This window comes from Euphorbia lathyris, chromosome 6 (genome assembly GCF_963576675.1).
Source record: "Euphorbia lathyris chromosome 6, ddEupLath1.1, whole genome shotgun sequence".
Classification (NCBI taxonomy): domain Eukaryota; kingdom Viridiplantae; phylum Streptophyta; class Magnoliopsida; order Malpighiales; family Euphorbiaceae; genus Euphorbia; species Euphorbia lathyris.
The window spans coordinates 18,100,244-18,172,332 of NC_088915.1; the positions used below are offsets into that span (position 1 = coordinate 18,100,244).

General features: G+C 34.9%; 4 protein-coding genes across 8 annotated transcripts; 1 reads left to right on the forward strand and 3 right to left on the reverse strand.

Moving 5' to 3' along the window:
- Positions 1–18,855: 18,855 nt before the first annotated feature.
- Positions 18,856–27,846, reverse strand: LOC136232976 (uncharacterized zinc finger CCHC domain-containing protein At4g19190). The gene is made up of 7 exons (XM_066022469.1): positions 27,578–27,846; positions 27,411–27,473; positions 27,169–27,305; positions 26,904–27,029; positions 21,798–21,999; positions 20,292–20,406; positions 18,856–19,847 (listed from the first exon to the last, which is right to left on the reverse strand). The coding sequence occupies exons 1-7, from the start codon at positions 27,788–27,790 to the stop codon at positions 19,309–19,311; spliced, it is 1,395 nt and encodes a 464-aa protein (XP_065878541.1). The 5' UTR covers positions 27,791–27,846; the 3' UTR covers positions 18,856–19,308.
- A 4,768-nt stretch (positions 27,847–32,614) lies between these two features.
- On the reverse strand, positions 32,615–35,665 carry LOC136233607 (eukaryotic translation initiation factor 2 subunit beta-like). Its single transcript, XM_066023338.1, has 6 exons — positions 35,495–35,665; positions 34,687–34,856; positions 33,689–33,985; positions 33,241–33,383; positions 33,075–33,160; positions 32,615–32,850 (listed from the first exon to the last, which is right to left on the reverse strand). The coding sequence occupies exons 1-6, from the start codon at positions 35,663–35,665 to the stop codon at positions 32,773–32,775; spliced, it is 945 nt and encodes a 314-aa protein (XP_065879410.1). The 3' UTR covers positions 32,615–32,772.
- LOC136232364 (mitogen-activated protein kinase kinase kinase 3-like) lies at positions 33,845–40,842 on the reverse strand. 2 transcript variants are annotated; one of them, XM_066021476.1, is made up of 17 exons: positions 40,590–40,842; positions 38,588–38,872; positions 38,438–38,479; positions 38,216–38,281; positions 38,026–38,136; positions 37,856–37,936; positions 37,678–37,755; positions 37,507–37,589; positions 36,619–36,700; positions 36,426–36,526; positions 36,208–36,247; positions 35,996–36,052; positions 35,866–35,912; positions 35,495–35,768; positions 34,687–34,840; positions 34,506–34,603; positions 33,845–33,985 (listed from the first exon to the last, which is right to left on the reverse strand). In XM_066021476.1, the coding sequence occupies exons 2-14, from the start codon at positions 38,753–38,755 to the stop codon at positions 35,738–35,740; spliced, it is 987 nt and encodes a 328-aa protein (XP_065877548.1). In that variant the 5' UTR covers positions 38,756–38,872; positions 40,590–40,842; the 3' UTR covers positions 33,845–33,985; positions 34,506–34,603; positions 34,687–34,840; positions 35,495–35,737. The 2 variants fall into 2 exon arrangements, with proteins under 2 accessions (XP_065877548.1, XP_065877547.1); XM_066021475.1 differs by lacking the exon at positions 34,687–34,840.
- Positions 40,843–56,916: 16,074 nt separating this feature from the next.
- Positions 56,917–62,025, forward strand: LOC136232378 (probable apyrase 7). Of its 4 annotated transcripts, none has more exons than XR_010690478.1 (4): positions 56,917–57,238; positions 57,662–59,899; positions 60,288–60,586; positions 60,669–60,807. XR_010690478.1 is itself a non-coding variant. In XM_066021497.1 (4 exons), the coding sequence occupies exons 2-3, from the start codon at positions 57,916–57,918 to the stop codon at positions 60,959–60,961; spliced, it is 2,277 nt and encodes a 758-aa protein (XP_065877569.1). In that variant the 5' UTR covers positions 56,918–57,238; positions 57,662–57,915; the 3' UTR covers positions 60,962–60,978; positions 61,681–62,025. The 4 variants fall into 4 exon arrangements, 3 of the variants coding, with proteins under 3 accessions (XP_065877569.1, XP_065877567.1, XP_065877568.1); XM_066021497.1 differs by lacking the exon at positions 60,288–60,586 and adding an exon at positions 61,681–62,025 and having other exon boundaries at positions 56,918–57,238; positions 60,669–60,978; XM_066021495.1 differs by lacking the exon at positions 60,288–60,586 and adding an exon at positions 61,624–62,025 and having other exon boundaries at positions 56,919–57,238; positions 60,669–60,978.
- Positions 62,026–72,089: the final 10,064 nt, after the last annotated feature.

The following is a 72,089-nucleotide window of genomic DNA, read 5'->3' on the forward strand; positions in this document are numbered from 1 at the left end:
GCCATTCTTTCCACAGAAGTCACAGCTGACCTTCTGTTTAGGTTGTCTCACTGACTGGTCAGCACCCCAGTGCTGAGCATGCCAGCACACCTTTGTGGTGTGACCTTTCTTCCCACAGAAGTCACACTGGACATTCCGCTGGGGATTCCATCCCTACTGAGTACCTTGGTACTGAGTTCTCAGAGGAATGTTTCTTTTATTTGGAACCTTTAATTGGTTCTGGATAGTTGTGACGTCCTTTCTCAGTTTCTTTGAAACTGATTGGACTTCAGAGACAAACTCATGTATGATCTTCATGTTATCATGCAAAGTTGAGTTGTCCTGAAGAAGGTATCTGAGGTCACTCAGCTTGACCTCTTCAACCTCGTCACAGCGCCTGTTGAGTGCTCTAATTTTCTTATTACACTTTTTGACAAATGTATAGAGATCACTCAGGGCATTACCCATTTCGTTTCTGAGCTGGGAAAGTGGTATTACCTCATTTGATTGCTCCTCATCGTCAGATGCAACGGAGGGGTCAGTATGCTCAGAGACGCACGGCTCAGCAAGTTCGTCAGCCATGAAGCATATCTTCGCTGACTCGGTGGCCTCAGCTTCTGTTGATGAAGACTCATCACTGTCGCTCCATGTAGCCACCATTGCCTTTTTGCCGTTCTTCTTATCTTTCCTTAGCGTGGGGCAGCTTGACTTTATATGGCCAGTTTGATGACATTCAAAGCATGTAATGGGCTTTGAGTTGTCTTTCTTGTATTTGTTGTCGCTGGACTCAGCTTTATACTTATCAAACTTTCTGTAAGGCTTCTTAGAATATTTATCATTTTTCCTGAACAGCCTTTTCATCTTCCTTGTGAACATAGCCATCTCTTCATCATCTGTTGAGCTCCCATCAGTGGAGTCAGCTTTCATGACAAGAGATTTCTGCTTCTTGTCTTCAGACTTTTCCTTCACCTTGAAGTTTTTCATTGATATCTCATGGGTCAGCAACGAGCCGATGAGTTCGTCATATTTGTAGGTGGTTAAGTCCTGAGCTTCCTCAACAGCGGTCTTCTTTGCTTGCCAGTCTTTAGGAAGACTCCTGAGTATCTTTTTGACTTGTTCTTCCTCAGTGAAGATCTTTCCAAGACTCTTGAGCTCATTTATGATGTTGGTAAACCTTGCATTCATGTCAGATATGCCTTCATCATTGTTCATCTCGAACAGCTCGTACAGTCTCATCTGCTAGTTCACCTTGGACTCTTTTACTTTATTGGTTCCTTCGTAGGTGACCTCCAGCTTCTTCCAGATCTCTTGCGCCGACTCACAACCTGAAATTTTATTATATTCTGCAGCATCGAGCGCACAGTGAAGCATATTAATAGCCGAAGTGTGATTTTAAAGCTTCTTGAGATCATCCTCTATCCATTTGGCCTCAGCTTTTACAACTGTTTGGCCAGCCACAACTTCGATAGGTACAAATGGGCCTTGCACTATAGATAGCCAGGCACTCATATTTGTAGCCTGGATGAAATTTTTCATCCTATTCTTCCAGAAGGTATAGTTAGACCCGAAGAATAGGGGAGGCCGAGTGATGGACAGCCCCTCAGGCAATATCTGAGTTGTTTGGTTTCCTGGGAGAAACCGAGTACTGTTTTCGCCCATAGTGGGGATCAGCTCAAGGTTGTTAAACCTTTTACAGTGAGCTTTTAGGCTCTGATACCACTTGTTGGTCCCTTATAACGTTACAAGTATAGTTCCAAGGGGGGGTTAGAAACTATTTAAACTTTTTCTTAATTTAGGGCAGTCTTCTTTTCTTAGGAGAAAAGGTTTTAAACAGCAGCGTTGAGTAAATAGAAAGATACTGGCTTAGTCAACTGGTGACTAGGTCAGTTTCTTAATTTGAGTCAGGATATAGCACTTAGAGTCTATTCCTAAGCTCAGATGTTAGATGCGCACAACTCAGCTTGACCTCTTTACTTGGTCAGTTTTTGGTTATTTAAGCAAGCAATATATATAAGGAGGTTAAGGTAAGAAATATGTTACTCAGCAGATTTATCCAGGTTCGGCTTCTAAGCCTATGTCCTGTCCCCGGAACACGTTCCGAGCTTTCGAATCCTCTACTGAGCTCTTTAAAGGTAGAGCCTCAAACCTTTTACAATCTTAGCAACTGAGTATAACAAGAGTACCTTCCTCTATACCTCTACTCAATCCTAATCTCTCGCTGAGTACTATAACCGAGTACTCAGCCTCTCCTTTCTAATCTCTAGAAATGATAAGTGTTTATCCTAAACAATGATTGCTAAGACACCTTAGATGATTGAATAATCACTCTAGACTTTTACACAAAAGATATGAAATTTAGTGTAAGATTGCTTTGCTTTTTTTTGCTTGCAGAACTTGCGTAGAAATTTGGTCAGTGTAATGGCTTGATCAAGTTCTGTATTGAATGAAGCTTCTGATGGCACTATTTATAGAGACGTCTTGAGGCATCGGTCATTTCGAATTTTAAAATAACCGTTGGAGGGAAACGGCTTCCTGTCGTTGTCATCCTGACTTGCTCAGAGCTCTCGGTCAATCAGATTTGAGTATCTTCTGTCCTCGATCAACTTTTGGTCAGCTCGGCAGAATGTCTCTCCTTTTATGGTAAAGTCAACTGGACAGCATACTGTGTCGTCTGAACTTTACCCAAAGTGGAAACACTTTGTCTGGAAGTTTTCCTTAGCCAGCTGCTGTCTTGTACGCTTTGTCGAATCAACTCAGCAGCTTCGTTCCGAAGTTGTTCCCTGAAGGTCTTCTAGATCCTTCTTCCGCTGAGTTGTGTTTTTTCCATAACGACAACGTTTTGACATACGCGGGCCGAGTTGTCTTGAACCGTTTGACTTGGGCTTTAACTCTTGTATTGAGCTTGGGCCTTTTAATCCTTATGTCTTATAAGCAATTTAACTCAACATTGAACAAACACATTAGTAGAATAAATCAAAGCATTTAAACTTAGTGTGTTTAGAATATGTTTTTAATTATACTTAAACAATTTTGTCAAATCAAAATTATGTGGAAAGGTGTTTCAACAATAACCAATAAGTTGTACCCTTGATCCGGAATCTTTATTTTAAAGTCGATTTCAGTTGGCTAATTTCCCGGTTATCCAGGTGGTGACTCTAATAAAAAGGATAAGATCAATTAAATAAGAAAAGGTCCACATTTTGAACATTTTATGAAAAACATTCCAAAACAACATGCCAAAGCGAGTCCAATGTTCGTATTTATCTGTCTGTGTTTTTATCCACAATTGAAAACGAGGACAGTTTTATCCCACAAGATGTGTGTTACCCTGTCGTTTTACTCCGTAAAACACGTCGTCATGTTGTCCATGTTGTGTTGTAAAAAATGTGGCATTTCATTATCCATCTCTGTTAGACATCCCACATTGCTAAATTAGGAAGCTATATGGCTCCTTAAATATGTGAGGCAATCTTCACCATTTGAGGTACCTTTTGGGGTGAGTTAGGCCTTTGTTTACAATCTCACTTTGCGAAATACATTGTAACACCGACCACACTATCACATGAAATACGTCGTTACACCGCTCTTTTTACACCGTAGGATGTGCCAATACGCCACTAATCCAAACACGGCATAAAAATTCATCGTTCCGCCGTCAGCGGTTATGGGAGAGGTGATACATAAAAACATTCATATGTCATTGGACCATTCATTATGGTCCAACTAGTGTTGTACGTGACATGTAGTTGTGATCCCCCATCTTTAGCCATAAGACAGTCTATCCAATCACGTACCATCATTCCACTAAGCTGAATATCTAGTCACAACGCGCGTTTCACCTAGCGAGACATGTCGTTACGCCACCCATTTTATTTCACAAAATACATCGTTGCGCCGCCCGTTTTACCTCATAAAACGCATCATCACACTACCATTCTGTAAGATAAAAAAGACGTTATCACAACACTCATCCCGCTTACACCATGAGACGCGTCATTGTACCGCGCCATTGTACTTCGGATGTGGCCCATTAGTGGCATGTCAAAACATGATTTAAACCTAAAAGATAAAAGATGAGGTAGTGGATAGATAAAAGATACCACTTCCAAACTCAGCCCTAAGTAATTGGATTGAAGATTAGAGTTTATGATAATAGCTAGACAAAAGGAGGGAGTAGTGGGAAAGGTGAGTATAGAAGAGAAATGATGGAAGCAAATCCAAGAAAATCAGGAAATTGAACCCCACGAAAGGCCAAGTTGGCTATGAAAGTGGAAGCTCATGCAAACAACACATGACATATAGATAGATAGATAGATAGTGCACAAATCATTGCCCATATCATCTTCTAAATTATTGTATATTTAAGTTGTTCTGGTAAGACTTAGTGGTTTCATCATCCAACCACAAACAAACCCCATATATATATCTATAACCAAACTAGCCATGTCTTCCTTTAAAGTCTTTCTATAATCATTCAGGCGTGGTTCAATTCTTTGCACGCTTTGCCCAATTGTTTCCATTTCCTATACATACATCGCCGTCGAATACATGTTCTAGATGGTTAAGGTATCAGATCAGCTTAACCAATCAATTAGGATTCGAATACTGGAGATGGGAATACAGCTATGATTAAAATACTTGGTGGGAGAGCTTTGTGTTCTAAAAGGGACATACCTCGCTTGAACCTGATGGTCACTGAAGTTTGGAGTTAGTTTCAAAAAGGTTGTCAGACTTCATTTTGTTTCAATAAAGTTATTGAACTTTTACTTTTATTGCAATAAAGGGATTCGGATGACAATCACATTCAATATGATTGACTTTTATGTATGACATGGCAGTCGGATGACAAAAAAGTTATATTTACTATTTATTTAATTCAACTGTTTGAAATTATCACGTGGAAGTTAAAAAAAATGTATTTTATTTTTTTAGTTGCCCATATGTGGTTGCAACATGGTTGTTATGTTATACGTAATGAAGTTCTTTTTAATGTGGTTATCATATTACTCTTTCAGTGATTTTTTCTGTCTGAATTGGTTGGAATGAATTTATTAAAATAGAAAAACAATGTTTAATGACTTTATTAACAAAATGAAGTTTAATAACCTTCTTAAAATTTACACCAATTTTCAGTAAACATTAGTGCAATTTACCCAAAATTATATATACATCAATCCATGTCTCATCTATCAATACAATAGCAATAAAAATAAAATTAGAGAGTGGTCATTCATAAAAAAAAAACTTTATTATATATATTTATATAAATAGGCTTAGTTCATCATTTGCTCCATCAACTTGTTCAAAAAGCTTGATTGTCTTCTGAATTTTTAAAGTATTCTGATAGCCCTTTCAACTTGTATAAAATATTCAGTTAGCTTTCTAAACTTGTATAAAATATAATCAATTAATCGTTCGGTTGTAAAAAAAAAAAAGTAAGCTACATGCGGAACATGTGTTGCACGCGCCTTAGAATGTTATCACATAATTCACAAAATAGATTAAAAATGAAATTCTTACTTGCTCAACTATAGTCTTCTCTAATAGTAGAACCGCATACCCCGACTTTGGTCACTTTGCCTTTTTTAAGACGCGTACAACACATCTTTCGGATTTAACTTACTTTTTTGTAACTGAGTGATTAATTAATTACATTTTACACAAGATCAGGGGAGTAAGTGGACATTTTTACAAGTTTGGAGGCTATCATAACATTTTGAAAATTCAAGAGACCGATCAAATTTTTTTGGACAAGTTCAGAACACAATTATATATCTATAAATACTTTATTCGTTATATTACGCTAACCTATATATATATATATATAAGGGCGGAGACAGGAAGGGGCCCGGGCCCTCCTAATATTAAATTATTAATCTATATAAACTCTATGCAGTACTATTTTATTGTTTAAAGGTAGATGAGATGGTTGAAAACATTTACTTCTTTTTAAAAGGTCCTAGGTTCGATTCCCCCCAACCTCAATTTATTTTACAAAGTGTTTATTTATTTAAATTTTATTTTTCAATAATTATAAAACTATATTACCATTATTAATTTATTTATTTTTTTTAATAGAAATTGGGACGAGACAGAACAAGGACGGGGTGAGCATCCATGGTCCATGAACCGTCAAACCCGCAATATATTAATAAAAGGAAAAAGTGAGTGTTTGAACAAGATGAGAAGGAGGAGAACAAACAAAAAGAAGGGAGAGGAGAAAGGTTCAGAGAAAACAAGAAAAACGCAATTGAGAAATATTACAAATGTCATCATTGATAAACCTGTGGCAAAAAGTAGGAGCGGAAGGCCACCAATTGATTACTGAAGAAGAGACTCCAAACTTTGCCAGAGCATCAGCAACTCTATTTCCTTCCCTAAAGATGTGAGAAAAGAGAATGTTCATCCTAGAGCAAATACTGAGACAGTGCAACCATTCTTGTCGAATACTCCAAGGAACATCTGTGGAACGATGTCTAAGCAGATTAACTACGTATATTGAGTCTGACTCAACCCAAAGCTGATGCCAATTTTTCTCCCAAGCAAATTCAATTGCGAAAATAGCGGCTCTCAATTCAGCCATATAAGCAAAAGAAGGAGGGGTAGAAAAAGCAAAACAACTTTTGGGAAAACCTCGATAGTTGCGAAAAATACCTCCCGCTCCAACCTCGCCAGGAGTGCCAAAAGCAGAGTCGTCTACATTGACTTTAACCCAGCCCGGAGGAGGTTTAAGCCAATGGACCGGAATAATATTGGGAGCAGGAGGCGGCCTAGGAGAAGCCAGAAGACGGGATAAGATAACAGCATCTCTCCGCGAAGAGCAAAAACCTTTAGAAGGCAAAGGATTCGCGAATCATTCGAAAAAGGTTGATCTTCGAGTGCTGAATAGAAGGAGAAACATCCTTAAAGATTGCTTCATTCCGACAATGCCAGATTTTCCAGATGCAAGTGACCACGGCAACACGCCAGATTGTCGACACCTGGGAGCCAAAATGAATGCTACGAAAAGTGCTGAAGAAATGGATGAATTGGGAATGTCGCTTTTGAACTCATTTTTATTATGTCTTTTTCATTAAAAAAATTAATTTTTTATTTTTGAGATTCAAACAACTTAATTTCTAAATTAAATTTTAAAATTTTAAAACTAAAAATAAAAAAAATGTAAAAATGTTATAATTTTTTTAGAAACTAGCATTGAACTAATAAAAAGATTAAATATATCTCATTACGTGTTAGGCTTGTCCAAAATTCAAAATTTCAAACCTATTAGGTACTCACTAAATCTAAATTTCTAATTTTTTTTTACCTGTTAGGCCTCTATAAATCCAAATTTTTATATATTTTTTTTACCTGTTGGGCCTTTCTAAATCTAAATTTCTATTTTTTTGGCCTGTTATGCCTTGATAAATCCAAATTTCTAAATTTTTTTGGCCTATTAGGTCTCCTTAAATCCAAATTATTAATTTTTTTGGCCTGGTAGGCTATCTGAAATCAAATTTTTTAAGTTTTTTTACATGTTCAGCCCTCCCTAAATCCAAATTTTTTTTACATGTTAGGACTATTAAACGAAATCTAACTTAATTTTGAGAAATTGTACATTAATAATTAAAATTGGTTCTTGACCATTCAAATTATAACACGCATATATACAAAAAAAAAATTAAGCAAGTTCGATTTAGCAAAAAAACATTTTTCCGAACGCACGTATAAAATCGGCCCCCCAACCGAGTAATCATGTATTCGCCACTGTATATAAATATATATATATATAAATCAAGTTTGTAATATCTCTATTTGTTTTTCTATATTTTCACCATACTAAAATGCAAATTTTCTCTTAGCTATAAGTAAAAAAATTGTCTTTTAATTTTCAAAGTTAACCAAAATATTGTTAATGAATTCTTCATAAAATATATACATGAAATGTTGAGTTGATCCTCTCACTAAACCTCTCAGTAAAGACTAAACCTATCAGTAAAGATGTGTATAAGAAACATGTGAGATGTCAAGGTTTATATAGGATCTAGACATACTTCTTTCCATGTATTCGAGAAACATGAGTATTCAATAAAAGTCTTTTGAAATATAGATCTTTATCTAATACGCAAATGTAAATATCTCGTAACTGTTATATAGTAATGCACGTGGGACAACGAAGTAGCTCACTTGCATGAGTTTTTACTCTTCTTTTGCTTTAAGAATGACAAAGATAAGAATGAGGCTGCTTTTTATCAATCGAGAACTTGTTCAATAACAAAAGTCGTCTTGTAAGAAACAATGAACTGAATTCATTAAAGTACAATATTCATATATACACGTAAGTATATAAAGGGATCACAAGAAGATCTGAAAGTGAAAGTTAAGGTATAACTTAGACATATATGTCCTTTAGTCGAAAGTAGTTCTAAAAGCAAGGGAACTTAAGGTTAGATAATGGGAACTTCTTAACGATGCTTTCGAATGGTGTTTTGAACATATGATTTCTTCAGAAATATAAGAAACGACACCATAACACACGAGTTCATATCATGTGTGTTTAGCGACACGGATATGGAAATAATGATCTCAACTTTTTCTAATGTAAGACTTTTCTCATAATCAAATCATTGAGGATTTTGAAACTCTTATCCTTAGGACCTTTGCTTGTTCTAGAAGTATAATCTAGATTTATTTGTTTTGATCGGCTTTTCCCATGGGCTAGGTGATAATTCAGCTCAGGATGGGACTAATGAATCATGTGGATGAATAAAAGAATGAGAATTTGTATGTGAATTTATTTCTAATTTATTAGTACGTACTTTATATAGTGTTTGATATTTTAGATATATGGAAAAACTATTTTTTAAGAATGTTACCTTCGATTTTCTAATATTCTTTAAATAATTTGCGTATTGATATCGGGCTAAATGATATCACATATGTGACGTTATCACCATCCTCATTGCGGTCTAGGTCCAAACACATCCAAGATAGCCTCAGCCTCATTAAACGGTTGATGCGGCCCAAGCCCAACAAGCGGTAGCCCATCAACCAACATCCAAACCTCTAAGCCTCAACACCTCAAACGATCTTCTAGAATCCTACGAGACAAATGATTCCTCCCAAGGCTCGAACGCCTTATGGAATCAAGAATCCTAACTTCATAAGGATTCCCAAAGAAGAGGACAACTTTAAACCTATCATGCACTATAAATATATAGGTATAGACCCAAGGTTCAGTATGTTAACTACTATCTCTAAACTGGGTTAGGCTATGCTTACTTTGTTTTTAACAAAGTAAGCCTTACTTTGCTTTTTTCACCATTGGATGGTGATGAACTTTGACAAAGTAAGCTCATCCAATGGTAGAAAAAACAAAGTAAATCTTACTTTGTCAAAAACAAAGTAAGCATAGAAGGCACCCTCTAAATTAGTCCATTCTATTCCATTCAGTCCTAACTCAGAAACTGACTTAGGCATCGGAGCGGGTTTGTCAGACTTCGGCCCCGTCTGACCTGCATATTGTTTTATCATCTTATTTCAATTATTTTTCTTAAATTTATTTGTCAATATATTGAATATGAAAAATAATATATTTACAGCAAAAAGCATAATTAAACTCTGAACTTTGGATGTTTTAAGGATTAAGCCCCTAATCATTTATTTTTCCACATTGAATTCTTGATCATTGATTCTATTATGGATTAAGCCCTTATTTAACTTTAGAATTGCCAAATCGATCTTCTCATCTACTAAACTCGAAGAAAAAGTTAAATAAGGACCAAATCCATAACAAAATCAATGATAAAGGATTCAATGTAAAAAAATAATCGATCAGCAGTTTGATCCTTAAAACATGTAAAGTTCAGGAGCTTAATTATGCTTTCTGCTAATATTTATTTACTTCTTTCAACATGACATAGATACTTGTTATTTTACTACATAAATAGTTCTAGTTAGTATACTCACTACTACTACACTACCAATTTAGCTTTTACGTAGAAAATATTACAATTTTAAATAACCTTTACGAGTTGGTGCAATTTCAAGTCTAGTTGATTAAAAATGAGTTCTTTTCATTAACATGTGTTGGAATATTTTGAATAAAATTATATATTAATTTATATACCAACAAATACCTCCTTTCATGAACAGTCGTATCTGTTATGTACAGTCGTGTTCGTATGTGAACAGTCGTGTCTGTCCGTGTACAGTCGTGTTCGTTCGTGAAAAGACATATCCTTTTAGTTCTATTTATATAGAATGGATTGTCAAATTCACATACTGTTAGAGAAAATATTCTCTGGAATTTTTCCTGCTCTCTGTCTGTTCATAATGTTCTTGTTTTCCTACTCCGGTGATAACTAGGCTACACACAGTTTGAGTTCGCTTGCGTAATCTGTTGTATCGTGGGAGACGATCGTCAATAGCGACGACATCTGTCTTAAGGAAACTGCTAATACAGGCCTCAGATTTGTCTAACTCTTTCCTTCCAGTTTTACTGTTTGTATATTATTCGATGTTTGTTTAACAATCTTAAGACAGACTAATTTCTTGTTTGTTGATTTTCCGAAGAACACATACAGAAGTATTGTTTGGAACGAATTTTAATTCTTTCCAAAGTGTTGACAGAAAAACATAATTCGAATAATCAAAAGCTAAATATTATTATGGCCTTAGCATTAACCAGGTTCGGTTGATATTATTTTCATTGTTTGTGTAATTTGTGAGAAATAATAATTGTATTTTGTTTTCGTGGGCTGCAGAAATTGTATGAATAAATTAAACCTGAAACCTGTGATCAATAACCATCTTTATTTTTTGTGAAACTAATAAGTTGATGGTTCCAGATTGGCATTGAAGATGGTTTCTTAAAAGTTGCTATTCAAGTTATAGTTGCTATTCTTAATTATATTCTTTCAACTATGCAGTGTGATATATTTATATACATGTTTTATGTTTGGTAAAGAAACATAATTCCGTGACACACTTAAAATTCTATTTAAAGGAGCCAGTATACGTGTTCAAATTGAGAGAGTTATTTCTAACTTTTTACTTTGTTTTATTTTCAATTTGGTCCCTGCAATTTTCGTAGTTGTTTTGACGAACAGATTTATCTTGAGGATGGATTATCTAGATGAACAGATTATAATCGAAGAATTATACTGGGACAGATTGGAGGACAACTTAATATAGTTTATATTTTTGTTGTTAATTACTATTTATATATTTGTTTGTTTAAACAGATTATAATTTTCCGATTCTAACTTAATTTGTTTGGAATTTCAGAAAGAAAAAGTTGTTGTCATGTTTCTGTTTGTTTAAACAGATTATTATTTTCTGATACTAACATTATTTGTTTGAAATTTCAGGAAGAAAAAGTTCATAATTGTTTTCTTGTTTCTGTTTGTTTAAACAGACTAATTGCCTTTTGGCATATGTTGGTACATGTGATTAATTGAAGATGGATCCAGTTTTAAGAACACGGTCGCTTCAAAGCCTGTAGGTCTACTTGTACTAGTGGCAACATGTAAGCCACACTAAAGTCTAGGAAAATTCATTGTTATGAATTTTAAAGACTTGGTGATAAAAGAAAAATATGTTTTCTTTAATGATGATGATGATATGCGAAAATTCCATATTTGATATTCTCGTGCGTAACGGTTGATATACATTAGAAATGTGAAATGTCACAAATTGAAAAATCTGAGCAATGATATTATCTAGCCGAGTTAGTTGTTGGTAGATGAACATTAGTTGGCTAGATTTAATTTGTGAAAGTAACTAAAATGTAGAAATCAAATCTCCTTAAAATAAGTACGTCTCAATGATGGAATCGAAGAGAAATATTATATCAGTCGGTGAATATGCGGTACAAAAAGCTTCTGTATGATGAGTTACAGGTAGAAAAGCTTCCGTGTGATAACATCGTTAGTCAATTGATCTCAACGAGTGTCATCCTTGTTGATTTTGTAGAATCAAAGGATAACACAGCGGATCCACTAACCTAGAGGTTAAACTGAGATCAAATTGAAAAATCATCGAAAGGAATGTGACTAAAGCCCGTAGAGAAGAGGCGTTATGTGAAGGAAAACCCTACCTAGTTGACTGGAGATCCCAAGATCTAGGTTTAAAGGGACAACCTAATTGCATAAACCTTGCACGTTCACTGTGGGGGTTAAACCCTCGTCCATTCCTAGATGTAAACAGTGACACCAACGGGAAAAGGTTAAGCTATATGCTTTTAATGATACATTGTGCGTCAGTATTCTGAGCAAATAAATCACCTATGTCAGAGTGAAGTGAGGTCGTTTCGATGGAGACTAGTGTGGGGCCTAGTTATCTTAAACTCTCGCAGAACCAAGCGATGTTCATGACCATAAGGAACATAACCATGAGAACCATACCGTGTTATGTTGGTATCTGTGTGGGGTATATCATCGTTTACACAAACGGTAGAATAGTTCAAAGACATCACGTCTACTAGTCAGCCAGTAAAGTAAATATACTTTCACAAGGGAAGGTCCAAGGCACATTAGCTATCTATCCTATGCAGATATCTTCTGTAGAAAGTTATCACCACGTCCTAATCGTCTCGTTTCTAATTTTATTCATGTAGGAGATTATTGGAATATTTTGAATAAAATTATATATTAATTTATATACCAACAAATACCTCCTTTCATGAACAGTCGTATCTGTTATGTACAATCGTGTTCGTACGTGAACAGTCGTGTCTGTCCGTGTACAGTCGTGTTCGTTCGTGAAAATACATATCCTTTTAGTTCTATTTATATAGAATGGATTGTCAAATTCACATACTGTTGGAGAAAATATTCTCTGGAATTTTTCCTGCTCTCTGTTTGTTCATAATGTTCTTGTTTTTCTACTCCGGTGATAACTAGGCTACACACAGTTTGAGTTCGCTTGCGTAATCTGTTGTATCGTGGGAGACGATCGTCAATAGCGACGACATCTGTCTTAAGGAAACTGCTAATACAGGCCTCAGATTTGTCTAACTCTTTCCTTTTAATTTCTGTTTTTATTATTCGTATGTTTTTCTGTGTTCGTTTTGTTTTTTTGGTTAATCACATCTAACATTTTTAAGACAGACGTAATTGTTTGTCCAACAACATGAAATGTGCAAATTCAAACCATATTGAGTGACTAGAACAGTGAAGGTTGGAGCGAGGATAGAACAAGGAATTACATATAAAAAATCTCATTTTTGTCAATTAAGTTCGAAACTGTACCAATTGATAAACGTTAGGTTTAAAATTGCACTATTTTATGCATGAATGATGATTGCTCTCTCCTAATAACCATATGACTAAACTTATACTTTATCTTTGTAATAATAAAAAAATCATCTGGCCTACAAATTAAAAAAAAGTAGAACGTACATATGGGGGCCCAAATTATCATCTCGTCCCGGGCCTCTAAAAGGTCAGGAACGGCCCTGCGTCAGATCATTATCACGGTTGAGACACGTGACCAAATTCAGGTATCAAATTATAACGTATTTAGAATTTTAGAAATAAAAATGTTATTTTTTATATATATTTAGGTGAATTCCTCAAGATTTAATGATGGATGTGTGTTGAGGTATAATCATTTGGAGTAGAATGTAGAAAATTCGTTGGAACTACCAATTGATTGCCACCTTAACTTATAAGATTGTCCAAGTTAAATATATTTATACGTAACCTTTAAATTTTCAATTTTATATCATACACTAATTAAAATTCATAAACTCAATTATTACCATTATTTTTTTTTTTGAGATATTATTATTATTATTATTAGAAAACAAGCAATTTTAGTTTCAATGCATAAAAGAGTCAATCTCATATCATAATTAAAATGCTGAATTGACACCAATTAACACTTGGAAACACCACCTAAATTTTATGTTTTTTTTTTTTTTTGTAAATTTTGTAAATTAATGTTGTTAATGAATATTCTAATTAGGTGGTATTAATATTGTAAGAAAGAATTGTGATATTAATTGCTGTCAGATTAATTTTCCAATCATGAGGTTAATGATTTATTTTCCATAATTTTAGTTTTGTAGGCAATTAAATTAAATTTTTGTGTTTTTTTTTTTTATACAAATTGATGTTTTATGGCTTTTTTAAATGTAGTCCAACCCACTATAAATGAGAGCCATTATAACCAGATTCAACCATCTAAGCCATCGAAAAAGCTAACGTGCTACCATATCAACAACACCTCATAATATATTTGACATGTATTATCATTTAGCAGCTACATAATAACGTGACAACAAAAAAAAATGAATTTTCTGAATATTCTAACCCGTAGCCGTATTCCAAATTGATATATTTCTTTTTCTTTTAATTAATTGTCATATGACGATATGCATGAGACATATCGTGAGGTGGTATTTACGTGAGAACTACGATGGTTTTTCGATAGTTTAAATTGTCGGATCCGACTATACTGACTTTATTGGCACAAATTTACTATTTTAGTGACTTTATTGGGTCAAAAACTACTTCCGTGCTATTATATAAGTCATTCTGAAATGTTTCATATAAATTAAGAAATATAATTAATATAAATCAAATTAATTCATTTATATTGGTTAACTTAAAAAAATTATTTCTAATGTAATGGTTGAAAAATAAGGCTTGGAATGTTAAAAAAAACGCATGGATACATTGAAAACTAAGATAAAAATGCAATATTTGGATCGAAAAACTAGACTAAAAATTCTTGGAAATCTAAAACGAGTTATATTTTGAAAAAAAATGTCATTTTGTAAAACGGCTTATATAATGGAACAGATGGAGTAATATTTGTTGATTATGTGAATAGTTCTTGCATGTTGGCCAAACGTAGCGTGAGTGTTGTTTAGTCGAAATACGTGAAATGAATGGAGTTAAACATCAGTAGACGATTTTAGATAATTAACGTTTTGATTGGATGGGGGAGTTGAGAGGAGTTAATAAAAAAATGGAAGGGAGAAAAAAAAACGATATCATGATAAATAAATCATTAATACGTGGACCAATAAGAATAGTTTCTTATTGGTAAAGTAATTGTCAGTGCCACATGAACTAGTTAAGAAGGATTGTCTGGTCACACACATTCAACCCTGATTCTACATCTAAAATCACACACAACTGTTAGGGTTGGGACACCTAATTTGACAGCAAAGTTTCTCCTTTGAGAAGATGACATGTGGAATCAAACTCTTCTAAGGCGTACAACTTGTCACTCGATAAATAAGAAAATGTATAATGCATAAATTATAATATTTTATTTGTATATACAGATTATATATCAGTAGCGTTTCCTCCTTTAGTTTTGCTGACTTAAACATTAGAATGGGATCGTCAGTTTCTTACTCATCCTTGATCATTTTTATCTTATCTCATGCACCAAAAGGACATCATAAAACTCATATCAAAATATCCCGCATCACGAAGTAATGGATTAACTTTAGTCTTGCTTAGACCTGTCCACGGACCCGGGTACCCGCCCAGGCCCGTGTCCCTTGGACCGGGCTTGGACAATAAAAATTGTTCATAGGTCCAGGCCGGCCCAGGCTCGCTAAAGCCGCCTATTTTGTGGGCGGGCTTGGGGTTAATAAAAATAACACTGGCCGGCCCAGCCCGATCCGTCTATTAATATTAATTAATAAATGTATATATTTATATATTAAATATTTATTTTTTATAATTAATAATTTTATATTTATATTTAGATGAGCTTATATAGGTTGGGTTTGGGATTTGATTTTTAAACCCGAACCCAGTCCGGCCCGAGCCCGCTTAAATTAATAGTGAGCTGGGCTGGGCTGGGACCGACTATTTTTACCTAAAAACCCGATAGGTCCAGTCCGAGTCCTGCCTGACCCGACCCATGGTCAGGTCTAGTCTTGCTTGGAACAAATGTATATGCTACAAGGCTTTATACTTTATACCCTACCTTATTTGGTTTGAAGAGTTTGTAAGAGGATGCAAAATAATAAAATTACTAAAATATTTATCTAACTTATTCTTCTAAACATATAAAATGAATACAACTTATTTTCTTAATATATACATTCTGATGTATAATTTTAAATAATTTATATATTTAAAATGTGGAAAATGGAAAAAAAATTGAAGGGGAAAAAACTTGAAAAACAAAAAAAACGTGAAACGAGAATAATGAACAAATAATATATTTTCGTATTTTTCTACCTTTCTTATTTTTATTGGTTTTCACATTTTTTTTACGTTTCATACATTAAACGTTTTGTAGTTTTTTCTATTTTTTCTGTTTTTCATGTTTTTTCGTTTTTACATTTTTCTGCCTTTTTCCATTTCACGTTTGTTTTCAATTTTCACGTTTTTTTTTTGTTTTTAACAGTTTTTTTCGTGATTCGCCTTTTTCATTTTTTTGTTTTTGACTTTATTTAAACTGTTTTTCACGTTTTTTTCATATTTTTTCATATTCTTTTCATGTTTTTACGTTTTTTCCATTTTTTCTGTTTTCATATTTTAAATATATAAATTAGTTTGTACAACAAAATATATATAACGGTAATTACAAAGATTAAATAAGGGTAATTTTGTAAATTAATACTCAACCCTCTTAATCCCCTAATTTGACGGGTTCATAATCTGAAGGTTTTTGTTAGAGGGTTATAACTAGAAGGGTCAAATACATGAATATCATAATTAAGTATAAAATTACAATTAAGTCATATCACCAAACTTAATTCTTAATATGTTATTGTTCTCTATATATTATGATTTTACACCATAATTTAAAAATTCTAGACTCCAATTCATAAACCATAAACCTTAGAAAATATATTTTAGACTTCTAATTTATAAATTCTAATCCTTAAAATATATTAAAAGTACTGATTTTACTAGTTTGACAAATCTAAAATTATGACTTGATATAGCTGTAAATAGTTTGTAGAATATGAATTTCTGTGTAATTTTCCCTAACTAGAACTATGCATGGCCTCCGCTCCCGTAACCGGTCTCTCTCTGGATCTGAACCTGGATTCTCGAAGCATCGTATATATAATAGAGTCATAAGCTGGATCTACTGCTTAACCAAAAGAATCAATGGAGAGGGGATATACTCCTTTTTTTTGTAATCGCCGAAATAGTACGATGATGGCCCACTTACGTATCAACGACATGAGTAGGAATGAACGGAATGGTGGCTAGTCTCCTCGACCGGAAAGATAGGGCTAGACGCGCCTTCTGTACGTACCTTTTCTTTCTGTTTGGCTTTTCCCCAGCCCCCCCCACCCCCCCCCCCCCCCCCCCCCAAAAGAAAAAAAAAACTGTACGTGAAAGTTTCCCTTCATACGGCTCGAATCATTCTCAGATGCCCGGAGACGATTTTTTAGTGTTCTTTGGGTCAGGTTTGGTCAAGACAAATTTTCTTTACATCCAGATCCGCTAAAACCCATCTATTTTTTTATGTGGGTTTGAAATTGATAAAAGTAGCACGGATCGGCCCGTCCCCACATGTCCTATTAGTATTAATTGGTAAATTTATATATTAAATACTTATTTTTAAGTATAAATTTTATTCTTTATAATTAAAAATAAATTATATTTTTTAAGTGTGTTTACATAGATTGGGTTTATGATTTTTTAAAGGGTAATGCTATTCGTCGCCCCTATTTTCCTTACCGTCGCCTCCTGTTTGACATTTTTGCCCTTTTCATTGAACATCTAAGTTTCGTATTAACCAATAATCTGAAATTTAACGAACTTAACTTAAAACGAACTTTTTTTTTTGGTTGAATTTACTCTAAACGGGTAGCCCATACGGTCCGGTCCATGAACCGACCGTATGAACTACCAGTTTTGCCTAGGCAAAATCGAGTAGCCTACCCCGTTTTACCTAGGCAAAACTACTAGGCTACCCGATTTTACCTAGGCAAAACTGGTAGGCTACCCGTTTTACCTAGGAAAAACGGATTTATTTTTTTTTTTAATTATAATAAATATTAAAAATTAATTGGACGCCTCAATACGTATTTTTTATTTCCAACTTATCTATACATTTTTTATCCAATCAATACATAATTTATCAATAATTGAATTTACGTTCTAAAAGGTAAATAAATATAATTTACCAAATAAAAATTAATTGGACACTTCAATACCGTATTTTTTATTTCCAATCAATAAATTTATCTATACGTTTTTTCTATCAAATCAATACATAATTTATCTATTTTTAATATTTATTATAATTAAAAAATAAATAAATCCGTTTTTCCTAGGTAAAACGGGTAGCCTACCAGTTTTGCCTAGGCAAAATCGGGTAGCCTACCCCGTTTTACCTAGGCAAAACTGGTAGTTCATACGGTCGGTCCATGGACCAAACCGTATGGGCTACCCGTTTAGAGTAAATTCAACCAAAAAAAAAGTTCGTTTCAAGTTAAATTCGTTAAATTTCAGATTATTGGTTAATACAAAACTTAGATGTTCAAGTATTTTTCATTGTTTTGAAGGCATGATTTTTCTTCGTTTTGTTCTTCGGGGTTGAGAGAATTTCATTTTTTTGAATGAAAAATGAAAAGGGCAAAAATGTCAAACAGGAGGCGACGGTAAGGAAAATAGGGACGACGAATAGCAATCCAATTTTTTAAAACACTGACATAGATTTTTTAGAAGTTTCTTTTGAATTGTTCGACTAATTCACATAAAGCACATAAAGCGAACCTAATCTCCTAACAATATGAATGAATATTTTTTAGATTTAAAGCCTTATATATATACTTATATTTATCAAACAGTTACATTATTTAATACTTTTAGGCACTTATAACACTCAAATATCATAATACAGTTTTACTACTAAACCAGTTTATATCCGGGTGTTAACAACACTTAATACTCAAGGTGCATAAAGAAATGTCCCATTTGTATACTTAGTGTACAACCTTAAACCTATGCACACGAGCTGCACTTCTAATACTAACATAAAAAGAAAAAACTAATTCAATATAATTATAAATCAAAGTTAAATTATGAGAAAAGAGTAATTACATTGTATGATGTATGCATAGTTCTAACTCCGGGTGCAGATGGAATTCTCAGCAGTCCCGTTCTCTCCCTGATAATAAGCAGTTATACATTCACATTTTATGTGAAAATGATGGTAGAGGAGTTTACCTCAGCAATGAAGAAGATGCACCCGACACAAACTTGCTCGAAATTCTGAAATTCACAGAATGTTGCAAAACGTTGGCAGATTAATTTCTTGAATCACATTCTTAGAAGCTCACACTTACATTACTTTCAAGGGAAACAAAAAATATCTGCAACCCCATCTCATAAACATTTAGACTTAATGTCAATGATGATGGCGATGTTTACTTCTGTGTTTTCTATCTAAGTCTGAATCATCAGATGAATGTCGATAATTTTTTTGTTTCTTGTCAATTCTGCGATGCCTATCAGAAGATGAACGTTCAGACAAAGATAAATGCTTCTTTCTACTACTAGTGCTTGTATGGTGCCCTTCAATATCAGAATCTTCGGATGAATGAGCATACTTTTGCCTGCTCTTTTCACTCTGATGGTGCCTACCATACTCGAAATCATCAGATGAATATGCACGCTTATGTCTGCTACTCTTTGTATGCCTATCGAACTTCAAATCATGAAACAAACTTGATTCAGAACGGTTCGCCTTCTTTTTTCTCTTGTTCTTTGATCTCTTCTCTTCATTATCAGAAGGTGAAGATGACCCATTTTCTTCAGGAGACTTCAATTTTCCACTTGGTGATGAATCCCTTCTATGTTTAGGCTTTTTTGACTTTTTGGTCTTTTTTACGGATTTTGCTGGGGAAAAGGTGGTCAGCAACTGAGGGATATCACCACTGAGAAACCCTGAAAAATGGATGAGAATGACATTAAGAATATGAAATAAAATATGCAATAAAAAAAGATCAAAGCACACTTGAGGCGCCTGAACTTTATTTTTACACATTGAGCCACTGATCCTTTTCTTTTACACATTGAGACTTGATATTTATAAACTTATACATCAAGCCCCTTACACATTGAGCCATTGATCATTAACGAACCTACATTGAATCCTTGAAAGACCTAATTGAGCCCTTGATCTCAAAGTGTAGGTTTATAAATGATCAAGGGTTCAATGTGTAAACATAAAAGATGAAGCTTTCAAAGTATAAGTTTATAAATTATGAAAGGCTCCATGTGTGATAATAATATCAGGAGCTCAATATGTAACAACTGTGGAGTTGAGGGACCTCAGGATGTATAATCCAACAGAATATGCAATCAAAAACTTCACGCTAAGGTGCATACCTCCATATTCATCAAATATGTCCTCAGCAACAATTTGCTGATTGGGATCATCGGGCCTAAAACCCCCACGAGGAGGACTCATTCCTGGTTTTTGCTTCAGCTCCCACTTCAATGGCTATGTAAAAATTTGACAAACAGAAGAGACTCAGATGAGATACTGGATATGTTTGCCAAATAAACTGCAAAAAAGAAACTGTTCCCAGGAAAACTTATATGAAGAAACTAAAAATTCCCATTACTCCCACTTACATACACAGATATAACACAGCTTGTATCTCATCTCATCTAAAACATTGAAATTCCCTTCTAAAAATGCTGTAAAGGATGTTCCTGTTTATCAGTTATTTTAAGAGAAGCTACCCATTTTCGAAACTTCACAACTAGGTTCCATGATCCAACTCATTAACCTTGAGCACGAGAAAGTAGAAGAATAGAGAAGAAAAATATCTATCCTGGAATCAACTACAATCATTGCTAGAATAGCATGTAGAGACATGGATGAAAAAGAGTTGTGGTCAACTCGAACACGACAAGTTCATGGCACGAAAAATTTAAACATTAAGACAATGCATCATATAATAATTGTATAATAGTATCATAGTATAATGCATGCATAATAATATAATACGTTTAGTTAGATGGTGTGGGTCGAATTTACATCCTGTTCGATACTTTTAACTTGATATGGCACATGTAACATATTTTCTCAATCAGTAGGTGGCTATAACCATTTTGGTCCCAATATTAAGTTGTGTTATATAAAATAGTAGAAGTTAAAACTGGTCATTAGGTATGTGTTTCATGAATTAAACATATGTTTAATTTAACCATGATACCATATAATTTATTAAAGATGAATGAAACTTGTCATTGAATGCACATGTGCACACATATTTTTCATGTTATAATCAAGTTGAAAAATAACTACATGACATGATAAACCTAAATACATACCACTGATTTCATGCTACGCTCGGGCTTGCTATCGTGTTGCATCTAAAATTGTCGTTCTAATTTTGTTGCTAGGTAAGAGTAGATACAACTATTTCCAAGCACTTTGTTACTTGCTTTAGTTAAATTACAAGAGTAAGAAAGATATACGGGAGGAGACAGACTATTCATTGGATCAACTATGAGGATTGGTAGCACAACTTATTTCTCAATAGAATTTGTTGGATGCGGAAATAGATCGTACTCAATAGAAAAATAAATAAAACAGCTTAGCTTGTTCCTAGGTTATAAACAGCCAAGTAACTGACTAGAGATTCAGTTTCATAAAAGGTTCGGAAGAAATGGTTTATTGATTTCCCATCTGCACAAACTACTTGTGACCAAGCATAACCTGATGCATGTTATCACAAATAGTACCTCTTTGTTCCATGATCAAACCATACTTATAAGCATGTTAAGCAAATATTGCTGTGCAAGCCAAATAAATATAACTATAAAACTCAACTAGCTATTACTCAAGACTATGGTCAACAACCAATTAGACATAATGCTAACCTCAGTAGGATCCGTTTGAGCAATGATGGCAGTCAAGGGATCATCTCGTTTTAATCGACTCTCTTCATTAGGCATTATAGCATCTTTCAGTGGACATTCCCGATCACCACTTTGGTGTCCAAAATTGCTACATCTTATGCATTTTACATTACGCACTTCGACCGCAAAAGGCTTTGCTCTTGCAGCAACACCTGTCTCCAGCCTGTAAAATGTTATCATTAGCAATGATCATCCAATAAGAAGGGTTTCAATTTTTTCAAATGTATGTTATCAGAACCGGACCGGACATCAAACCGGATTTATAGTCGGGTCACGGGTCACTTGGTCAGATCGGATGGCTCGGATTGGTCAGACCGGATGACGTAATTAATATATAAAAAATATATAATTAATTTATTTTTATAAATTATATATAATACAATATATTAATGTGGCATGACATGAAAGTAAATATTTTTTGTAATATAGGACCAAGATATAATACTGGGTTGCTTATATGTATATGATTCAAAGGGTAGAAAATAATAAGATTTCCCTTTTGAAGAGACAAAGAATAAGGAAAAAGGCTATTTGATTTAAAGATATTTTGGGATGAAAATATTTGGTGCGGAGAGTCCTAATCTAAGAACTATGAGAATTTGAAATAAAAGAGTTTCCCACATCGGAAGTTTGAGGAAACCAATCAAAGGTTAGGTAGTATAAATAAAGGCATAACATCATCACAAAGAAATTGACTTAAGTTGATAAACGGGCTAGCACATTTATGCGCGCCACAGTTAACTTTTATAATTAAACCGGGGTCACACCGGTTACCGGGTTGACCGCCGGTTTCCGGTCTGATTCCGGTTCAGTCCGGTTTGTTGTAAATGCAACAAACCAGTTCAACTCGGATCGGAGTTCTAGCCGGTTTCCGGTTCAACCGGTCGAACCGGCCGGTCCGGTCCGAGTTGTATATAACATTGATCATTAGTAAAATGTGTACCAGGCTTACTATAAGATGGGAGCATATCAATGATGGAAACTACAGCACATAAAAGTTAACAAAAAATGACTCATCCCTCTTTCTTTGGGGATTCAAAACATCTGTTACAGAATTCTATGAATTTATTGAGGCTCAGCATTCTGCCCAAGATTTGGTTTAGAGCTCCCAAAATTATTCAAAGCCTTAGGGAACTAAATGTTCCAGCAGAAAATAGAGGCTTCCTATCATCTACTCAAAGAAATTCACTAGTGATAAGGATGTCGTCTACGATTAGGAATTACTTGTATTATCCTAATCAGCCTATACTACACGGTTTGCTCTAATTAGAATTTGTATAGGATTTGGTATAGGTTCTGTTAGGTTTCGGTATTCCTAGGTCATTATTACTATTTAGAGTTGCTATAGGTTCGGTTTTCCTAAATAGCTAATACAGACTGTCTTTGTATATAAACATGTGTTCTGTTAATGAGAAAACTAAGTGTGAATTATTTAAGAAATTCATTGCACAAATCTCTGTATAGCCTCAAACAGTCACCAGGCCCCACACATGTTTGCAAGTTGCACAAATCTCTGTATGGTCTCAAACAGTCACCATGTATGTGGCATGAGAAGTTAACTTTTAAGCTACTCATGTTTGGTTTCAAGGGATCAAAGAAAGACATCTCTTTATATTATTATCAAAGTGGCACTGTTAGATTGTTCTGTTGATGATTTACTGGTCACCTGGAATGTTCAGAGTATCGTTGCAAAAATAATTAAGATAAACACCAACCAACCATGATAAACACACTTCTTAGCTAGTATCAAAGCTTCCTTGTTCCAAGACAAGCACGCCCTTAATGGCTGATGTCGGTGGCCAATGAGAACTAGACTTCTTTTCGCATCATATACATAAAAATTTATATACTCCAAAAGCCAGAAACAATGCTTATTTCTAATCTTTAAGTACTGCCACCAACCAAAAAGGAATTTGGTTGCAGAAAATGTTTTCCTTAAAATTCCACATACAAGTTACCTCACGCAAAATAAACAAAGCATTTATGGGTTTGTTCTTTTCATGCTTACTAGCCATAATTGTTTCATGTGCGCCTCGCTCAAGGCTCAAGGTCTTGAGCCTTGAATGCAGAAAGTGAGGCGCTGTACAAAAGTCTCTCGCCTCGCTTGCGCCTCAGAGCCTGGATCAAGGCGCGCCTGACGGTTTTCACTTTTTACAGTTTTCTGCTAAAATAATTGTTTGATTAAGCTCGACCACTACTAATCTAATTTAAAAAAGATTAATCTTAATCCTTGATCTAAATAAGAATATCAAGAGTCATAATTAAATTTAAAAAGAATAGAGAAGGATTAAGAGAAGTCATGTGTTCATAATTAAACTATGCTCTGTCCTATCCACTACCATATTTTCCTCAATCCCCAATAAACTCATATCACTCTCGATCACCCTCCCCTCCAAGTTCGCTTAGGTCTTCCCCTACCCCTCACCACTACATCCGTTTGCCACTCTTCAGTCCTCCTAACCGGCGCATCAAGCGCTCTTCGTCTTACATGGCCAAACCACCTTAGTCGGTTTTCCCTCATTTTATTCTCAATAGATGTAACCCCTACTTTTGTCCTAATTATTTCATTACTCACCTGATCCTTTCTCATATGACCACACATCCATCTCAACATACGCATGTCCGCCACCGACATCTTATGAATGTGACAGTGTTTCACTGCCCAACACTCTGTACCATTAGTTATAGTTAGGTACTTAGATTAGGACGTTAAGTATATGTTAGTGTCTCTATGAAGTATGAACTTAACTTGGTGTTTTGACATTAATGATTTAGTATTATGTTCTTATGTGGTTTTGTTTTTGGTTGTGTGGTCATAAGTGTGTTTTTTTTATTATGCTTAACTAGTAAAAGAGTATATATTTTATTTTATGTGCCTCGTGTTCCTAAGGCGCGCGCCTCGCCTTGCGCCTTTAACAACTATGCTAGCTTGATTCTTTCATTCATCTATCTTTTCTTATTTGGAAAATAAACATAACAAGAGCTAGTCTATGTGGGAACTCATAAATTTGAACCCAACCGTAACCCAACATATAAACTAAAAAGCTACAAACAAACAAGCGGTGCATAACAAACAGACTTGAAACCCCAGTAGGAAGGATACAAGGCAACCACTATCCATGAAATGCATGATTGACTCCTATATCTAAATTAAGAAATGGCCATGAGTGGCAAGCACACCAAGACCCACTTTTTATACTTAAAGTCCCATTTCATGCATTTGTCATCATGAAGAGCCATAAGAATTGCCATCCGCACCTATTTGAACAATCACTCCTAACATTCTTATAAACTTGTAGTCTTCTAAATGTCCATAAACTAGTGAATCCATCATTATCCTTTGAATTGAGTACCAAATCACTTGCTATTATTCTCATCAACTTTTGAATGAGTACCAAATCACTTTATTTTTTTCTCAATACTTTGATGGCATCGTTACATGCAATCGTCTTATCCGAAACTTAAAGTACCCCATGTAAAATGAGGACGCTTTATTTTAGTACAGATATGTCACATTAATTAAAAAAGATTTACTAATTCTCAAAGAAACAGTTGAAGCACAAACACAACACAGAAAAACTATAGGAAGTTAGAAAAGAAAATTGAGGAACACTGCATTTATGCTTTCGTTGGTTGATTGGTTCATTCATTTTCAAAAATATAAAATGAAGTTCTCAAGTTCTAACGGCATTCAACTTATTGATCCTTCTCAGCTATTAATATGAATTGGGCCTTTAACTATTAGCTTAACCTTTTAGTTCAATTGATTCCATGACATGACATGGTATCAGAGCCTCTTAGACGAGATGATCAAGGGTTCGATTGTTAGCAACCTCATTTGTTGATTTAATTTCAACACATGGTAAGATGGGCTTGTGTTGTTCACGCTTCAAGCCCAGTTGGCATTCGTGTGCGCGGTGTGTCATATATTAATATGAATTGGGCCTTTAACTATTAGCTTAAGCTTTTAATTCAATTGGTTCCGTGACAATCCTAAATTCACTAAAGAGGGATATAATCATGCAATTCGACCATTGACCGAGTTGCCAAAAGACTGCTCAAATCAAAATGATCCTATTGTTAAGAAAAAAACTGCCAACAATCAGCTATCAACGGTTTGACAAAGAAAATGCCTTGAGATACTATCATTAAAAGCATATAATATAACCCATACAGCGCAGAAACAGTGGAAACCCTCTCCACAAAGAATAGGAAGGTGTTATGTGCACATGACAGCACCTTTAGATGGTTGGATGTCATTAAGTCAAAGAAGTCCCATTTGATTCAGTCAAAAGGTGCTTGTACACATACACAAGAAAGCTGTGTACAGGAAAGTACTAATTTAGTAAAGGGCATTGGTTGAAATTCAACAATGTGTTTCGTTTATGTGCTTTCTTATGGTCAACGTATCCTAAAAATGTGAAGACAATTGTTATTTTATTTGAGTTAATTTTCTATGTTTCCAGGATAGGTAATCGTTTTTCTTTTCAGTTATTTTGTCTAACATTCTTGTAATATGAGTTAATGAGGAATACGAAATTGAAAAAAAACAAGGATTAATTTCTTCACAAAGTTCAAAACAATCCAAGTCCCTTTCATACTTATCTATGCTACTTCTTAGAAGAACAAATAAAATAAAAAAAGCACCCTGTTTCAAGAGTATTGTTGTCATGCACCAGGATCGAGCCAACGAAGGGCCCCCATTGGATCAATTGTCCCGTGGCATGAAAGTTTGGAGGTTCTATCAACGGAAGGAATAGAAGACAGATGGCAAGGAGTGATTGGTTCTGGTGTCTTGGCTGTTAGGGAAGCAGTAGCTTTAAGGGAGTCTAGGAAGGGTGTGTAGAAGTTGATACCAGCATATAGTTGGTAGGATTACGGATTGGCCCCCCTGTGTATTTCCACATTCCCGTGTTATCTCTGTCATTGTTCCATTGTGTTATTTTGACTACAAGAGCTTCCCTCTCTACTATTTCTCCATTTCTCTCTGTTTTATTGATCTCCTAGTGTGGTTATTAGCTTGAATCCTTATCAATTATAAATTGGTTATGTAGCATATAAACATACCTTGGAGCATTTTTAAGAACCTCGAATTCTTCTTCAGTTGGTACAGTACGGCCAAAAACATCCCTCGGCCTTGATTTCTTTTTCTCTTCTCCTGAAGGATCTCTAGTAGAGCTTGCTTCCGGTGGGCTGCAAACAAAAACAATCATCATTTAGCTTTTAACTAAAACCTAGTAATGCACTTATGAATATATTCACATTTAAAAGAACATAAAAAGCAGCTTAAAAAAAGAATAATATGAGAATCTACATTGCAGAAGAGACTCACGCTTCAAGTGGTTTCTGAAATGGGTCATCCAATTCCTCTTTTTTCCTTTCATCAGCAATCTCTGCTGCCTTGGCACTTTCAGCATTATAACCAGGTGGACGAACATACATAAAGCTAACAGCTTTCATCATCTCTATCTATTTCATCAAGTCACACAAAAAATAAACCATTCATAAAAAATTAGGGCAAACGACTGCGAGAAGCAACAGAGACCGAATTCGTAAAGGGGAAAATAAAAACACCTTCTCTTTTTCTTTCTTGGAGATAAGAGCAGCCTGGCGAAAGAATTCCTGTTCTTGAGCATACTGCACCAGAATCAAATGGGATTAGAAAAATCTAATTGAGCAAAGCAATTAAAAATTTGTAATAATTATGAATAAAATTGATAAAGTTTAGAGTGATCGGATACCTCACGGGCTACTTCCTCGGCTCGACGTTCACGCTGGGCGTTGGTCTGCTCAGCAATCCACTTGCGGCGTTGATTAGGATAGGAAAGGGGATGCCATGGCTTCTGGTTGAGATAAGAATGGCTCCACGCAGTGCCAGATTTGGTTTTGTAATCAACTTCGCCATCATTGATTCTCTTGCTCAGTCTTAAACCTTCTCCTTCTTCACCCTCCATTTACTTCTTTCCTCCTCCTCCTGTCTTTATGCTTTCCCCTCTTTTTTTTCTTCTTTATATTTCTCAAAAATCGCTCGACATTTCAAATTTGATTTAATTCTGTCAATTTTCTTATTTTTCTTTTTCCAATAATATCATTAAGCTGCTGAACTTTAACGATATTTTAAAGGATTAAGTCTCCGATCATTTATTTTTTCACATTGAATTCTTGATCATTGATTCTATTATAGATTAGTCTCTTATTTAACTTTTGCGTCGAGTTTAAAAGATGAGAAGATCGATTTTGACGATTCTAATATTGAAAATCACAAAATTGAAGAGGAAAAAATCGAGTTTGGAAGAATATAGTCGAAATTAATTTTTATAATTTCGTTTTAGTTTTTAATTTTTATCTCTCTTGACCAATGAATTCTTATTTTTATTTGTCAATGTCAACAAGCCGAATTGCTCTAATGATGTATGTAGTCCAAACTCGATGAAAAAATTAAGGGTAAATTTCAAATAAAACCTTTGTGGTTTCACTACTTTTCAGATAAAGGATTGCGGTTTACTTTTTGTCAAAACGATGATTGAGGTTTTCAACTTTAGCAAAACAAGGACTTTTTCGATTGATATTACTAAAATCACCTTTGACGACTTCAAAAATGGTATATTTTAAGAACTATTAATATTCTAAACAACTTTAATTCTTCAACTTTTTTATTTTGAGATTGTTTAGATGATGTTTTGGTAAAGAGGGAGAAAGTTAATGTTTAGAGAGAAAGTTCCAAAAAAGATGATTATCGAAAATCGAAAATGTAGTTCCATAGAAAATATGACATTGAACAACTTTAATTCTTGAAAATTTTCATTTTCAGGTCGTTAAATATGGTTTTAATAGAATTAATCCAAATGTAAAACTTCAATCATTGTTTTGACAGAAAGTAAACAACAGTCCTTTATCTGAAAATTAGTGAAATCAGATGGGTTTTATTTGAAATTTACCTAAAAATTAAATAAAGACCAAATCAATAATAAAATCAATGTTAATCAAGTACAATTAACTATATTAAAAATGTTTAAAAAAAAGTTCAAAATAAGCCGCTCCGACGAGCTCGAGCCGAGCTGAGTCTGCCCATGTTCGGTCTCGGTTCGGTTCTGTTGCACCTCTAGTCATACCATTAAGAATTGAAGTTCAGTGGCCAGAATATTAAAATAAGTAAAGTTCAGAGATCATGTGTATAATTTGCCCAATAATTAATATAAAAAAGTTAATCGAATTAAAGTAAAATAAAATAAAATGTATTATGTGAGTATAACCTATTAACATAAGAAAAATACTCCATTAGAGTTGTTTTTTAAAAATTAAAGGTCAATTAGACTACTCAAGTTGACATATAAGTTCAATTTAGGTCTTGTTTGGGAATTAGCTGTTAGCTGATTATATTAGCTGATTTGACTAGTTGTTTGTGTAGACCTGTTTGGTAAAAATTAGCTGAATGATAATAGCGGTTTATGCAAAAAGACGAATAAATGCATTAATTTTGGCGTAGGAGAAGAGGGAGTCTATCTATTAGGGTTAAAGGAGTCCATTAATTTTAATATTGCAAAACGCTAATTGAAAAAGCTCCTTTTAAGAGCTTTTTCTAAATTAGCGTTTTCATCCCAAAACTCTCTCCCAAACTTCTCTCCACCAAACACTCCAATCAGCGGTTTCAGTGGTCAAACCTCTAAAATTGGTCAAAACCGCTCTTTTTATCCCAAAACGCTCTTTACCAAACAGGGCCTTAATCTAAATCTTTAAGCTACAATAAAGTAGTAATATTTAACAAATTAATCCAATGAGATTCAGTACCTATTGTATATTTAGATTAATTTATCAGATTACAAACTACATGATTAAATTGATATATAATTTTTTAACCTGGAAAATCATTAGTATTAAACAACTCATGTTTCATTGAAAAATTATAATTTTTTTTTATTTTTTTAGGGATAAGATACTAAAATAGGTCTAATATGTTTGGAGAAGTATCAATTTAGGCTCAACGTTCAAAATAGCACCAATATAGACTTAACGTTTATAACATAATATCAATTTAGGCTTAACGTTTACAATATAGCATCAATTTAGATCTCACGTACAAAATAGCACCAATATAGGCTTAACGTTTACAAAAATAATACGAATTTAAGCTTAACGTTTACAAAATATATATAATTTAAACTAAACGTCATAATTAAATTAAGGGTAAAGTTCAAATAAAACCCATGTGGTTTCACTAATTTTCAGATAAATGACTGTGGTTTACTTTTCGTCAAAACAAGAATTGAGGTTTTCAACTTTAACAAAATAAGGACTTTTTCGATTGATATTATTAAAATCACCTTTGACGATTTCAAAAATGACATATTTTAAGAACTACTAATATTCTAAGCAACTTTAATTCTTCAACTTTTTTATTTTGAGATTGTTTAGATGATGTTTGGTAAAGAGAGAGAAAGTTAATGTTTAGAGAGAGAAAGTTCCAAAAAAGATGATTATCGAAAATCGAAAATGTAGTTTCATAGAAAATATGACATTGAACAACTTTAATTCTTGAAAATTTTCATTTTCAGGTCGTTAAATATGGTTTTAATAGCATTAATCCAAGTTTGAAATCTCAATCCTTGTTTTGACAAAAAGTAAACCACAGTCCTTTATCTGAAAATTAGTGAAACCACATGGGTTTTATTTGAACTTTACCCTTAAATTAATCATATTATATTCTTTCCATATTAACTTTATATTATCTTTTTATTTAGTTCTATATTCTTATTTATTATAATACAATTAATTAGTATTCTTACCCATTAAAATCTTATATTTGTTTTTCATAAACGATTCCATGACTAGAAATCAGTTTTTGTATTAATGTCTGATAATGAAAATAAGCTATATCTAGATATCCATCAAAACTTGCAATGTGCTTTTCTCTAATAATTTATCGTCTTTTTCTATCAGGTCCTGGCAGAACCGAAAAATACTCTTGGCAAACAGTACAAGAAATTACTTGGCATGAATAAAGTAGGAACAGTACTCTCTCTATGCTCATTCTTCCTCTCTCTTTCTCTCTCTGACTATTGGACTTTGAATCTCAGGTGAGGCTGCATTTAGTTATTAGAATTGAATTGTGGATTTTTTTATAGGATAATGTGGAGGTTGTCGATGCGGAGGGTGAATCGGAAGTATCGTCACGAGCCATGAGCATGTAACCACTGCAACGGTAGAGTAGTTAGTGAATTTACCATTGTAAAATTGATCTTGTTATTTGTAAAAGTTACAATTCATAAATGTAAATCTTCTTGTAAAACACAATAGAAAAGAAAGTTCTAAAAATAACACAAAAGAAAATGATAAGGAATTTGTACATTTGCTAGTTTATGCAAAACATGTATGCTCAATTTGATGAAAGAGCTTCAATTTTATCAATTTTTAATCTCTCTTATACTTTAAAGTGACTTATTTTAAGTAAATTTAGGTCAAAAAAAAAATATTTATTGTAAGCACGTCTATGGGATAAATAGGGTACTTAAAGTGAAGGATGGAGTTTGTGATTCCTCAGCATATGCGGGAGCTGACAAATAATTTTCACTCTCACTTTATTGTAGACCGCTTTAATTGTTTTTTTTAGGGTAAGTTACATAATAGTTAGAAACAATAGTAGTTATTATGACTTAATTACACTATAAAATCTTATTCTTAATACATCAAGACTAATAAAATAATTCTCAAAATGTCACATAAATAATAGGATGTTAAAATAAAAGGAGGAGATATATATTTAAGTTAACACCATGAGCAGTTATAAAATAAAATGTAAGCCATCATCGTCTGGTTCTAGCTCACCATCGTCTTCGTCGTATATATCATCATCATACTTTTCCACGTTTTGTCTTCTTTTTTCATAATTATGCAGTGCTAATTGTTTCTCTTGCTAGCAATTTAATAAAATTCACGATAGGAAAGTGAAAAAATAGAAAAGAAAAAAGGAAAAAAAAAGTCACATTCTTTGCTTTACGACATAAATTAATACATGAGTTTAGATGTGGTTTTTTTCACATGTGCATGTGATTTGAAACTATAAAAAACGGTTATCTTTATTAATAAAAGTATTTTTTTTATACAATTAATAATTATTTTTCGATATTCATCAATAACATAATCTAATTAATGAAAAAATTATATCTATGACCACTGAACTTTCAATTCTTAACAGTATGATCACTGAACTTTACACTTTTTAACATCGATGACTACTCAACTTTAACTAACTCTTCAAAATAACCATTAACAACATCAAAACACAAGTATTCAAGAATTAAAGTTGTTCAAAACGACATTTAACATTTAATCACATTTTTTATTTTCCAAAATGACCTTTATTAGAACTCTCTCTATAAAGATTCATTCACTCTCTCCTAACCAAACACCATCTAAATGACCTAAAAACAAAAAATTTCAAGAGTTAAAGTATCTTAGAATATCATTAACTCTTTGATTTTTTATTTTGAAATCATCAACGATCGTTTTTGAGGTGTATAAGGAAAATACTCATAGAGTGTTGTTTTTCTAAATTGAGGGTAAAGGTCAATTAGGCTCCTCAAATTGATATATAAGTTCAATTTAGTCCAACTCTTTAAAATACAATAAAGTTGTAATGTTTAATAAATTAGTCCAATTCAATAAGCTTCCACACCTATTTTAAATTTAGACTAATTTATTAAATATTACAAACTATTGAACATGGAAAATCATCAATATTAAACTATTAAATACCATAGATTTGATTTGATATGATGGCAAGATTAAAAATATAGACAACTTGTTTCATTGAAAAAACATGTACAATGTAAAATTACACTATCCAAACATGGATTTTTAATGTAACCATATACCACCATTCTCATAGAAAACCACATATCAAACAAAGGGTTAACTTCAACATTTAGCACAAGCAGGCCTATGTCCATGCATTTCTACGACTGACACGGGCAACCAAACCATCTTTGATAGGTGCAACTGATCGTCCAGAACCACACTGCACGACTCAAAACAAAACAGAACATATGTAAACAGAAGTACTGCTAAGGAAAGGAAGGTTCACAAAGAAGCTTCATATACTCATTAAGACAAAATCGGAGCCAAGAAAAAGGATGCTTTTCAAATTAAATAAAAAGGATTCTATCAAAGAAATTTAATTCATTTTATATCGTACAAATACAAATCTGATTTATTTGTGTGATTTAACTGTTAGTATGTTACCTTCTCACATCTGAGGAAAAACAAACGATTCTCCTTTGAAAGTATAGTGTCTGGACTTTTACAACCAAGGCAACTGACATACTCGTCTGAAAAATGAAGAAATCAGAATACACAATTGCAGTACTCAGAATGATGCAACAAAGATGAGAGAGATAGCGAGACTTACTGATATATCCACGCAAGATCCTTTCGATTTTTTTTGGGGCAAATATCCCCTTCACAACTAGCCTTTGCTGTCCATCAAGTGATCCACTTGTCCCCAACTCAGCAAGTAAGAACGCCATCACATGGTCTGGTTGTCGATGCATTCTGAAATTTAACCATAAAAGAAAAGGGAATTATGCTCTCAAATTTCAAAGTAGAGGCAAATTGTATACTCACATCACATATATACACCACACTAATAAATCTTATCTCTAAAGCAATCAAACAGCACATAAATAAGTTTTGACAAACAGGAACATCCAATCAGACATAAGATAATATAACCACTTAACCACCTATATTCACGGGTAGATCTTCTCTATAGATACCAAAAAATAAACCTACAGAAATAACACACTACACCACAAATTATTTGCTCTGGACATCTTTAAGACACAAACTACACTTACTTTTTGCAAAGATCCATGAAATTCACAAAAAAAGTTTTATTTGTCCCTTCACGAAGAACTAGTGGAGGTCTAATTACAGTTCTCCGTCTATCTCCAGCAAGCTCCGAAACGGTTTTCTTTGTCCCTTCGAGAAGAACCTGAGGAGGTCTTATTACAGTTCTCCGTCTATCTCCAGCAAGCTCCGAAACAGTTTTCTTTGTCCCTTCGAGAAGAACCTGAGGAGGTCTTATTACAGTTCTCCGCCTATCTCCAGCAAGCTCCCGGTCTGGAGATGATGCCTTCCCGGTCGTAACATCTCTGCAAGTTTGCAACAGCCATGAAGAAAAATTCACACCAGTAAACAAAGCAAGTAAACTAATGCAATTCAACTTTTACGTTATCCAACTAAGGTGGTCACAAATAATCACAAATAGTCAAATACCAACAATAAACCATAAACTGCATGTGTTCAAGTTCTAGTTAACAACTAAGGCATAATCATAAACTCATAATACCCACTTAAAAGTTAAAACTAAAGTATCCATACTTTGTTTCTGCCCTTTTCTTTAATTTTCTAAACTAATCTCCGTGATTCATCTTATGTTTAATCCATGGCTGATGATAAAATAATTTAAAAAACACAAGATACCCTAAACAGCCCAACGAAGCCGAGGCGCGCGCATGGCTGATAGCGCCCGACTCTGTCATCCATAGGCGCTAAGGCTAGAGCCTTAGTCGGCGCGCCTCAGGTGCACCTTTAATAACTATGCTACATACAAAATAGTTTTATTTCTCTAATTTAATCCAAGCAGAGTATGGTATCCTATGAAGCACTCACTCTTCCTCGGGATCGGAGTGGCAGTGTTAGACTTGCCGGATTCGGAGACTGGCCGGGGACAAGGCTGGGACACCGGGGGACACGGCCGGACACAGTTGCTGGGAAAAAAAGTGTAAAAGTTTAGAGGCTTTCTAAACTTAAAAAAAAAAGGTTTAATTACAAAATTTAGACAAGAAAAAACCTAATATATCTCTTATTCTCTCCCTGTCTGCGCTTCTCCCTGTTTCTTCCAATCGCGACCTTTTTTGTGTCTAATTCCCTTGTGCGAGCTTTTGCTCTCTTGTCCGTGTGATCTATCTGTGTTTCATCTCCTTTACTTCTTCTCTCCTCTTCATCTGTGTAAGTATTTTTCTAAGGGTTGGGTTTATGATATACAATAAACTCTAAAGTAGGTACTTTATTTGTGATTTATCAAGTTATTTATATATTTTTATATGTAATTAATTATATAAAATTTGTCATGTTCGCACCCGTGTCTTATTTTTAAAAATGTCGTTTGCCACACCCGTGTCTTATATTTTCTAAAAATGCCCTATTCACCTTATTTATTAATGGCTCACTGTGTACTAACCCTGTTTAGTGAACCCGCTATCAAACTGAGATCGCCTATCTTCCATCATCGGAGTCAATTGGGTAAGTTCATTTCCTAAATCAGCTATACGCCTTTGTGCTCCTTCTAATTCAACTCCTTCTAATCTAGCATCCGCATCATCGACCTTTTTTGGATCTGTGGATCCATATCACCGATGGGTCGGACCAAAGTTAGAAACTCAATTCTAATCAATTATAATCCCTACTGGAGAAATCTCCCTCTCTACTAAGTAAGTCACTACAATAGCAGCCAATCAACAACCTAACATTCCTAATAATGGGCTAGGTCATTCTCTATCAGTATCATAAACAATAATACGGACGGTAACAAGGTTTTGGCACTTGTAACCAAGGATGCTAATGAACACAATATTTCAGCTATGTTTTGTATTTCTCACCTTATTTAAATCAGCAGACGCGGAAGCCGAATTGGACCTATTTGATCCACCAACCATAAGATCATCTTCATCATGAATTTGGCACAAATCATCGTCAGCAAACGCGGAAGCCGAATTCGGAAGCCGAATTGAACCTATTTGATCCACCAACCATAAGATCATCTTCACCATCTATTTGGCATATATCATCATCATAATTTTCTTCGTTCCAATAGGACAATGGAGGATATACAGTTGAGAATCTCAAATTGCCAATTTCACAAACATCCTCAATCTTGCATCATTAACTCATTATCATTTTCACAAGTAAAAAAATGGCATCAGTCACTACACATCAACTTAAAAAAAGAAGAAAAGGTTATGTAGCTTACGGATTCTTAATATCCACCCCATAATTGGCCAATACAATAACAGATTCCTGAAGTAACAGAAAAAGAATAGTTGAAATTTAAAAGATGTAATCTTAAAAGAATAAAAGCAGTCAAATCGCGTGGCTCTTACCCTAACTGAATTGGGGAAGATTAAATGTTGTTCATGGAGTCCAATGACAAACGGATGCTGCATACATCAAACATTAAAAAATTACTATGTGAAAGTCACTATGCAACTTACACAATTCTAGAATACATTTCACAGTTGCAATCCTATTTCTCATGTAATCTTCCAGCTAATCCAACAAAAGAGGTTTGATAAGGTAAATATATTATAGTTACCTGCAACAAGTCAGATGCAACAGCCCTCAAGTCTGGCTCCCTGTCACAACACCATAATTCATATGAGATTATGATAAAATCATCAAAAAGGTTTTACCAAAGTATTCATCTTTAGTTATAGCTCCTAATCTCAACAAACTAATATCCCATCTCAACAAATTATTAACGAGCCATAAATAAAAGTACAAAGTACTAATATATCAAGATCATGACTATACCTCTGAAAACACTTAGACAGAAAGTCCTTTGCCTCTGATGAAAGGTGTTTAGGGATGGGAGGATGTGATTTTGTAGCACCAATGTGGTAGAAGGCAGCCATCTAAAAATAATTCATTCAGATTAGAAAAACACTACACTAATCAATATTATTTTAAGTTCTTACATACTACAGAAAATTTCAAGAACAAGTACCCCTTGATACTGCTGGCTCCATGGGGGCTTTCCCGTAGCCATCTCAATCACAGTACATCCAACACTCCATATATCAGCAGAGCTAAGAAAACAAATGTCACAGTCAATCAATAACAATTAAAGCATTTTATTAGTGTCATTATCTAGGGGTGAGCAAAACCAAACGGAAAACCAAAAACCGAACCAAATTGTAATTAGGTTTGGTTCGGTTCTTATTTTTCAGTTAGTTTGGTTTTCGGTTCGGTTTAAAACCGAAAAAACCAGAACCGGTTTACTATTAGTATTATTTTTTTTATAAGATTATTGTTTCACTAAACCAAAACCACCCCCTCTGGCTCTGCCCCTGGTCTAGGTTAATGCGTAGGCATAGATAGAAAAGGTTAATGCTTTCATTTGACCCTCCAAATAATTTCCATATTAACTTTGTTGTCTGGAATCATCTATTCATAACAAGCATGGAAGCTTTAACACTTAATTGATTTTATAGGATAACAAATTGAAAAGCTAATTTTATTTATTGCAGATGCATTTGTAATTTTTTTAATTCTCTAGCTCATATGTGCTTACTGGGTATCACAAAAGAATTTCCTATTAAACATAATTATTTATAAGTGACAATTATTTACAGGATTCTTGTTCGGTCCAAACATGAACCAAACCGGAGCAAACCAAAATATTTCGCTTTGGTCTGAACCTAACCGAATTAAAATTTAGTTCGGTTTGGTTCACAAAAATGAAGTTGTTTGGTTCGGTCTTATTTGGTTCGGTTCGGTTTTTGGACCGAATCGGACCATGCTCACCCCTAACAATAAACTAACATTTGTTTATTTGATGTTCAATCATAATAGAACTAAAAACTTTTGAGTAGAAACTATAAAATGCACTTACAAGCTATGCCCCGTCTCGAGAATAACTTCAGGAGCCATAAAGTATGGAATACCCTTCAGTGACTTTGCACCATTTATAGTATCCTGTAGAAACATAACAACCTCAATAATGAGGGAAACCCACCAAAAGAACCGGAAGAATACAAAACCTGAAAAAGAATGATATGGATACCTGCTCTACTACTTTCTTGGATGCTCCAAAGTCAGCAAGTTTAATGCATCCCTTGTTATCAACAAGAATGTTTGCCCCCTACAGAGAAACAAGCAACAAGCAATGACAAATTTGAAAAGAAAGAACGAGAGAACAATAATTTCTTAAATATAGAGAGCTTTCTAAAACAAAGCAATACCTTGATGTCCCTGTGCATGATTCCATTCTTATGTAGATATTCTACTCCCAATAACAGTTGTTTTGTGTACATTCTTATAACCTGTTGAACGTGGAGTGAGATCAGTCTTTCAATTAATTGCATTCAAAAAAATCAGAGTTTCAAAAAAATCAAAATTAACTTTCACTTACGGACTCAGGGAAGGATCCAAATTTCTCCAGGAGTGATGATATGGACCCACTAGGAACAAGTTCCAACAGAACGTTTAAAGAGTCATCTTCTCTAGTAGTTCCCAAATATTTCTAGCAAGTAAAGGGGGAAAAGGTTAATACTTCAACAATACTAAACCATAATCACTAACAACACAGACTTCATACTCACAACAATGTTTTGATGTGAAAGATTTTTTAGAAGTTCTACTTCGGCTTCAAGCTCCCTTATGCAAGCCTATTCCAAATCCAAAGAGGTAAGTAAAATAGGAAATAGTTATTTAGCTTCTCAAACTTAAAAGCGAAAGTAAAGAAAATCATAAACTAAAATTTCGATTTTAGCGCCAAATTAACATTAATCAAACCAGAAAATGACCCAAAATTCAATCCATACCTGCGTTTTCTCTTTCGAAGCACTATTGGGAGCAATCAAAACCTATAGAAAATAAAATAAAACAAAATTAATGCATGTTCAACAAAAAATCTACATAAATCACACAAGTAAATGTATAACATGAAGTCTTTCTCATAGCAATCACTAAACCTGTTTAACAGCAAGAAGCTCTCCTGAATCAAGATTCATCCCCATATAAACCTTCCCAAACGAACCCTCCCCAATCAACCCTCCCTTTCGCCACCGGATTGGGGGAGTATCATCTTTAATACTAGGCGGAAGAGCTGGCAGTGTTGGAGGCTTAGAAAATAAACCCATTTGCGATTTGCGAATGCTGGAGCCGACCTTCTCAACAGAACCTGCAAATCGTCCATCATCTCCAGAAGTGGATTTAAACACTAGGGGTCGGGGAACCGATCCAAAGAGATCTTGAATCTGCATATTAACAAGAAATCCAGCTTAATAAAACAATGACATAATAAACAGAGAATAGAGTTAAATTAATAGGTGATAATACATAGCTGAGTAAAATTTATAACTCAACCACCATAAGCTTAATGAACTTAATGAAGAAATACTATAAGCTTAATGAACTACAGCCTATGGGCATACAAATTACCATCAGCTTAAAAACTAGGATACAAACCAACTGCCACCCCCATCTTTTACAGAGGTCTTGAGCAAATAAGTCGTTAAACATATATAACACATGGAACGAATTGGTCCTCAATAAGAACATATATTTAAAAACAAAACAAAACAAATTCAACAAGCAAATAATTAGATCAAGGGATTACACTATAAAAGATGTTAGCGGAGTTATAGTCCTCCAACTATTTAATATATGAAATATCGACATTATTGAGTAACTAACTGTTCTTCTCAAATGGCATAAATGTATGTCCCTATCTTTATCTACAACCGTGTTCTAGTTCCTTTTTCACCTCGCTCTATGTAAGCTGAACATACTATTTTAACTTATTGATGTTTCTCAAAAAAATTCCTTAGATCTTGTTGGTGGGTGAATGTTTCTGTACATGTTTCTTTTGTGATTTAATGTATCTTCAATTTGGAAGCTCAGTTCCCCAAGATAGTCTATGCAGCTAATTACTCATTGCATATTGTGTAAAGCACCCACCACAAATCACTTGCCATAGATCAATTAATAAAGATATACAGTAAGAATGTTTTACACTAGAATGTTTGCGTATTTAAGACTTAAAATATTTAATCAATGCAATACAGCTGCATCAAGTTCAAAAGCTTACTTCTGTCACCTCATCCTTCCCATTATTAGGATTTTCGTATGACATCATGATTGCTAACTAAGAATTCGATAATCAAAAAAATTAAAAAAATTCTCCAACAGACCTAGAGAAAACAAATAAGAACGATAGCAACAAATAATCATCAGATTCAAGAAAATGCCAGAAAATCAAGATTGATATCTTTTATAACCCTAAACTATCAAAATGATCAATTATAACCCTAAACTATCAGATTCAAGAAAATGCCAGAAAATCAAGATTGATATCAAATAATCTTCGAGTCGGTGCACATTACACCCGTTTCATCCTTAAATTAAAGCTCAAAATCAATTATAACCCTAAACTATCAAAATGATCAATAAAAACTTGAATTAAGCAAAAATAATCAATTGAGTTCTAATCATATTCTAAAATCAAAAATTGTAACTATTTGATTTAGACTGTCATAATTTCTGTTTGGTAAAAAAAGGTTTGAAACTGTTCAACAGAATAATTTTCGATTAGGTCTCAATTGATGATTTTTAACAAGTTTCCCTCCAAATCATTCTACTTGAATATAACTAGAACAAGAATATGTTGGCAATGTCAAATTACAATTAATTTATGAATCAGCTTATTTCATGACTCTGCTTCCAAAATATACTGATTTCTACATTTCCATTTGTTTAATTTCTTAATTTCTACATTTCCATTTGTTCTGTTAGACGTGATATTTGCAAGCAGTGGTTTCCCATCCTTTTAGCAAACAAAAGAGAGAGAAAATGAAAAGATAGATAGTCATATTATCCACCTTTGAATTGCTCAACCAACTAGGATCAATAAGCAATGAATACAAATCGTCTGATTTTAACAAGCGGCAAACAAAAGAGTAACGGAGAGCGTACCTAAATCTGACAGCCGGCGGGTAGTTTTCACTTCAGCGAGGACTTCCGACTATCAAGACGACGGATCTGAGTAGCGGCGAATGGATCTGAGTAGCGGCGAATGGATCTGAGAAGCGGCGACGGTGATCTGTGGGCTTTGGGGAAACGATGGACGCTGGATCTTTTTAGAGGAACGACGGTGGATTTCGATGGTTTGAGTTTTCGAGGGAACAAAGACGGTGAGAAAGAATGGGGCACGCAAAATAGAAGAAATAGGAAAAGGAATACATTATATACTCTAAACCTATGCCTCAATCAAACCCTAAGGATAAAAATGTAAATATATATATTTAACCTTTTTACCTAATTGTAAGAAATAAAGGAAGTATTTAGCGTAGTAGGTATATGCTTGCTTTCTATCTCTATTAATTAGCTAATGTATGCTAAATATATAACACCATCAAAAGATCTAAGAATAACTATATTAGAAGATTAAATTCTACATTAGACAACTATAATTAATTTGTTAATACTTTAAATAAATTGTAAGAATTAAATTTTACTCAAAATCATACTTAAAATAATCTGAGCTTAAAATACTGTTACCGAAATGTCGTTTTCGGTCGCCGAGATGTCATCGGCGTCGTCTATTAATGGTTCGTGAAGAGTTCTATGGTGATGAAGTAGAAAAGGAAGATGAGGTAGGTGGTAAGAGAGAATAACCCAAACTCTATGAATTATATATCCTATACTACACTTACAAAACCTTTAATAAAATTTTATTATTATTATTTGAAGTTAACATATCTGTCATGATGATTATGAAGACACATATAAATAAGTTGGATCATTCTCATTATTTTCTTTATTTTTTAATTAATTGGAATGGTGATGAAATTAATTCTGCACCAAGTTAAAAGATGGGAGGTTTTAATCCATAAATTCTATTTCAATTCCATTTCTAAATCTATTTCTATTTTCTTCCATTTTTATTTTTATTATATTCTAAATTCTATTTCAATTGTTATTTTTATTTTTTTATTAAAAAATTAAAAATCAGAGCGCAAGCCCATCTGAAGGGTCCGTCAATTTTGTCATGGTCCATAATGGACCCGTGACGGACCGGGCTCGAGTTTGGGCCGTCTGGCCCACTAGACTCTAGGACCAACAGTGGGCTGGGCCTTACACCTGACTCGGGCATAAGGGGAGTATAAAAGGCACATAGCCCGATACTCACAAGGGGATGGGTTTTTTAGTACTGAAATACTTTCGAATTGTTTTTTAAACCCAAAATCACACAGACACGCACGGAACTTGGCTAACTTTGACTAATTTGAATCCAAAGTACCTTGCAAACATATTAATCTGAGGAACTAGACCCATTTAAATTTGTTTCGTATTATTTTTGCACTTTACTAATTTGTTTAAATTATTTCTTAGCATTTTTAAATCCAAAAAAACCTTGTTTTGTATCCCTTTATGCAAACAATGATCTGATCAAGGGTAGTTTGAGAGAAAAATGATGATTTAGATCAGATTCAATCGATTCTGAAATTTCTAAAAAAGGGAAGAGCTGTTTTGAATATTTAAGTGTTTTTGCCGTAAAAGCAGTTTACCGACGGATCTTCCACGGTAAATCTGCTGAAACTTTTAGTTAGCCTTCTGAGTATCTTCTTGGATATTTTAGGAGTTTTGTTTGTGAATATTAATTTGAGTTAGTGCGGTTCGTATATTAATTATGTCTTTGATTATTTATGAATTGATTATAGGTATTTATACTATATATAATCTATATATAATATAAAATAGTGACGGTATAATTGAATTATCGAATTCTCAATTTTTATTGATTAAAAATAATATTCTATTTCTAAATCAATAATATTTTAAATCAATAAAAACAACAATTAAGATATGATGATGAATATCCCAAAAAAATATGGATTAAAAGTATTAGATTTAATATAAAAGATATGACGATTAATATTCAAAGGCTACCCCTATATTCAAAGGCTACCCCTCTTCTACTTTCTCTCTTTGAGGAATATCCAATATCTATACATATATTTAAACTGAGATTTCATCTCTCATATTTTTACGTATTTTTAATTTCTTAAATTTCAAATCGTTTTTTCAATTATTAATAATAATTATCACGTTTCAAAAATAATACTAATAATTATCATGTGTAATTGTTTTCATTTTTCTCTTAGTAGACGTGAAGACAATTGTTATGATATGTAGTTCAGAAAGAGGTAATTTAATTTTTTTTCCTGAAAACAGTTTCTCATATGTATCTCTGTTCTTTTCAATTGCTCACTCTTTTGTTCTTCGAATTTAGCTTGAAGGTTTCGTTAAAATTTATAATTTGCTTTTTAATGGCATATCAAAATGTTAGTATATTGTGATAATAACACTGTTTTTCGAATTGGATTCAAGTTTGTGATTATTACATTGTTAATTTGCGTTCAGGATGGAGACCTTCAGGCTAATACATAGTGGTATTATTGGGGCTAAAACCCAAATTATATGGGCATCAACATGTACAATACAGGTACTTATTCCATATTGTTGTATTTAGAATCTACATAAACTATAATTTTTAGTGTTGATTGACTTTTATCATGATATGATAAAACATATTGTAAGGATTCAAATTAACACGATCTTCAACCATGCTTATTTCTAATTCCTTTAGGGATAAGGTACAAAAATACTCATAACGTAGACAATCAAGAGCAATAATACTCCTAACATTAAAAATGATACAATTAAGGACCTAACATTAACAACTTGGTCCAATTTTAACCACACTAACAGATTTACTTTTGGTATATTTAAAATTTCCGTTTGCCTAGCATAATTTATTTTCCAGCTTAATAAATATTAAATTTTATGGGATTAAAAGAGCTAATTGTTCCATGTACCCTCATTATCTTCATCACTTAAAAGTAGACCTATCCACGGGTCCGGGTACCCGCCCGGCCCGCCCAGGCCCGTGCGCCTTGGGCCGGGCTTGGACAATGTTAATTGATATTAGGCCTAGGCCCGTTTAAGCCCGCCTATTTTTTGGGCGGGCTTGGGATTAATAAAAATAGCGCGGACTGGCCCAGCCCGGCCCGCTTATTAATATTAATTAATAAATTTTAAATATTTATAGATTTATATATTTAATATTTAATTTTAAGTATTAAATTTATTTTTTATAATTACAAAATTATGTATATATGTTTAGGTGGGTTTATATGGGCTGGGCTTAGATTTTATTTTAAGCCCGAGCCCAGCCCGGTCCGAGCCCGCCTAAATTACTTGTGGGCTGGACTGGGCTTGGGTTAAGGACTTTTATAGAAAAGCCCGCCTGGCCGGGCCCGAGCCCGGCCCAGCCCGACCCATGGCCAGGTCTACTTAAAAGTAAAGAATCTCGAATCTAACTTTCTCCAAAATCCTTTTTCAAATCTCAATATTTCTTTTCATCAGTTTCACTTATTTCTTCACTTCGATTGCTTTTCTTTCCATAAACTTCACTATGATTTTGTTGGATAACTAGACTAGTATCTGTATAAATACATGTCTTTCCATGGCAGATTTTTTTTATTATTATCAAAAGTAGTAAGAAAGATATTGTGGAAGCTGTGGAATGAAATCTATAATCTAGTGCATTAGGTGGGTCTGTGAGCTTTCCATTAGACATTTTCTGTCAATTTACATGCCTCTCGAACCCTTCTGATTTCCAATTGAATACAACAAGAATGAATTGTATGGATAGGAGCGAACTGAATGGAAAGGAAAAGAATTGAATTGAAAAAGGGTGAAGTTAAATCGACACGGGAGGTGAGATGAGTTAAGAGATTTGAAAAAGCTTTTTAGCAGTTAGATTTTTTATTCTTTACGTTTTAAAGACAATATGAAGATGATGGGGGTATAAAGGACAATTAGGTTAAGCTAAACAGAAATTCTAACACTGTTAAAGGAGATTGGTTAGTGTGGTTAAAATTGGACCTAGTTATCAACGTTAGGTCTTTAATCGCACCATTTTTAATGTTAAGGGTATTATTGCTCTTGACTATCTACGTTAGGGGTATTTTTGTACCCTATCCCATTCCCTTAATTTGTATTTTACTTGCCATTTTGTGATGATGTATTCAAAGTATATACTGTATATCTTGAATTTAAAAGGAATAAATATCTGGATATGTTGATGCCATTTTGTGAGGTGTCGACTCCTCATTTTTTACCGATTAAATAATAATATTTTTATTTTTATTTAATAGAGGAAAGTCATCAAATTGAAACTATTTATTTAGCTAAGAAAGTTGGTGTGTTTTCCTCGTGTTGAAATGAACTTGAGAGGAGTTTTCATGATTAACTATTTATTGAGATTTAATTTTGATCTATATTGAATATAATTTCTTCTCTTCTTTTGGTGATTTGTTGCTTCTATATCAGTCTATTACAATTAGACATATTCATGGGTTCGGATATACCCACCCGGCTCGTCCAAACCCGTGTCTCCCAGACCGGACTTGGACATGAAAATTTATCTTTAGGCCTGTCCGGCCCATGCCCATTAAAGCCCACCTCTTTTTTGGGAGGGTTTGGGATTTATAAAAATAGTACGGATCCAGTCCGCCTATCAATATTAATTAATAAATTTATATATTTATATTTAAGTATAAATCAATTTTTTTATGATTCAGAATTATATTTATATATTTAGGTGGATTTATATGGACTAGGTTGGGATTTGATTTTTGAACCCGAGCCCAGCCCGGTCCAAGCCCGTCTAAATTAACAGCAGGCTGGGCTAAGCTTGGACTGAGCATTTTTAGACAAAAAATCATGATCCAATTAACAGTTTAAAAAAGATACGGTGTCAAGAAATACTCTCAAAAAAAAATCTATTTAAAATAAAATAAAAGAACAAAAGTTATAGACAAAACTTTATAGGGGTATTGAACATCTAATCTCAAAGAAAATAAAAATCTTATATATATAAATATGTAAATAAAAGAAAAGAGAAGTACAAAAAAATCGTAAGTATCACGCTAGTCAGTCTTATCACAAGCCGCATCAAGAACCCCATGAGTATCTACTGAAGCCTTGGGAGGAAGGGATTGTTGTAGACATAGTTGAGCACTTAATGAAGTAAAAATGGTCTCCAGTATTTTTCATGATGGAAAAATAGACCATGTTGCTTAAGAGCCACCCGACCAACAAAATGCCCAGTTCTTAGTAGATCTAGTAAATGAACACCGACTTCATCCAAATGTTTCAATAAACTTATGCTGGACAAATCCTTAAGTAGTTGAACACATCGTGGAGTAGTCCATAAAAGAGGTAGGTGAAGCCATTGGCAATGTGGATGAGGAACACCACAAACAAGTCTGCTAGTAGCGAGTGAACTCTTTCATACGTCATCGAAGCCCTGCATTCACACTTCTTAAGCTAGGAGTATGATTCCTTCAAACATTCTATCTTTTTCATGGTAACAGAGGAAGCCATTTTCTCAATCCTTGGGGTCATTTTCTTGGGCTTTAAAGTAGAGGTTTTTGCTTTATGAGCCATGGAAAAAGATGGAAGAATGAAAAAGAAGATGGACTTACTTACTTCTTTGGAAAACGGAGGAAGAATGATGATTATAAATGCAGATTTGAGAGAATTTCCAAGAAATGGTGAAATGAAGTTCACCTCACTCATACCTCTTATAACAAGTAAAGTCACTATTTCATATTCCCAAACCCTTATAAGGCATGTATCACGTTTCCATTTATGAGACAAACCTTAAAAAAATGAAACATGTGTTAGGAAAATGTGTGCTCTGACCTTAAAAGGCTAGATTCCGCTTATGGGCGCTTCTAATAACATAAGTGAATATTTGATTTAGTCTTGAGCATATTCGGATCTCCTCCTTGTGTTTGTTAGAAGTTCTCAACTGTGTTTCTAGAAGCTTTTCCTTTATAAGGTCGGTTTCTAAGGAGTCCTTCCTTAAACACGGATATACTTAGGCACGCAAATAGCATCATACTGATAAGGAAACTGATTTTCTCGGTTCTTTTTCCAAATCAAATACAATGTCAATTTACTTATGTTTAGATTAGGGGTATGTAATTCTATATAAAGAGGTTCAACTCTCTTCATAAAAAATACATTATATTAATATTTAGAGCTTATATTTCTTATATCACTATTTAATTTCCCTATCTAGACCATAACTAAGTTGAGCATCAGAGTATCCTTCGTCAGGGTTTCGACCAAGTCTTTCTTTTATTTTGCTGGTGTTCGCTCCCCTCCATTAGTCTGAAACATAAACTTCCAGATCCTTTTATCAGCATATATGGATTCCTTTCAAACACAAATTTATATAGACTTTTATTAAACATTATTATATAATTTGTGGAAAGCATGATCTTTTAGGCCTAAACCATACATAGCCATTTAAAAAATTGTCCATTTTGATCACTTTGCCCCCGAACTTTAGGGACAGTGTATTAGCCACTTCAATTCCCTAAAAGTGACATAGCGTGCCCTTTTTTTTTATCAAACGAGAAGATGTTGACATGTGAGAAATACTCGCCTTTCGGTTGACTTCTCATATGCTATGTGGCTTTTCTTTTTATAAAAATTTGCAACATGACCTTTTGGGATAGTATTTCAAAGTGTGTATGAGTTTTGGAGAGGCTATTGAAAAATATGCTTTTAAAAATGGTAAATCTTTTGAAGGGAAAAGACACATTGCATATGAGAAGTCAACCGAAATGCGAAAAATTTCTCTGATTGAAAAAAATAATAGGCGTATTATGTCACTTTCAAGGAGTTAGATTAGTTAATGCTTTTGTCCTTAAATTCGGGATGCAAATTGATCAAAATGGATAACTTAGAGGGTTAGTATGCTTTAAGCCATTTTTTACTAATTATGATTTTTCTAGGGTGTTGTTAAACACAGCCTCAATTTCCCACCCCTAGCCCCGTGAAAGGACGAAAATGCCCTTTCATGAATTTTGGGGAGAAAAAAGTTATTTTTTTTGCTCTCTCGACACTCGGGCGTGTGGCTATCACGCCTCACCATGTGGTCGGACGTGATAGCTACACGCCCGACCACAAGGTGAGGCGTGGGGCTATCACGCCCGACCATACGGTGAGGCGTGATAGCCACACGCCCGACCTCACGGTGGGGCGTGATAACCACACGCCCGCGTGTCGAGAGCGCAAAAAAAATTAGTCCGCTGTTGAATTAAACCCGTAAAAAAATTAGTCCGCTATTGAATTAAACCCGTAAATACATGAATTAACAAAATAAAAATTTAACTAAATTTAACAAAATAAATTAATATCAAAATTTCACATACAAATTAAACCCCAACTTCATCTAACCATTTAACAATTTAATTAAAATGTAAATATAATTTTTTTTTAAAAAAAAAAATTCAAAAACCCCTCGGACGTATGAAAATCACACCCGAACCATGGATCGGGCGTATGAACATCACGCCCGCACCATAGGTTGAGCGTATGAATATCACGCCCGACCTATGGTGCGGGCATGAGGCTATCACGCCCGAACCACAGGTCGGGCGTGATATTCATACGCTGAAACCGTAGGTCGGGCGTGATGTTCATACGCCCGACTGCGATTCCGGCGTTTTTGAAAAATTGTCCACAAATTCCGTTTTTAAGTTTAAATCAAAAAACAAAAACGGTAAATCTTATCATTTCCGTTTTCCCTTTACGGTTGTTGTTACGCTCCATGTTTTGATTCACAAATTAGTCCGGATTTGATCAAAGAATGTATAGGGTGTTTGAGAGGTTTTGTGTTTTTTCAAATTTTGGGTAAAGGGTAGTTCGGTCTTTTCACGGGGCTAGAGGTGGGAAATCATGGCTGGGTTTAGTAATTCACTTTTTCTATAAAGAAAATGATGTTTATAATAATTTTTTTCAGTAATTATATTTGTTTTCATATATTTTTGTTATTATAACAAAAAAAAAAAAAGTATATATATAATAGAGGTGGGCTAGTGCCATTAAGTGCACAACTCTACCGACAAATATAGTGTGGATGAACCAACAAAACTCTGGGGCATCTAATATATGAGGCTGTCTAGGATCTCTGATCAGATTTTTTTTTTTAAAATTTGATAACTATTAAGATTGTTATGATTAAAACTTATATTTGCGTTTATTATAAAATGGTAATTTTTTTTGTTAGTTCAGAGAACTAAACTCGCATCCTTACAAACACCTCTACTATATTTTTACTATTCAGTCTAGCACTATTTTTTGTTATAAATTTAAATATATATAGTTTTTAATCATAGAAATCTTAATAATTATCAAATTTGAAACAAATTCTGATCGGAGGCCCCGTAAATTAGAGGTCCTAAGCGGCCACCTATGTGGCCTCCCCATAGAGTCGGCCCTGATATTGAGTTAATTACATAACAACCTGTACAGATCAAATTTTTTATGCTAAATATTTTTACAAATTTAAAATGAAAATTATAATCTAGTAGGACAATAATTCATAAGAAGGTCCAAATGTTTATGGACCAATTTTGAGCATGGACTAGGAGTGCGACCGCCTAAGGCCTAAGCCAAAAGGGGTCCAAATTGTTTTTTACAGTATATATAGTAAATTTTTAAAATGTAGTTAGAATACTCATTCATGCCTAGAAAATGACCAAATAATGTGATATTTTAGGTCTAAAATAGGTCCAAATTTTTATTTTAAACTTTTAGGTATATTTTTTCTGGAAAATTACACAGAAATTCATCTTTTAATAACTATTTACAACTATGTCAAGTCATAATTTTGGATTATGTCATACTAATAAAATCAGTATTTTTGATATATTTTCAGGATTAGAGTTTATAAATTAGAAGTCTAGAATATATTTTTTAGGGTTTATGATTTATGAATTGGAGTCTAGAATTTGTAAACTACGGTCTAAAATCATAATATATAGAGGATAATGTCATATTAAGACTTAAGTATGGTGATATGACTTAATTATAATTTTATACTTAATTATGATATTCATGTATTTGATTTCATTCTTTTTATTAAGAGTTTATTTATCTCTTTTTCTGCCAAAGGCCCATAAAAATATCAAGACTACCCTTACCTATGGTTTCTAAAATACTGGAACCGACCATGTGCATAGATAAGAAAATCGAACATTTTAAATTTATTTTATTATTGTGAGAAGATGTAAAAATATTTCTTACATTGACTATCAGAAATAATTTTATCTTAATGTTTAAAACGGTACAATTTTATTTATAACATTGGCAGTCAAAAACAATTTTATCTTTAAAGTTATAAAGTTTGATCAAGGTCAAATATCATTATAAAATATAGAAATTTGTTTATTATTCTGGATCAGTTGGTTTTATAAAATAAATTTCATATTTTTCGTAATTTAATAATAGAATGGAATTAATATCTTCAAATTCAATGAAATATTTGGATTTTTTTTGTCTCACTCGTACAAAACACAATATAGTTTTTTTAAAAGATTTAATGTTTATTTTATATTTCTGATATGTTACTAATTAGCGATAAAATGACGTATATGTAAAGCATAGATGACAACATTAATGACATAGAAAACTGTTTGATGAATTATTTTTCAAATTGATCCAACTAGCCAATGTTAGGGGTAAAATTGTTGTTGGCTACCAGCATTAAGGATAAAATTGCTCTATTTTAGACGTTAGAGGTAAAATTACTCATGGTTATCAATGTTACGGGTGGTTTTGCACCATATCCCTTTATTATTTGATATTTAATATTTAAATACCATGGTTGTAAATTTGATCGGAACTGGTCACAGTTTCGATCAGAGGTGGTTTAAATTGAATCTTTAAAAATCGGCCAAAATCGTTCAAACCGCTTGAGTTATCCGTTTAGATTTCAGACATGTTTACTTTAAAAAAATATAAATTTTAGCGTAGACGGAATTCGAAGCACCCTTAATATGTAAACACTAATACTCACCTACACTATCATTTAATTGTGATTATTTTTAACCATTTAAGAATATATAATTATATTATTAATTTTTTGTTTTATATTAGATAAATATCACAAAAATAATTATTTTATGTTCTCAATATTAATAAATATTAATATATACAAATAAAATTTAAAATTTAAATAATTATATAATTTAAGTTAAATTATAAAATATTCTATTATTTTATTATATTTACGAGTTAATAATATTAATAAAAATAATAACTATTTAATTTTAAAAATATATATATTTCTATTTTTATATTATCGAATTGTAAGAAATTTTTAATCATATTAAATTTATTAATTTAATTTGATATCTAAAAAATATCATGATATTAATTAGGGGAAAGTTCAAATAAAACCCATGTGATTTCACTAATTTTCAGATAAAAGACTGTGGTTTACTTTTTGTCAAAACGAGGACTGAGGTTTCACACTTTTAATAATGCTATTAAAACTATCTTTAACGACCTGGAAATGAAAATTTTCAAGAATTAAAGTTGTTCAATGTCATATTTTCTATGGAACTACATTTTCGATTTTAGAAAATCATCTTTTTCGGAACTTTCTCTCTCTAAACATTAACTTTCTCTCTCTTTACCAAACATCATCTAAATCATCTCGAAATAAAAGAGTTGAAGAATTAAAGTTGCTTAGAATATTAGTACTTCTTAAAATATGTCATTTTTGAAGTTGCTAAGGGTGATTTTAATAGTATCAATCGAAAAAGTCCTTATTTTGCTAAAATTGAAAACCTCAATCCTCGTTTTGACAAAAAGTAAACCACAGTTTTTTATCTGAAAATTAGTGAAACTACGTGAATTTTATTTCAACTTTACCCTATTAATTATTAGTATAATTTTTATTAATGTTTATACTATATTATAAGATTTAATGTAAATAGAAATATAATTGGACAAATTATAAATCTAGTCCAACCGAAGGAATCTATTAATATATTTAATTCACTTTGCTTCCATCTCACTAAATTAGATACTTTCATCCCTTTTGAACAAATATACCATGCTTCTGCTCCCGCTTCTTCTTCGGTTCTTCTTCTTGAATTTCTGATACCAATCGTTAGCGATTTTTGAGATGATTGAAATATTATAAATTTTGGAAAAGAAACACAAAACAAATGAAGCTTTCCATTTTTATGTTTTTAGCTTATACATTTGCTTTTCTCGCTGGTCTTGTTTTCTTTTTCATCCGTAATGGCATCGTTCCATTTTCCTCCATTATTGTCGCATTTGTGACGAAATTTATTGCATTTCGGCACAAATGCGACAATAATGTATCGCATTTCATCACAAATGCGACATCGCAACAGTTCAATTGTTAGATTTTTTTCTTTCTCATTTTTGAGCTTTCCATCCTAATTCTTTTCCGCAGACACTAATTCTTCAAAGGTTGAATGAAACATAATCCCTTCTTTTCTCTCTCTACAAACATAATATCTTCTCTCTCTATAAACCACCGTCTTTTCTCACTCAAGACTTTGCGGTAATGCCGCTTTCGTCAGTTTGAGATGGTGAAGAAGACGTTGAGAGTCTAAGGAAGAAGGTGAAATGAAATAAGGGTATTCTTATCCAAAGTGGATGAAAGTGTTTAATTTGGTGAGATGAAAGCAAAGTGTGTTAAATATATTAATAGATCCATTCAAATTGGTTAGATTAGTAGTTAGCCTTATATAATTTTTAGATAATTTTTGAATTTTAATTGAACCTCTAAACTCTCTTTTTGTTTTTCGATTCTTTGATTGGTCCAGTTTTGACAATATGATAAACACACATAAAAAATATTATATACGAAGAAACACTAATTTGTACTTGCATTCAGTCTCATGTTTATTTATTAATTACTTATAAACTTTATTTTTAAGACTTAAATCCGCAAATGAACTCTTAAAAAAAATCAGCAAATGAAAACCCTTGAGAATCTTGTGGTTGTTGATGATGTTGATATATTTTTAAGGGTTTTAGTTTAAATTATTATTTATTTATGTTCTTTTGTGCAATTAGGTGGATGGTTACACTTATTAATTATCACTCCATAAGTAAATTAAGAAAAAAGCCAGAATAAATATTTAAATATATTTACATAACAACAACTAATTTTCATAATTTCTTAAGATCATTCTTCTTTATACTTTTATACTTCATTTTCATTCTGTCTAAATTAACCCAAACTTAATGATATGTGGTTGGATTTTCAAAATCCTCTCTTAGAGCCTCACTCAGAAACTGTAAAATAGAAGAGTTGTCAGTTAAATGATGTAAGCACTCCAATGCTAAGATCAGTTTTCAATCTCAAAGAAAGAGAGGAAAAATGAAATAAAAGAGGATAGAGTTCTTCGGCATACCTTATAAATCTCTATAAATCTTGTGTTTATAGGTTGTTACACATTTTCTTATGCTTTTAGATATTACCTTTTGAGGTGACATGCATTTATTGGAATAATATGATCATCCAATAAGAGCTCATTACATGTAAAGTTCTCCAATTTTTGCGTTCACATACTACACTCGATTTTTATAACATGAGTCGACCTATACTTTTTTTTTCCATCAATAGGCCAGGTTTCCTTGATTTGAGAGGCTCGGCCTGGTGCACTTTTTTTCTTTCTAGCATATGGTTCTTGGAGAGTCGGCTTGTGAGCTCAGAGCCCACTGTGGAGAAGATATTTTTGGAAGATGATTTTTCACTTATTATCAGATGTCCCCGTTAGTAGGAGTAAGACACCTTTTAAGGTTGTGGAGAAAACTCTTCCTTTATCTCGTTTTGGCTACTCATTAAATGAAGTGTGACTCTCTTTGTACAGATGGTTACGACAGGTGTAAGGTCGTAATGAATGATGACCAAAGGGTTGCCTTTGGCAAACTTTCGTATAATTTTCAATTTCTCATTCCATATAAAAAAAGTTTGTATTGTTGCTTTTCTTTATCACTGCACATTTCCTGCATTTTTTCTATAGTGTCCTTTTTCAAATTCACATCAAATTTTATGTTCTTCTTCTTTGGTAAGTTTCCAATTTCTACATTCTTTTAGAGATCTCTTCCATCGATTATTTTTTGCTCATTGTTTCTTTGGAGATTTCTTACATTCTTTGGATGGTGGACGTTCTACCGGTAACTGTCACAGTCGAGATGAATAATAGGCTAATTGAAGCATTCACATTTGAAGAATTCACGACGACTGTCTTTCAAATGCAGGCGGATAAATCACCTGGCCCTGACGGGCTAAATCCATGTTTTTTCCAACATTTTTGGCATTTAATTGGTAGGGACATTTTTATTGCATGTTCTAGATTGCTAAATCGATCTGAATTCCCTGATCACTTGAATGAGACTATTGTACTGATACATAAATGTGAGAACTCAAGACGGATGGCTAATTTGAGGCTTATATCCCCATGTAATATGTTGTATAAGATAATTGCTAAGGTCCTGACCAATAAGTTAAAAGAAATAATGCATGTGATTATTTCGGAGAGCCAATCAGCTTTTATACCTGGATGATCGATGGTAGATAGTGTACAAGTAGCATTTGAAAGTATTCACAATATGAAACGCAAGAACCGAGGGCTAAAATGGGAAGCAGCGTTGAAAATTAATATAAGAAAAGCCTATGATAGGGTGGATTGAGGTTTTCTTAAAGCTACTATGATAAGAATGGGCTTTTGTGATCAATGGGTTGAGTGGATTATATTGCGTGTTAGTACTGTCTCCTATTCTATTATTATAAATTCTGATACTGTTGGCCCTATAACACCAGGACAAGGATTGAGGCAATGGGGCCCTCTATCGCCTTACATATTCCTTATTTGTGCTGAAGTATTATCATAACTAATTGTAAGAGTGGAAAAAGATGGATTAATTACAGGGTGTCATAATTGTGTAGGGGCACCTATTGTGACACACTTATTTTTTTTTGTTGATGATAGCTTTATTTTCTTCAGTGCCATAAAATTGGAGAGCAGAAGAGTGAAGGAATTACTAGCTAATTATGAACAAACGTCTGGTCAGGCAGTAAATTTGAGCAAATCTGGCATTTTCTTCAGTTCCAACATGAAAGAGGATTTGAAGGTAAATATATGTGCAATTTTGCAAGTTCATTCTCCTTTGGATATGGGTCGTTATCTAGGCTTGCCATCCTTGATTGACATGTCTAAACAAGCCATTTTTGGCTTCCTCAAGGAAAGATTGGCAAAAAGGTTTAGCAGTTGGACCTTTAGGTTTTTATTTCCTACAGGCAAGTAAGTTCTTAAATTTGTAGCTCAGGCACTACCAACCTTCTATATGTGTACGTTCTTATTACCCAAGTCTACATGTGATGAGTTACAAAAGATGATGAACTCTTTATGGTTGGGATCGAAAGAAGATGGAGGCAAGCGAATTCATTAGTTTGACTGGACTCAGTTATGTAGGCATAAGAGTGGAGGTGGATTGGGCTTTAGGGATCTACACGAGTTCAATATTGCATTATAAGGGAAACAAGGGTGGAAATTAATTGATAGCCCACACACTACGGTTAGTCGTACGTTCAAAGCAAAATATTACATCGCAATGACTTTCTTATCTTCCAAATTGGGCACTAATCCTAGTTTTGTTTGGCAAAGTGTGTGGAGTTCAATTGATATTCTTAAAGGAGGGTTACACTAGTGTATTGGCAAAAGGGACCAAGTTCGGGTCTGATAGGACCCTTAGATTTGTGGCACTAACCATTTTCGAGTCGAATTTCCAGGTAATGCAGGAAATCGAGATGCACGGGTGGAGGAATTGTTTATACCCGGAACCAGGATATGGGATCAATTGAAGCTGAATCAATGGTTTAACTAGGAAGTGGTGGACCTGAATGTCAAATGGTGATCCTAATATCTAGAAAGGAAGATCGGCTAGTTTGGTATTACACAACAAATGGTGTGTATTCGTCAAAGTCGAGATATAGATTGCTGTCGAGTGTTTGAGAAAATGACATTTATTCGTTGGCTGTAATTTTGCAAGGTAGTGTTGGTCCGTTGTTGGACTTGAACCTCTAGGGGAAGAATGCAAGAGGATTGAGGATTGGATGCTAAATATGTGTACAGAATCAAATGCAATTGTAATAAGCCAAAATGTAGCAACTCTATGGGCGACATGACAGTCATAGAATAAAATTTTATGGCAAAACCGAAGTAAATCCCCAAAGGAAGCAACACTGTCGGTGTTGTGGTTATCAATGAATGGATAGTTGTGCGCACAACTCATGGTGAAGGAATGGATAAGAATATGGGTGTTGGGGCTAGGAATGTTGAGACTGGAGTGTGGGTAATCAGTCGCATGAATGAGGAAGGAATTACTGCTGGTGTAGCAGAAGCATGTGGTACTACTGAATTATTTACAGTTGACAGTACTACTACTTTAAATTGCAGTAGGAGGAACTACTGATACTGCTAGATTGAATCCATAAGAAGGGGCAGACATTCATTTGAGTAACGGGTTGGGAAATGATGGAGAGCAAAGTGGAGCAGGCACTGTACACGGGCGAGACAGAAGGACAAGAGAAGCTGCAGCTGCTAATTCGATAGAAAATGTAGGAGTGCGATTGGTGCATGGCATAGTTGGATCGAGGAATTAGTGTGCGGTAAGTGGAGAGCGGGAGGGACTTGCTGCTGAACGTAATCGAGCTAAGTGGACCAGACATATGGCCGGAAGTGTGAAGTGCAATACTGATGCGGCTATGTTTATGGTGGAGGGGGTTTTGGCGCAGGAGCCGTCCTGTGGGACAGTAATGGTAAGACTCCTACTGGATTGAGTTTTCATATGAAAGGTACATTTTCGATCAAAATGGCGGAAGCATTGACATTGAAGGAAAAGTATGGAATTGGCATTATCCCTGGGCTATCACAATATCATCTTTGAGTCAGATGCAAAGGAAGTGATGCACAATATTTTAATAAAGAAAAGGGACCTTGCAGAATTTGGTATTGTGATTGAGGAAATACGATTTATTCTTAGTAATCACCCTCGTTGTTTGATGGCTTTTGTTCCAAGGTTAACGAATGGTGCGACCCATGTTATGACACGTAACACACGTTTCTATACTAATTCTTTCATTCAGTTTTTTTATCCTGTATTTCTTGAAATCATCCTGATTCAGGATGCTTCTATACTTTGATAATAGTCTATTACCATTAAGAAAAACTATAATTATAATAAAAAAGATAATGAAATAAATTTGATAATTTTTTTTTACAAAATAAATAAATTTGGTAAATTAAAGGGTATGAAAAATAAACTGAGGGAGGAAGCATAGAGTTGAAAATATATAAAATAAAAATAAAATAAAAATAAAAGAAAGTGGGTTTCTCTTTCGGGAGACGACACCCACTGCCACCCTCGTTCATTGGATCTGAGAAATTGAAATCCAAAATCCAAAATCCAAAATTCAATTTTATTTCCATAATTTCTCTCTTCACTTACCCAACAGATCATCTTCACTAATCGCGTGATTCCATTATCCCCTTCGCTTCCTCACGTTTTTCGTATTTCTCCCCTCTATTGCTCCAGGTAACTAGGCCTTCTTCTGCATTCTCATATCTCCAACTTGAAGCACGAAATCATGCAACACTGAATGTTTTTCTCAATCTGGGTTTTGCATATTTTTCGGGATCATGGTAATTTTTTTTGGATTATGATATTGATGTTCTTTTTTACCTTATTGGTTCTGATTTCAGTTTCATTTTTTTGCAATTTGAACAATATTTGAGGAATAGTGTTCTAACCGGCTATGGATTTGTCAAATTTGTGATTAGATGTTTATTATGTCAAAAATGATAAACGGAACTTTTGGAACAATCATTAGACCATCTAATTTCTGTAGTTTTTGATTTTCTTATCAGCAGAACTTGGAATTTTGAAATAAGACCAATGATGCATAATGTTGGTAGGACTAGACTGATATTCTAGGAATTTAGTAGAAGTTCTGGGCTGATTTCCCTATTGTGAGATATAATTTAGTAGACATGACTTTGATTTCCTTTTTGCTTGTTATTTGTTCTTTAATCTAACTAGGTATATGATGGAAATTTTGTTTTCAGGTTCATCAAATGTAATTGACTGCGTTATGTGTGTATTGCCCTACACTATATTGCCAGCAATAGTGAAAATGCAATAGACAGTGGTATTCTTATTCATTGAAGAATGAAGCATACCATGGACTTGTTCTAGGCTGCATGAAATGCATTGGCATATATAACTGTGCTGTTAAGAGGATGAACTTAATTTTGAAGCTTCTGAAATGCTAGATTTGCCATGTGACAAATTCCTAGTTTAACAAGTTACTTGTGTAAACATGGTGTTTGGTAGAATAGCAGATGCATTTTCTGCTGTAAAAAGTAAGTTTTCAGCCTCAAAGACTTCTGCTGGTCCATATATGCCGACTGGGTCATCACTGCCTCCAGGAGAAACCACAGGTCATAGTTATAGTTTTTCCAACCCTCGCTCCAAGAATAATTTGCGACTTTCTGCATCTCTGCAGGATTTATCATCATTTCATCGGCTTGATGTTGAAGATGGTGATCGTAAAATTGGAAATGATAGGAATTCTCATTTCCTGCAGAGACAAAATGGTGGCACAAGTTTCTCAAAAGAGAAAGCATTTTCTGGTGGAACCCCATTAATGTGGAGGAAATGGGTCCGACTAGTTGTCATTCTTTTGTGCCTTCTAGTACTTGGTTTTCTAACTTATCTAGTTTTTACATATATTATTTCTTATTGGTCTCAAGGATCTTCAAAATTCTATGTTGTTCTTGATTGTGGAAGTACTGGAACTCGAGTTCATGTCTATCAAGCAACAATTGATCACAAGAAGGGTGGAAGTCTTCCGATTGTTCTGAAATCACTTACGGAGGGTCTTTCTAGAAAGTCAAGCGGACGTGCATACGATAGAATGGAAACAGAGCCTGGTCTTCATTTGTTAGTACATAATAGGTCTGGCGTAGAAGCTGCTATAAATCCACTTGTACGGTGGGCTGAGAAGCAAATCCCTGAGACTGCACACAAGAGTACTTCTCTTTTCCTTTATGCTACTGCTGGGGTTCGGAGGCTGCCATATACTGATTCAAAATGGCTTCTAGACAATTCTTGGTCCATACTGAAGAAATCACCTTTCTTATGCCGCAAAGCATGGATCAAGGTTATAAGTGGAATGGACGAAGCTTTTTATGGATGGATCGCCCTTAACTATCGAACCGGTGTATTGGGAAATGTTCCCAAGAAAGCAACATTTGGTGCACTCGACATGGGTGGCTCTTCTTTACAGGTAACGTTTGAGACTAAGAATCATGGGCATAACAAGACCGACCTAAACCTTAGAATCGGAGCTGCTAATCATCACCTCACAGCCTATTCTCTTGCAGGCTATGGTTTAAATGATGCGTTTGACAAGTCTGTTGTTCATATTTTGAAGGGGCTTCCGGGTGCAGATCTTGTAAAAAGTGAGAAAATAGAAATTAAGCACCCGTGTTTGCAAACTGGCTATAAGGAACAATATATTTGTTCTCAATGTGCTTCTGACCAACAAAATAGTGTCAGTCCTGTCATTGTAGGGAAAACATCAGGCAACGGAGCCAAGTCAGGAGTTCCTGTGCAGCTTATTGGTTCTCCAAATTGGGAAGAATGTAATGCATTGGCGAAGGTTGCAGTTAATTTTTCTGAGTGGTCTAATCAAAGTGCACCTCTTGATTGTGATTTGCAACCTTGTGCTTTACCTGACATTTTCCCTCGCCCTTATGGCCAGTTCTATGGCATGTCTGGCTTTTTTGTGGTTTATCGATTTTTTAACCTGAGTTCAGAAGCTTCACTTGATGATGTTCTGGAGAAGGGTCGTGAATTCTGTGAAAAGAAATGGGAAGTTGCAAAAAGCAGTGTTCCTCCGCAGCCTTTTATCGAACAATACTGCTTTCGGGCACCTTACGTCGTGTTCTTGCTGCGAGAGGGCTTACACATTACTGATAACCAAATTCTTATTGGCTCTGGAAGTATTACTTGGACCCTTGGGGTTGCTCTTTATGAAGCTGGGAAAGTAATTTCACCTAGATTGAGGCTTCCCAGTTATGAACAACTTCAAACAAAGATAAATCCCATGATTCTTATCGTTGTTTTGGTAACTTCATTGGTATTGCTGATTTTTGCATTATCATGTCCTGGCAATTGGATGTCAAGATATTTCCGAAGACCATATATTCCACTCTTCAGGCGTAACAATGCATCTACTACTTCAGTACTTAATATTCCATCTCCTTTCCGGTTCCAACGTTGGAGTCCTATTAGTTCTGGTAAAGCTTTATTGCCGTATCTTTTCTATAGTACTGAATATTTGACACAAGATCCAATCTATTCATATTAAATAAGCACATTCTCTTTTTAACATATGCAACGAACAACAATGTTCACATGCACCTTAATGACCAAGTGAATTTGGTCATTCGCCGTTAGATATAGGTTTATTAAATCTAAGCCTTAGGATGTTTTGAATCTCCATCTTATGATTCTAATAAGCCTAGATCTAACGGTGAATGACCAAATTCTACGTGGTCATTAAGGTGCATGTGATCAAAACCGATGCAACGAAATGCTTTGTTATATCATCCTTCTTTTACTTAGTTTTTGCCATCATTTATACTTCTGTATGACTTTGAGTTGATTTCCTATCCTCCCTTTCAGGATAAAGGCTCAGTTTGGCCCTTCAACGTGTGTTGTAGAATCAATTTGCTCCAAAATAAAGTTCGAGTATCATTTTAATCCAAAAGTTGATATTTTTGGTCAAATTGGTCTAGAAGTGACACATATCTATCAACATATGTTTTGTGGTTTATATAGGTGTATTAGATTCTGATGCTAACAAATCACGTTGGACTGGCTTAATAAAAAAATGTTGAGTTGAGGACCAACTCGATACCCAATCAATTTGGGGAAAATTGTTTGTGCAAGCTAAGTCGGGGGGCCAAATTAACCCTTTATTGGTCTGTTTTTCATCATGATCTTCTTGTGGATTATTTTTTTTGCCTGGTTCAATATCTAAGGAATATTCTACTTTGAATTCAGGGGATGGAAGAGCAAAGCTGTCACTGAGTCCGACTGTTGCTGGTAGCCAACCAGGACCCTTTGGCTTGGCGCACGGTCTAGGTAGCAGCGGCATGCAGATGATGGAGTCATCCTTATACCCATCAACTAGTGGTGTATCACATAGTTATTCGTCGAGTAGCTTAGGACAGATGATGGATAGCAATAGCATGGGTTCGATCTGGTCTCCCCACAGAAGTCAGATGCGTCTTCAAAGTAGGAGATCACAATCTCGAGAAGACCTTAGTTCTTCATTTGATGTGGTGAAGGGTTAGGGAGTCCTGAGGTTATGGTACGGTCACTTCTTTCTCTTCTATATTATTTTTTTCTGCACAGAAAAACGGACTTGAATCTCTTACAAATGGTGAAAAAAAAGAAAAAAAGAAAAAAAGAAAAAAAGAAAAAAAGAAAAAAAGAAAAAAAGAGAGAATATGGATTTGAAAATTTACTAGTGGTCTTAGTTAAGTTTAGCAATTTAGGCATTCATTCTTTTATAGCTCACGCTTATTTTGGATAAAGTTAATATACTGTATGCTCAATTTATTTTAGAATATTGTGTCACTGCAAGAAATTTTGGAAATATTTGTTGAATGAACTTGGAACTAATTTGCCTCCTATAAAGGCGAGGCAAAAGATTTTTAAAGACGACAAGAACATTGAACAGAGGAAACAAAATTTACTCTCCAATTCGCATTCACATTCCGATCCGTACAATTCAAAAGTGGATAGGGAAATTTAGGCAAAATGCAAAATTTGGCCCTGTACTTGGTTCAATGTGTATATTTAGTCGCCCTGAACTTAAATTTCGTCATAGTTAGTTCCTGCACTGTACTTATCGATATGGTCAGCTTGAAAATGCATGCTTGTTTTATGTTTTGTGGCGTTTGATCTGAATACATTTGCGCAACATGTGTAATAGATGTTCAAAATGCTACAGATTTAAACGTATTGCGGGGGAGAGCTAACGATTAGCTGGTCTCATCCTTGATTTCAGCTGAGTAAAAAGGGCTGGGATTTTCAGGTCTTGTAAATTGCAAAATTTTGCCCCAGTTTAAACAAGCTTTGCTTGATTGTTGCAATCTCAACCCAAGCCATGGTTCACATTTTTATCTGACCCTGAGTCTGCGGTATATCATTTCGGGTAGCTCCGGCTGGAAGACGACTGCTACACAAAGCATCACAAGTTCAGTTCAGCATTCATCACAAACTAGTTATAACTTTACAGGCATTTTATTTTTTATTTTTAGTTAGAAAAATGATTAGAGAAGCCCTATTAAAAACTTGGATTCAATGTGATGATAGTATCAGTCCACTATACACGACTTAGTTTTTGTTAAAATGCATTGTGTTAATTACTTTTTTTTTTATTTTTTTTTATTTTTATATTCATCATCTTTTCTCTACTCATTGTTTTTTTGGGCTGAATACATCATTTGCCTTTTGAACTTGTCTAAAAAGTTTGACTGGCCTCTTGAACTTTCAAAGTGTCTCGATAGCCCCCTGAACTTGCATAAAATGTTCAGTTAGCTCCCTGAACTTACGTCAAATGTAATTAGTTAATCACTCGATTGCAAAAAAGTAAGTCAAATGCGGAAGATGTATTCCACGCGACTTAGAATGTTATTACATAATTCATGAATAGATTAAAAAGGAAGTTATCAACTATAAAACTTGCATTCTCTAATATTACAATCGTATTACCCCGATCTTGGTTGTTATACTTTTTTTTAAGATGCATGCAATACATTTTTCGCATTTAACTTATTTTTTTTTGCAACCGAGTGACCAATTGATTACATTTTATGCAAGTTTATGGGATTAAACTGAATATTTTATACAAGTTCAGGGGGGCTATAAGGACATTTTGAAAGTTCAGGGGACCAATCAAGCTTTTTGGACAAGTTCAGGAGGCAAATGATGTATTAAGCCTTTTTCTTTTAGTTATGTATTTTCTACCAAGAGTGGTCAAATGGCGTCGTTGCAACTTTAGAGTTAGAATACGAGGTTTGTTTACTCTATTTTATCTTCATGTTTACCTTTTATACAGTAGGAAATCCTTGCTTTTCCAATAGCAAAATATAACAACAAACAACGGGTAAACTAAACGGGCTCTACATTGCGTCTTAGGACAATTGTCTAATATTGTATCAACAACTTCTTATAGAAATGGAAGGCATTTTTCTAAAGTGAATAAGATATTTCAATCTGCCTAACTAGCTCAACTGAAGAGTTTTTGGGCTTGAAAAAAGAGAGAAGAAAAAGAAAATAAAAAAAGAAAGATATAAGACTAAAAAAGTAAAATAAAAAGCTATATTTTGTTGGAACATTGCTATCATAGAATAAAATAATCTTAATTATTTTTATAAATTAGAATGTATAGGCATAACACAATAGTCAATACTAGTATAACTTTTTTTTTTTTTTTTTTTGAAAGAGGATACTTTATTAAGAATCAACTGAAATAGCAGTACAAGCAAAAGCAGGGGGTAATCTATCCAAACCCCGCGATCAGACACGGAAATAGCAGTCCTGGCAAAGGTATGAGCTAACTTATTCGCTGAACGATGAACAAAAACAACAGAATAGTTAACAATATTCTGTATCATATGCTGACAGTCACCAATTAACAGGTCCAGGCTCGAATTGCTTCTAATTTCTCGCCCTAAGGCATACACTAGAGTTTGAGAATCCGATTCCAGAATTACATTCTCTCGTCCTGTGTCCTTTAGCCAACTAAGCGCTTCCCGACACGATAGGACTTCGATAAGGAAGGGGTCCAACTGACAAAGCAAGATACCATTCGCCCCCGCCACAAACTTGCTTGCTGAATCTCTGAGAGCAAAGCCGTAGCCACCCAACTTCTCCTCCATAAAGCACACCCCGTCTACATTCAATTTCCACACACCCTCCGCCGGGGGCTCCCATTTCTTCTTTAACCTGCCCCGACCTGTTCCTGCTCTGTTCCCGCACCGGTTTACTTCCCTCCACTGCTGCAGAAACGACACATCTTTGTGGTAAGTAATGCCCGCCGGATCAGCCTTATTCTCCCAGACCATACTATTTCTGTTCAACCAAATGCACCAGCAGATTGCCGCCACCTGAGCCTTATCTATCAAACCGTCATGGCTGCTGATACCATTCCAAAATTCTGCAAAAGACGCAAAGCTGCTACCTCCGAGCCTCATCGCAGCAAAGTTCCAAACTCTCCTACTAGACGGGCAATTGACTAGCGCATGGAGAGTTGTTTCCTCCTCTCTTCTACACAATTGAAGTAACAGGCACATGACGTCGCACCAGGGCCGTTTTTATGGGGAGGCAATTAGACAGAACTCTCCATAAGAATACTCTAACCTTTGGCGGCACCTTCAGACACCACATAGCAGACCAGTTACTATTCATACCGCTACCTTGACCTCCATCTGCTACCTCCCTTAACCTGCGATAGGCGGCTTTCACCGAGAAGGTGCCTTTTTTTATCCCACAACCATCCCCATGAGTTCGCAACTTCGCGGCTACTCAACGGGATTCTCTGAATTAGATCCATGTCCCTCACACTGAATATACCACCCACAATGTCCATATCCCAGAACCTGCTTTCTGGTATGCGCAGACAGTCCACTGTCGAGCAGTTCCAGTCTTCGGGCTGGGGGCTTTCCATGAAAGGGAATGATTCGTCAGGTAACCACGGGTCCTCCCAAATTTTGATGTCAGTACCAGCCCCAATCACTCTTCTTGCCCCTGAGCAGATCAACGCCTTGGACTCCATTATGCTTCGCCAGACGAAGGATGGATTGGAAGTCAGTTCCGCATCAATGAAGGAGGTATTAGGGAAGTAGCCTGCCTTATATACTCTCGCTACCAGCGAGTCTGGTTCCGTTAATAGGCGCCATCCCTGTTTTGCTAAAAGGGCGATATTGAATTGTCGGATATCTCTAAAACCCATGCCCCCATTTGCCTTTGACCTGCACAGTTTATCCCACGACTGCCAATGTAATCCTCCGGTTCCTGTATCTGAAGAGCCCCACCAGAAGGATTTCATCATTCTTTCAATATCAGTACACAGTCTTTTGGGAAGGAGGAAGAGACTCATAGCATAAGCAGACAAAGAATGAATGGTGGATTTGATTAAGACTTCCTTACCGGCTTTAGACAAACACTTAGCTTTCCAACTGTACAGCCTGGAGCGAACACGGTCCGCTAGATAAGCAAAAACCTGTGATTTGTTTCTGCCAATTATTGAGGGGAGACCCAGATACAACCCTGGGGTTGTTTGTTGAGAGATACTGAAGAGGGAGCTTAAACTGTCTCGACATGGCTGGGTGCAGTTCCTGCTAAATGCAATAGAGGATTTGGTGAAATTAACCTGTTGCCCTGAGGCTTTCTCATACTAGGAGAGGCAGTGTTTGATAGCATTTCCCTCTTCTTGGGAAGCACGGAAGAAGAGATAACTGTCATCAGCGAAGAACATGTGCGATATGGAGGGGGCAGTCCTTGCAATTTTACAACCATGAATACGCCCCTGAGCTTCCAGAGCTGTGAGAGACGCGGAGAGCCCTTCAGCACAAATCAAGAAGAGATATGGGGAGAGAGGATCGCCCTGTCTGAGACCTCTACTGGGAGTAATTGGTCCGATCCTGTGGCTTCCATGCGTAATATGATAGGACGTTTTTGTTACACATTCCATAATGAGCTCGATCCAGCGTTCTGCAAAGCCCATCTTGCGCATCATAACCCTCAGGAACTCCCATTCTACCCTGTCATATGCCTTTGCCATATTCAGTTTGAGAGAAACTAAACTGTTAGACCCCTGGGTTTTCCTATTCAGATAATGATTAACCTCAAAAGCCAGCATCACATTATCGGTAATCAATCGACTCGGGATAAAAGCGCTCTGAGTCGGAGAGATGAGGAGGTGAAGCACCTTTTTTAGCCGGTTGGCTATAACTTTAGATAGGATCTTGTAGATTACATTGCACAACGCTATCGGTCTCAGATCCGAGACGCGTTCAGGGTTCTGTTTTTTAGGGATTAGCACCAGATTTGTTTCATGTATTGCACTCGGAAAAACACCACTATCAAGCCATTCAATACAAGCCCTTACCACTTCTGGCCCCACCAGATCCCAATAGTGCTGGTAGAAACGGGGATTGAATCCGTCAGGACCCGGACTCTTGTCAGGATGCATGGAGAACACGGCTGCCTTGATCTCATTGGCAGTGAACTGCCGGAGTAACTCCTCATTAACATCAGCAGTAATAGAAGGACCAATATTACTTAGAATGAAATCAGGCTCACAACCATTAGACGTAAATAAATTAACATAATACTCAGAGCGAACAGATTCCATACCGGAATTCCAGTCGATCCAGAGACCCATGTCGTTCTTGAGCCTATGAATAGTGTTTTCTTTCTCCGGGAGGTGGCCGCTGCGTGGAAGAACCTTGTGTTCAAGTCGCCCGACTTAAGCCAAGCTTTTTTGCTTCGCTGCATCCAATGAACTTCCTGTCGGAAGAGAAGACCTTCTAGGCGCTGTCTGGCAGCAGAAAATAGCAAGAGAGATTGCGGATCAGACCTACTTTTCAAGCGACGGAGCTCACTTCTGCAATCATCCAAGTCACCCCGAAATTCCTTCCTAACCCGACGCCCCCAATCCGCCATGAGCCGCTCGCAAATCCGGTGCCGCTGAATCAGATCCATGCCAGTATCTGCCTGCCAGGCTGCCTGTACCGTCGACAGACAATCCTCAAGTTGAATCCAGGAGTTTTAAAAACGGAAAGGTCTTGTAGGAGAAGTGTGGATTAAGGGCCTTACCGTCAGAAGAAGAGCGGAGTGGTCACTACAATAGGTGTCTTCATTCGTGATAGAGGCTAAAGGGAAATTTTGCATCCAGCGGGAGTTGCCCAACCCCCTATCGAGCTTTTCTTCTATACCAGTAGAAGAACCTCTACTCCTTTCCCAAGTGAAAGGGTAGCCAACCCATTGAACCTCCATCAGGTCACAGTAATTAACCGCTTCACGGAAGCCGTTAATAAGATTTAACGGTTGAGGATTACCACCAAGCTTTTCCCCGTGAGCTAGCATATCATTGAAATCTCCAATTACCACCCAAGGGAGAGGAGACTTTCTGCTAAGAGATTTAAGTAACTGCCACGAATCAGCTCGACGAGCTCGTTCAGGGTGCCCATAGAAACCGGTTAATCGATACTCCGGCAAACCAACAAGAGAAATACGAACATCAATAAAATTTAGAGAGGCCCCAATCAAACTAATCGAGCTCGGGGATTTCCACCACATGGACAAACCACCTCCAGCATTAATAGCATCCACACAAAACAAGCCATCATAAGAAATTTTCTTTTTTATTGCCTCAATCTTAGAACGGTTACACTTTATTTCCATCAAAAAAATGAAATCAGGTTTAAAACGAGCAACTAATTCAACCAGCTGATGAACTGTACGGGCGTTGCCAATTCCCCGACAGTTCCAAGACAAGACACTCATATCCCCTGGCGGGCCTGAGTTTCAGTGCCCGCAGAATGTTTTACAACCTCCTCCCCCGCTGATCCTGTAGCCCAATCCATCTGACCCTCAGCTGTGAACCCAGTATTCTGCTTAGGATCTTCCGTGCGTGGACGTTTTAGGTCCGTCACCTCCATGCCCGCCCCCTCACTGATCAACTCCATCTCCCTTGGAATAATTGTAGTTGTACTGTTTATATTATCCGCTGCTCCAGCTGAACTTTTTATGGTCATCAGAATTTTTGGCAGTATAAATCCCTGCCCCTTTGTCGATACCTGTGTCTGATTATGGGTTGGCTGGACCATGTGTGGTGGATTACTGAGCAGGAACTTAGATTGCGGTTGGTTCTGAACTCTCCTTGTCGGAGCCCTGAGCCACGTGCCATACACTTTCTCAACCTTGGTAGGGTCATCAGAATCTAGGAGAGATGGGCAAAATCTGTCTGCATGGCCAATACACCCGCAGTAAAAGCAGAAGGTTGGCAGCCTTTCGTATTTAAACTGGATCCAGAAAAAATCTCCCCCCGCCTTGCATAGCTTCATCTTTCTCTTGATAGGTTGCACTACATTCATAAGCACTCTGATGCGCAGGTATTGACGGTTTGGGCTTGAGAAGTTATTTATGTCTGATTCAATGAAAGAGCCCATGGAATCACCAATTCCCTTCACCACCGCCTCTGAGCGAAAACCTGGTGGCACGTCGTACGCCTGAACCCAGAACTCAGTGCTGTTCAGTACGATCTCCTTCGGGTTTTGTCCCTCTTCCAATCGACTTGTAACCAGAAGATGCTGCTCAAACGTCCAAGGTCCTCCTCGGATCACTCTCTCCATCTCTAGGGGATGAAAGAATTCAAAACGAAACAGGTTTGTTCCGAGCTCCTCGATACATAGGCCCTTCGCTGGCATCCATACCTTAGCAAGGGTGTTCTTCATGAAAGGGACCTTAATGGTCTTGTCTGTGAGAAAGCGTCCAACGAAACTCCAGGAAGGAGGATTCGAGGCAATCGGCAGTTCCTCCGGTTGGACTACCAGTCCAGACGTATTTTCGGATTCTAGGGTGATATTAGCGCAGTTGTCTGCTAGTTCTTCCATGGTTTGATGTATTGCTGGTGTTACGCGAACAGGATAGGTGGGGGAAAGCTTGAGTGGCTGGCAGCACAGGTTGAATAAGGGGCGGCGCAACCAGGGATGGCGGCTAAAACTAGGTTTAAAACGGCTGCGGCTCGACAGAAGCGAGAGATTCTTAAATTCTTTTACTAAGTTTTTCTAGAAAGATATCTGTTTATGTTGTTAATTACCGATTGCAATTTTTTTTCTTATTATTACTGAACAAAAACCAGAACCTAAAACTGAAATGAAAAAAAAAGAAGCCAAGGAAAAGTGAAGGCAGAGGAATATGCTGTGAGGATCAACGATCCCGACCGTCCCGTAACCAGAATACATATTGGGTATCGTGGACTCAAATTCAATAGAAATTGAAATACTCAAATACTTCTCTTCTCTTCTCGTCTCGTCTACGCTCTTGCTGTTTCATAATTTTGATTTCTGATCCCTCAAAAAATAGCTGAATCTTCTCAAGAAACCACTACAAAAAATCCAATACTAGTATAACTTAAGTATAAACAAAACAAAAAGCATTATGATAAGTTAGGAAAATAATACAATTAGTATAAAGCATATATATATACACAATTAACAATAGTAGAAATAATACTATAAATGAGTTAACAAAAGATATAAAAGGAATTTAGGAAATGGATTTCTGGTTTCGCCTTTAATATCGGTGACGTACTGCGATTCAAGCGTAGATGTGGACGAATAAGCTTGTGATTGAAAGTGATTCTAACCTAATCGTCCTTTGGCTGAACAAATTGAGATTAGTAATAGAAATTGGAATATCTAGATTGTTCATAGTTACAAGAAGAGCAACAGACTCGTTGACAAGTTCGCGAATTATGCGCTTGATATGCAGAAGGATTTTCATGTGCATCAAATTTGTCCTCATTATGCTACCCAAGAAGTTTGGCAAGATATGATGGGTATTTCTTGGTCTTGGATTGTGAATCTGAACTAGTCTTTTTCCTTTTTCACTTTTACGGCTCATCGAGTCCGTCTCTGTATAAAAAAAGACATAGTATGATGATAGTATGTGTAAAATGATCTTAAAAAGATTAAATATAATGAATTTGGATTCCCTCAAGTTGGGTTTTAATTTGAAAGGTCAAGTTTAATACATCTCAATTATTATTTTTTTGGTAGAGAATACATCTCAATTATTAATTGTAAAATCACTGGCTGAGATTTAATTATTCAATAAATAAATATTAGAATTTAGTAATTAAATCTTAGTCATTAATTTTGTAATGGTTAAGATTATAACTTTACCTCTAATGTTGAAGCTCAACTTGAGAGAATTCTTATCCAAAAATAATAAAGAAACAACATGATGAATGTGTAGAAAGCAATTCGTTTTGGAGCCAATAGAACATGCGTGATGGTATTGTAAGAGAACTGATAAATTAATGATTGATGGTATTCTACATGTGTGATGATATTGTAAGAGAATTGATAAATGTTCGCTATGTTCTCGATATGATAAAAAATTGATCTTTTTGGGCACTCTTGATAACAATGGGTGCAAATTTACTAGCTTGTGGAGGAGTATTAAAAAGTGTCTTATGGAGTACTTGTTCTAATTAAAGCCACAAATGTTTGTTCATTGTATATGCTCGATGGTATGGGTGTCTGTCAAACATACAGGTTCTGCATTTGTTTCATCTAGTTTATTTGATCATGATGCTTCCTAATTATGGCACTTGAGACTTGAGAATATGAGCGACAAGGCATGGTAGAGCTATGATGTATATGTCTATTGGAAATTCAAAAGTATGTTGACTTAGAGTTCTGCGAGAATTGTGTTTTCAGAAAGCACACGCAAGTCAGTTTTGGCATTAGGAAAGGGACCTTTGGAATACTTTCATTTCGATCTGTGGGTTCCATCATCCATTGGTGGTTCAAGGGGTATGTTAACCTTTACTTATGATTATTTCTATAAAAATCTGAGTTTTCTTCCTTTCAAATAAAAATAATGTGTTTGAAAAATTCAAACTGCGAAAAACCATGATTGAGAAACAAACGAGAGACAATCAAAAGTTCCAGGAATGATAATGATATTGAATTTGCTTATGATGAATTGAATCAATTATCTAAGAATGAAGGAATAATCAGGCCTAACACATGGACTTATCAATCATAGAAGAGCAACATTGTTTAACACATGAACATGATAATCACCGAGAGAGCTTATTGTAACATCCCGATCCAATACCATGTAGATATTGTCTACTTTGATCCAAATCAAACACTTTGAGCCTCATGAATTTAAAACACGTTTACAAGTATTAGAAATCCACCTTAATATTAAGCCTCAGTCACCCTGTCTCTATTTTCAATATGGAATTCAGTTTATTACTTCTTTAATTACCATCCCTTAGGGATGCTCCTTGCTCAGGCCTTTTATCCTAATGTCACCCACTCTAGACTAGATTGTTATAGGCCCACCATCTTCTTCATGGCTCATCCTCAAACCACACATCGTACATGGAGAGTCGACTCTCATACAAATTGCATCATCCTAGTTCAATACCATGTAAATATTGCCCATTTTGACCCAAATCTAACACATTGAGCCTCACAGATTTAAAACACATCTACATGTATTAGAACCCACTACTAATAAGCCTCAGTCACATTCTCTCCATTTTCAATATGAGATTCAACTCATTCCTGCCCCTATCGCTATCCTTTAGGCCGCTCCTTGCTTATGCCTTCTATCTTGATGCCACCTACTTTGGATCGGGTCGTTATACTCGATGTATATTTTCTAATGCTGTTTGGAGTAGAATTTTTGGGTGAAGTTGTTGGTAAAACTTGCTATCCTATGAATCAATATCCACACACATCTCTTAACATGAAAACTCCCAAAGAGGTATGTTCTATATATTGAATATTCTAATTTGATAATCTTAATATGCAGCTAAGAAGTACATATTTATAAGTTATGGTTATAGGGTCAAGGGTTATGTTTTGGTTTCCTATTTAATTTTGCTTTTGTAATAAGTAGGGATATAAAATTTGATGAATTGAGTTAAAGGTAAATGGAAGGTTCTATTTCTACTGATGTAGGTCCATATGAAAAAATGACAGATCAATTGAGTTAAAGGTAACTCCCTCGCCTTTTGAAACGTCACCCAACACACCAATATCAAGGAACTTGTTATCGATGAGTTGAGTTAGTTGCGATTTGAGTCTTTAGTGCAACAAATGCCTATATGTATTTCTAAGAACAATCCGAGGAGACAAATACATCCACTAGTGAGATATGAAAATTGAGTTTCATATGCACTTACCATTGAAAGTTAAGGTGGAGTTAAATAGCGATCCTAGTTCCTACAATAAGGCTATCGAGCCAGTTGGTTTTAACAAACGACTAGTTACTATGGAAGAAGAAATTGAATCTCTTCATCAAAATGGAACGTGGAATCTGGTTCTGACACCCAAACAATAAAATTTTCAACTACAAATGAGTGTATAAGAAGAAATCATATTTATGGTGTGGAGGAGATACACTACAAGGTAAGTCTTATAGCGTAGGGGTTTAGTCAAGTTGATGGGGTTGATGGTAAGTCCAATTCAACGTTAAATGTCCACTTTAGTGCTAGGTTATTTAATTAATTTAGTGCTATTTTGGGTGTTATTGCTTGTTTTGGTATAATTTATTTCCACAGGACTCAAATGATTAAAAGGAGCAGAATTGGACTTAACTTGAAGAAACTTTGGACTAGAAAGGAATTTGGAGCTGAATCAAGGGAGCTGAAACAAAGAC

Coding starts and splice junctions, on each gene's coding strand:
- LOC136232976 (XM_066022469.1), bottom strand. CDS start 27,790: ATGGAGGGTGAAGAAGGAGAAGGTTTAAGACTGAGCAAGAGAATCAAT. Junction 27,306..27,410: donor CCAAGAAAGAAAAAGAGAAG/GTGTTTTTATTT, acceptor TTGATGAAATAG/ATAGAGATGATGAAAGCTGT. Junction 22,000..26,903: donor GTTCTTAAAAATGCTCCAAG/GTATGTTTATAT, acceptor AACATTTTACAG/GCTGGAGACAGGTGTTGCTG.
- LOC136233607 (XM_066023338.1), bottom strand. CDS start 35,665: ATGGTGAAGATGATCTTATGGTTGGTGGATCAAATAGGTTCAATTCGG. Junction 33,384..33,688: donor TTCATGGATCTTTGCAAAAA/GTAAGTGTAGTT, acceptor GTTAAATTTCAG/AATGCATCGACAACCAGACC. Junction 33,161..33,240: donor GATCTTGCGTGGATATATCA/GTAAGTCTCGCT, acceptor TTCATTTTTCAG/ACGAGTATGTCAGTTGCCTT.
- LOC136232364 (XM_066021475.1), bottom strand. CDS start 38,755: ATGGGTTTATTTTCTAAGCCTCCAACACTGCCAGCTCTTCCGCCTAGT. Junction 38,137..38,215: donor TTTCACATCAAAACATTGTT/GTGAGTATGAAG, acceptor TTTACTTGCTAG/AAATATTTGGGAACTACTAG. Junction 36,527..36,618: donor GGAGCCAGCAGTATCAAGGG/GTACTTGTTCTT, acceptor AATTATTTTTAG/ATGGCTGCCTTCTACCACAT.
- LOC136232378 (XM_066021497.1), top strand. CDS start 57,916: ATGGTGTTTGGTAGAATAGCAGATGCATTTTCTGCTGTAAAAAGTAAG. Junction 59,900..60,668: donor TTGGAGTCCTATTAGTTCTG/GTAAAGCTTTAT, acceptor CTTTGAATTCAG/GGGATGGAAGAGCAAAGCTG.